Source organism: Xiphophorus hellerii, chromosome 2 (genome assembly GCF_003331165.1).
Source record: "Xiphophorus hellerii strain 12219 chromosome 2, Xiphophorus_hellerii-4.1, whole genome shotgun sequence".
NCBI lineage: Eukaryota > Metazoa > Chordata > Actinopteri > Cyprinodontiformes > Poeciliidae > Xiphophorus > Xiphophorus hellerii.
The window spans coordinates 19,126,223-19,198,311 of record NC_045673.1 but is presented as its reverse complement, the minus strand read 5'-3'; the positions used below and the strand labels follow the sequence as shown (position 1 = coordinate 19,198,311).

The 72,089-nt window shown below is 38.2% G+C and overlaps 1 protein-coding gene across 1 annotated transcript; it reads left to right on the top strand.

The window, feature by feature from the left end:
- Positions 1–28,628: 28,628 nt before the first annotated feature.
- Positions 28,629–68,582, top strand: syt9b (synaptotagmin IXb). Its single transcript, XM_032550653.1, has 8 exons — positions 28,629–29,232; positions 40,603–40,778; positions 41,320–41,537; positions 42,306–42,846; positions 60,381–60,501; positions 60,910–61,081; positions 61,184–61,313; positions 67,699–68,582. The coding sequence occupies exons 1-8, from the start codon at positions 29,085–29,087 to the stop codon at positions 67,780–67,782; spliced, it is 1,590 nt and encodes a 529-aa protein (XP_032406544.1). The 5' UTR covers positions 28,629–29,084; the 3' UTR covers positions 67,783–68,582.
- Positions 68,583–72,089: the final 3,507 nt, after the last annotated feature.

Genomic DNA, 72,089 nt, shown 5'->3' with positions numbered 1-72,089 from the left:
TGCAAGCCATTGTTCGTTCCCAGCAGTATTTCTATTGTCAGAAGCACAAGTCTTACTCTTCCAATCCTGATAATTCAACTGCTAAAGTCAGCATTTACTGCAGATGTATGTGTTAAGATGCACTGTGGGCATGAAAACGACAAACACTGAAAAATGTAATTAGACCAAACATATAAAGACACACCAGAGCTACATCTTCAAAAAGATATTTTTATGCTAAGAAACTAGTGATTTTACTACATTGTGTTTAACAAGCAAGTTATTTAACCTGCAGTTTGTTCCTCCTTCTTTAACTTTAATAAAGTTTTTACTTTCAATGTGATGACTAAAGCTGCATTGTTTTCATCAACTGTAAAATTTTGGGTGATAGAATACTTTTTCATAGCAGGATTTCACTGCGCATCCATGCGCATCAACATTTTTTCACACTCAGAGTACTCCTGGGTCACTTGTATCACATTTTGCAGGATGTCACTAAACTGCAAGGATAAAAGTAAACAGTGGACAAACATTTGGCGATATTCTGCTAAAATCAAAAAAACATAATTTTGCAATTGCAGTGTTTCCATTAACCCTCCTGTTATGTTCAAATTGACCCGTTTTAAAGTAAAAAAATTTTTGTATATAGTTGGAAGTATTTTTTTTTGCATAAAACTTTTTCTATTTGTCTTTATAGGTGAACTCTACATATAAATTGAAAATTTATTCATTTTACATATTTGCACCAACCCCTGCGTCTACTTTTTACATAGATACTGTTCGGGTCAATTTGACCTGGCAGTCAGGTTAAAGTGCAATAAAAGATTAAAAAATGTCAAATTCTATATGTTTCCTTGCAGCTATGAACCATATTTCACCACACACACACACACACAAACACAACACACATACATGCGCATGTGCACCCCCACAAGCCCACTTTCTCACTATTCTCTTTACTTCACTAGGAAACTGCAAGAAAGCAGGTGTTCATACAACTTTTGACGGGAATCTTTTCTGTTTCTGTTTTCTGTTTGTGAAACTGTATTTTGCAGTTTCACAAAATACACTTATTACAGGCGAAAAACCACCTCATCCTAGCATAAAAATATTTTTGTGAAATTTGGGTGTTTCCATTAAACAAATTTATTTTTGTAATTTTAATTTGTGCAATTATCTGATCAATTATATGATCAATTATTGAAGTTCAAGGTAGTCATCTGGCTTTAAGATATCTTTTGCTGGACAAGTGACTTCACAGATTTTCAGATATCTTTATCTAGATTGTAGGTCTTTTACCCAGAGGTATGAAACTTAATACACTAAGGAACAGCCAGAACTGATGTAGCACTGAAAGGACAAATCTGCTTATTTTGCCACGTCATGCCCTGTCATAATCCTGTCATAATCCTGGGATGGTTGTCTTTCTTTTTTGTTTACTTCCTTTTAGCTCTCCCTAACCTCCTTTTGAATGTTGATTCTTGCCGAGTGCTGCTGCCATGTGCTTCCTACGCACCTAAAGGCCAATCATCTAATCAAGCTCTTAGCTTTAAAGGATCTGAGGGATGGCCACTTGGTGCCTGATTGTCAGCTGTGTAGTGGTAATTAAGGTCACTGTCTCTGCTCTCAGTGCTTTCTATGTACCTCCATGTATTTAAAAAATTACATGGATCCTTTAGAAACTACATCAGGCCCAAATAACATCTTCCAGGTTTACTTGCCTCCAAATGTGATCATCCATTGCACATCTTTCCTTCTGGTCAATATCACATAGATCACCTGTCTGTCTTTTATCTTTATCCCTAGGCCTTAGGCCTAAATTACCAATGAACATTTATATGTATGTATTTAACCTTTATTTAACTAGGTATGTCTCATTGAGATTAAAAATCTTTTTTTCAAGAAGGATCTGGCCAATAATTGAATCAGCACACCAACAATTTAGAATTACCATTTAGAAGTACCTCTTTCAATAATCAGATGAAAAAAAAAACAACCCAAATATCTGATATGAGCTTCAGACATGAAACTAGTATCTGATTCATAAAAGTTACAGGAAGCATGATGTGGGGCTCAAGTAACATAACAGGTTTGTGTTTTGGTCTTAGGCTGTTTGGCCCTATCCAGATTTTACATTCCCAAAATCCAAACCACCACCATTTTCCTATGCTACTAAATTCATTCTGTGGTATTAAATTATGTTTTCTTTTAAAAAAGTGAGAGTAGGCAGTGATTGGTTGTTAGATATCTGAATAATATGAGTAAACTCACAGTGTGTGATGGCGTTACCTGTGAGGGTAGAAGCAGAAGTTTATTCTGTCTGAAGTCTGCAAATTTTCTCAGCTGCATTATTTCTTTAGTAACCCTTGGCTTCCTTTTCTCAATTCAAATACCTGCACATTAAGCTTGTGTAAATATAAACAGAATTTATACAATAACCATGATCAAGTTATTCACCATAACACACATCAGTAGGCAACTTAGGAATACCATTTCATCGACACGTGACAGAAGGAAGATGCAATCAAACCTACAACCTTCTGATTACAAAATGACTGTTCTATCACCGAGTCTAGGTCACTCAAGGCCATAACAAGTCCATAATTGCTTGCTTGCATTTTTTCTCATATGTGTGTTTCACTGGTATGGACTGATTTGGAACTCACTTTCAGCAATTTTTTAAAACAATCCTAAAACTTTTGATAAATGTTAGGATTTCTGTCTATGTTGGGTTTTATTTTTATTATATATAATTTTTTTTTGTTCTGGTTCTCCTCAATAAGCCTTCATGTTTGATTAAATGCAGCTGTTCTGTTAAGGCTCTAGCTCAAGGCTCTTATTTACTCTGTATTTATCTGCAACAGGCAGCTGTTTTCAATGATACAAACCTTATAAATTATCTGTACACCAGTTGCCCAGTGCCACATGGCAACCAAGGTTAGCAACTGGTAAAAGCAAATGTGCATAAACAGTATATAATTCTGACTTAATTTAAATGGGTTGAAAGATGAATCGTCAGTTACCTTGTGTCTACTGAATGTGCTAATTAGTGAATGTTTGCTGTATCCTTTCAGATAAGGATGCAACAGGGTCCTCTGTATTATTGCAATGTCTGAAAGTGGTCAAGAAAATCAATTAGTGCATGTTCAAAGAAGAAGTTCACAATAAAGTAAGTCATAGAAGCCTCATGCTGATAATTGGTATCAAAGGCATAGAAGAAATTGACAAAATATGAGATGAAAGAACCGCCTTTGGCAGAAAATTTAACATGATTCATTTGGTGCATGTCTAAAAGAAGACACTAAAGTGATTTTGAAAAGATCTCATGAAGACAGAGAGCAAGCACAAGGCTGAGCATGTGGGCTAAGGCCACATGTAGAGACTAAAAAGTCTCCAGGTAGAATGTGGACACATATACAGGAGGTCCAGTAGTGGAAAGAGAGGTTTGTTAGAAATGCTCTCTGTTATCAGTCCCTCAATGCGTTCCTCAATTTATCATGACTTTTACAAGTGTTTACAGAGTTATTGCATAAACCAAGGTGTGGCTAGTCGGGATAAATCTGCAACTGTCTTCTTATAGTCATCTCCACTCAAATTTACATATTAAAACAAAAACACACAGCACTTACGACAGGAATCATAACATGTTTTAGAACAAACACTGGGAGACCTAACAGACTGGCATCCTATTAATTTGTCCATGCCTTTGTTTTATATACTGACTTTTCCATCCAAGGTTGTGAGGGGCTGGTACCTATGTTAGATGGGTGGGATGCACCTTGGTTAGGATGCCAGTCCATTGCAAGGGGAAACAGAGACAAAGAAGAAACAAGAATCTATATTTACACCAAAGGGCAATTTAGACAGACTAATTAACCCAACTAACATGCATGTCTTTAATTTGTGAGAGGAAGCCTTAGTACCCACAAAGGGAGAACATATTAATGCCATTCAGAAAGAGTCCAGGGCAGGATTTGAACCTAAGATGTTGAATCTGGAGGGCAAAAAGCTGAAAAAAACTGAAATTCTGGCTGCATTATCCCACACACATCCTCAGTCTGTCCAACACTGTTACACTGATTTCCACAAGTGTTCATAAGCACTTCCATTCTTCCAAGCATCTGCTTAAACAGTGTACTTGATACAAAAGATGTGTGAAACAGACCCACAGTGGATGGAAGCATTGAAAAGCCTTCATTTATTCTACCTAATTAGTCTGTTTTTTATTTGTGACAATATAAATGCACTAAAATAACCCATCTCTCAAATTGTTATTTCAAAAACAACATTGGCTATGGTATTAAAACTTCTTGCGCCAGTGGACAGTTTTCTCACAAATGCTGTTTGACCCTTGATGGACGTATTGTGGAAGGATGGAAGGAAAGATGGATGTTAGTTTTGCTCTAAAATGCCTCTTTGTGCTAATCCCAAAGATGTTGTGGATGGAAGTAGCTAATGTGCTCATATACAGTCAGGTAGCAGTTGTAGTGAAATGTTATCTCCTTCATTTGGGTCAGAAACTGAAGTTGAGTTACCAAGGTGTGGGGAAACAGACTGGATGAACATTTGATGAGAGTGATAATTGTTGTTGCCATCACAGTTATATGTCTACTAAGCATATTTCTCACAGTGCCTTTTGTTGAAAGCAAAAAAAAAATTTAAAAACCCGTCTTTTGTAGCTCCAGGCTGTATGGCAGTGGCTCTTTGCTTTGACACAAACTCCTATTGTGTCAGAAAAGAGAAACTTGAAAGTCTGCTTTCTAAAATGGTCAGAAGAACAAATGTCAATTACGTGTTTTAGGGAATTGCAGGTTTTGTGGGACTGTGATTAAGCATGTTCTTTAATAATACTCATGAAAAAATTTTCTGAGAGGGTACCATTATCAGGCTATGGAAGTCACAGAAAAGAAAAATCCTCTTTCATAGCCCTGTCATTCTCTGAGTCAGTGTTGAGAGAAAATGACCTATACCGAACATTTAAAAGTCATTCATCATGTCACTATTGCCCTAAGCTGTTATTTGCATAACACATATCCTGCCCAACATGAACTTTTGCATTTTCTACCCTATTGACAGCCCTAAAAACCGAACATTGTCTGGGAGAGTGTTCTGCTCACTGAATCATTCTCCTAAATTTGTGACACTATGGGGCTAAAATTTGCAGATAATTTTCTGACATTACTAACGGAATACCTGGCAGAAGTGCTCACATCTTTGAATATCTTCATTCTAAAGAGTAATAACTTAGAAATCTGTCTTCAGAAATATTAACAATTTGAAGTAAGCAACAAAACAGTTTTATTCCTGTCTGTTATTGTCCCACCCATTTTATACTTTATTCACTCTAAGTTCTAATGTACCTTCCAAGGTTTCCTTTACCTCACATTTCTTTAAATATGAGGATGTTGTGAACAACACCTTCAGTAATCACATCTCTGCAGCAGAGGTTATGAAAGCACAGATATTGCAGACGTGTGTGAAGTAAATGGATTGTGTCATGCAGCTGTTAAAGCTGGAAACTTTCCTATTGTCAAACAAAGGGGAAGCCTCTTTAGAAAGTGAAACACCATGATTCTAATCAGATGATAAATATGGAGAATACGAGAGCAACAATGCACAAAGGTGCATTGTTTTGCAAAATGAGTGGCATTTGAATGAAATGTTTGAAAAAAAGAATGTATCTCATCACCCAGTAGAATCTTGCAGGTTTCCATAGAGACTGTGAAAGAGATTTAACACCATATACCTGCAGTAAGTAGGAATGATAAGGTCACAGCTCAACTTTACAAATGCACAAGAGCCTCATGTACCATATGAACATCAACACACAAACATGAGCTTTATTGCATGACCTTTCTAGCTTTTTGCTGAGTTGCAAATCACAGTGTGAACAACGGATTGCTTTCTATCACAAAAAGGTTATTTTCCCAGTCGAATTTAAGTGGGAAGTGGAACCGTGTCTTTTTCATGCTACTATGCAAGGTAAACCTACATCTTACACTTTAGTCTGATGGGAAATACATGGACTTCACAGTGATGCAGTTGGTAGCACTTTCCCACAATCCAGACACATGACTGTTCACTGGTCTCTGTAACCTCAGGTGTGAGTGTGGAAATGCAGATATACAGTAGTTGTCAAGTATTGTCAAATATTAACCATGTATGTCAATTGGATTTTAAAGCTGAACTTACAGAGGGCAATTTAGATGTTGATACGTATTGTTTGGTGTATATAGTGTTATTGCCTGACTTTTATTTGTACCTTATTTTACCAGAAAACTCACACTGATCACACTCATCTCATTAACAAATACAGAAGGTGTGTATAAAGTTGAAGACATGCTTTGTCCTCCTTATTTTCTTTATGTCTCTGTTCCCCTTACTGCATTTCATACTTTCACAGACATGCAGCACACTCTGAAACAGTTACTTTGATTCAAGAGAAGTACATTATATTTATAAAAAGATAATCAAATTATGTAACAACTTTTAATGGTATGTAATGTTCAGTCCTTTGTGGTAAGGATGCTTATCTGTTGATTTATGCTCATCATCAGAAGGATGTATAAATAACAACAGAAAGCAAACAGAAGCTTATAGTTGAACACAAAGAGAAGCACAAGAGTCATATGATGATACAGTATCTTGGTCATCATAGCACTCTCAGTGATGAGCAGCAAGTACACGTTCATTCCACTGTGAATATACAGGAAACCACACCCTGGTAATGAGCAAATGCTCCGATTCCTTCAAGCATGAAGTGAACACAGACAGCAGGCAATGCAACTTAAGTAAGTGTGCTGTGTCCAAGTCTCAAATCTTTGAGGGGGTATGCTCAAGTAAATTCTCTGCTGAGTAAAATAACATTTTTTTTTTTTTATCTATAGCACTTTTAACTCTGCATCACTGTAGTTTAAGATTCCAAAACTTGTTTATGCTCAAGCCTAAATTATGACCATTTAATAATTATTTTTTCATTTTTGATATTTATAAACAGTTATCTTTTGCAACTATTTTCCAAATAAAACCTTTGTCCTTAATTCTAGATGGTAAAAATGTTACATAGTGTGAAAGGACGTCCTTTCAAAGTAAAACATGCACAGCAGCTGCAGTGAGTAGTTCAAACACTGGCTTCTGTTCTCTCTTCATTATGAGATCAAAACCGTTAAGACCCAAGTTTCACATCAAGAGTTCAAATCAAGTAGGTTGCCACAGTTTGTCAAGTCAAATGTCTTATTTTTGGAACTTGAATCAGAGTCTCAAATTTGAGTCACCATCTTCTCAGTGGGGTACAGTAGGGTTCCACTGTGATTAAAAGCAGAGCCTATTTCCTCTGACTGCATGCCTTTTTCATCTGTATTTTACCTGACTCTGCAGCCTTAGTGCTTCTTTCAATCTGGTGTACTGCTACTTCCGTTTTTCTACTTCAGTTTAATTGGCAAAACATTCAGAAACTTCTCTTTAAACAATTAGTTTCACCAGTGCAGAAAGGGAAAAGTAGTGCTTGTGTTTCTAAGGAAAGGCATCATTAACTTCTTCTCAAAACCCCCAGATTACAGGTGTGTTTGCAAATTCATGATGATAATGCTTGAACAACCTGCTGCACCGGTTCGTGCAGAAGTGGTCTGTGCAAAACATCCAATTTAGTAGAGTGTGGCTGTAGAAGCTAGCTCGGTCTGGCAGCAACATTTTGGGAAAAATGAAAGAAATCTATTCACAACACACAGTTGAAATTCAGTTAACATTCAGAATGTGCTTTCCAGATAAGGAAACATTTTGTTTCTGCTTAATGTGTTTCTGCAAAACATTAAACATTAAAGTAGCCAAGTAATTTTACTCTGACTTGCTGTTGACTTTAAAGGAAATGCAATCCAGTGAGAGTACTGTCATTCACCGGAGAAAATAAACAAAATTGTTTACAATTTTCTGCCAAATTAAGCAAAAGACAGTCCACACTTTTTGATAATTTGTAGATAAAGAGGCCTAAGAGGACTGTTAATACTATTTCTTTAAATTATTAGCAGACAGGCAGAGAATCGTATTTTGTATGACACAAAAGACAATTCTTTGCTCTTTAGGAAGAGAGTGGTGCTCAATTTGTGATCAATAACTAGAAAAAACATACAGTAAATATAAAAATTGTCCTCAGTAATATATTAAAACATGTGCCTAATATCAACACAGTGAAGGACTAAGACCTGAAATTGAGAAATACATCCAGGAGAAAAAGACAATCCCAAAGGAGAGCCGCACTAAAAGGGAGATGGAAAAGGAAGACAACCGACTGAAAAGATTCAGAGATAATTTTATTGTATTAAGGGCGATTCAAAGCAGATGTCTTGGTCGAGTCAGGGAATGGCTAATAGGAAAATCTAATTCAATTCCTGTCTGGATTACATTAGAAAATTTCTCTCAGGCATAAAAAAGAACCTTTCAATTCTCAGTGTGTGCCAGACACTGGAGAAAATGTCCAGACGAGCTCGAGCTTTTCCGGAAATTTCAGAAGTTGTTTTTTTGTATTTTTAACACACAAGTGTTCAAGGACACACAATCAAATGCAAGTTTTATTGTCTTATTGGAAACGTCAGAGAATAACATCCATCCATCCATCCATTTTCTGTACACCCTTGTCTTTTGTGGGGTCGGAAGGTGTGCTGGTGCTCATCTCCAGCGAACGTTTTGGGCGAGAGGCTGGGTACACCCTGGACAGGTTGCCAGTCTGTCGCAGATTTTGCAAAACATAAGGAACGTAAAAAAAACTAAAGCTAAAGGTTTTGATGGACAAAACTGCAGAACAGACAGATGCAGGGAAAAGCTCCAGTACATGTGGAGTGGATATGGCTACTGTTCAAATTAGCAAAAGGCAAAATTGAAACAAAGAGGCTTTAATGGTTTCTATGGTTCTAATGGTTATGCAGAAAAACTCAAAGACCTCGGTAAAGGGATAATATTAGACTCCACAGAACTGAGCCCTGAACAGTGCACCGGTACAGTCAACTTTATCATACAGCATAGCAAATCTCTGCCTGCTCCATTCAATTCTATTTGTATTTTTTAGCATTGCAACCTTTTGGTGTATCTGTTAGCATGCTTGTGTTTCAGAGCTCCAGGTAAATTGGTGCTAAATGGGACAGTCTCGCTCTCTCTCCTGCCAGCAATAACAAACTGGGGGCTTGTCTGGGACACACATATAACACAATCAATTGACCTTTTTTGAACTCTTTCTGCAATCCAAATCAGGTACTCATACGGTGCTCTCTGTTTCTGTTTTTCCCCTTATATTTTCAACATATCAAAGGAAAGATTAATGTGATCATGGAGCACAATGCTTTTTAAAGTTTTTTTTGGTATGGTAGTTGAGCCAGAACTTACTTAAGAATCATAAGCTGCTATTTAATTTTTCTGAATGACTCTGACAGCTCTTTCGATCTCACCGTGGTGTTAACACAGACATCTACAATCAGGAGCTCAATGAACTAGCCAAAAAGCACACGTGTGCAGTAATCCTGCTGTCTAGAGAGCATTTGATATGACACACCTAAGAGATGGGTTGGATTATTAGAAAAAGGAGAAGTGCTCTCTAACTGAGATTTAGACAGATTTGTGAAAAATATTTGATAGACCTAATTCTCTATTCCTTTTGGATGAGTTCAGCTGATGACAAAAAGGGAACAGAAACAAAAGTGCTGGATTTGTATTCTGATTCAATGGCAATGTGGGAAAACCTATTTCAAAATGTTGAACCCCCAGTGAAGTGCACCTGATGTTACTAAATTATTTGTAATTTCACCATATAAATTAGAATAAATGTGGGGGATGTCCTCCTAAAAATGTATTTTTAATACACTTAAAAGTTTGTTTTATAGTTTTCATTATTTACTTACAGTTTCTGCATTTTTCAGTATTGTCCAGATAATATTATTTTTACATGACGCGACAAACGGAAACAAAAATAATCCTAAGTTTCATAATTCAATTCAAACTCTAGTTTTAGTACATTTCACTGCTGACTCAGACACACAATCATTCTCACCTCTACCAGACAACATGTCCTAATGGATAAAAGCAACATGATTTGAAGGTCTTTACTGAGTTCAACAGTCCTTGCTTGTTTTTATTTGGTGTTGTTTTACTCATTAATAATTTAATGCTGCATGGCAGACCAACAGCATTAATGTGGTACACAGCACTCTACTCTATTACACGCCGAAGAACTGAAGGGGGAAGATGGCACATAACAGCAGTGAGTATGTACCACACAGTCAGTGCTCTCATTGTGTTTCTCCGCGAGGGATCATGTTCCTAATGATTTCTGATCTGGGAAGTGTGTTTGGCAGCCGCAACGAGGAAGAGCTGAAGGATCAATCTGCTTTTTTATCATCTGCAGGAAATCCTCTCAACTGTCAAAATGAGGCCGTTATTATACTTGAAGCAGACACAATGTTGATTTCTCAAATGTGTTTTTCGATTAAAATGGAAACTGTGTGATTTCTTCTGAGAAGTTTTGTTAGCCTAACTTTTAATATCCAAAGTTTTAGGAAATAATCTGTACAAAACTGAAATGACTGCTTAGGCAAAACATATCCACAACTCCACACATGTGGTTAACAGCTGAATGGCTGAAATTTGCAAATCCTTCAGACCCCTCTAAAAATTCTTACAACTGCCTATTTTAATAGTTCAAACACCAAACATACTTTAATGTGCTTTAATAAGCACAGTGGAAAATGTCTTAGCAGTACTACAGAAGCTAACATCCAGAGTGTTTCCTTTTTCTGCTCCTGGGGTGTGCAGGGAATCCGATTTCAAGGAAAATAAATGGCACTTCTTGATTGGCTGTTTTGCAAACGCCAGTATTATGTAGTATGTCAAGTAGCATTGCATATATGTATTTTAAATTTTTCTATATTTATATTTTAGATCTGGTCAACAAAAGCAACAATGTGACGTTTACTACCTATGCATGCCACAGAGTGATCATTCCATGCAAGAAAATGGATGTCATATATGACATATTGATGTTTTCCATCCAATATTTTCCATCCATTTTTCCAAATTGTCATGTAATTTTGAGACAACATGCTGTTATTTTCTTTACACTTGCAAAAAGAAATAGAAATAATAATGTTTTAAGGTTTTATTTCATGACCATCTCACTGTGCTTCCCATCCCCTCTGTCTGCATGTTGTGATCTGGAAGCACTCTTTGGCTGTAGATGCCCAACCTTTTCACTTTGATTTGATAATTCAATCCATGCATCCATCAAGTTCTTCTTGAGAACCCAAGTGCTAAAACCTTCAGAAAGATGAGCAGGAGAAATGTTTGCTCTGTTCCTCCACAGTTGAAAGCAAAAATCTATGTCTTTTTTTTTTATTTGAATCAATATTTCCATTAAGGTTAGCTGATTTTATTAATGCAGTTGATTAGTTGTAGGTATTGAGTATGTCATTTAGTTTGACTGTTGTGCTTGCCAACAAAAGTGTGAGTCATTCCTGACTAATAAATTTTAACTCAACTAAAGAAAAACAGAAGCTGTTCAGAAGTCTGAACTAATCTGATTTGATGTTGGTTCTCTCAGTGGAAATGAAACGCCTGAGTGTTTAACAAACAAGACATGCAACCATAGCCTATCTTTAAAAAATATATTTGCAACTCTTTTGTGCCTGAAGGTCACAAGCTTTGTTCAAAATGCTTTACAGTGTCCAGAAGTTGTTCCATGTTCCAAGTACCTACTTGGCTTCACTTGGTTTTTGAGTGTTTTTAATTTTATTTAATTATTTAAATAAGATATTATTCAGTATTTACTCAGCTGTAGTTTAAAGCATGCCAAATGGAGCCACTAATGGGATGTTAGATCACTGACTGACCAGGAGGAGGCATCACTGGTTGAGTCATTTGAGTGACGTCAACTGAGCAAATCCTTACCTTTATAGAAAACAGTAACACAGAAATCAGCATTGTGGTTCAAGAATGAAGAGCACTGAACTTGACTGAAATCACTGAGCTTTCCATTGGCTGCTCTTCAACAACCAAACACGTGGAAGTGTGCAAAACTTGCACACTTTTTCTGTTCTGCAGATTAGAACAGAAAAAGATCTATTTTAAAGTGAGATGAAAATTAAGTGCTTGACTGTGGATAGATGCAGGTATACATACAAAACAAGCTACCACTAACCTCAAAAAGTGAAAGTATGTTTTTGAAACCCATCCACCTATTAAGATCTACCTTCTGCCGAATGCTTAGGAACATCTCCATTCATGTAAATTTTAGGGTTATTTGCCAAAATAATTATGTGATGCATAGGCAACATATGGAGTGATTTGCATTTGTTGTTTTTATTTATATTTTAAAGTCATCAACTTCTTCCCTTAAAGGGGTAGTATGATGTGAAGGTGACATTTTGAGCATGATTTGTGCATCTAATGAGCTCATTATACTAGCTATTTTTTAATGCTACACTACTAAAAAACATTGTTAAAGGTCTAATGGAGGAAAGACGTTGTAGTGACTATATGAAGTTGAGTTTCTGTTTCAGAAAGAGTAAAAGTTTTAAAGAGACAGAGGCCCAATTTCAAAGTGTTAAACTACAAAGTCAAATTTCTTTTAAGTCACATTATATATACGTAGCATCATAAGCATAACAACTGAAAGTAACATAGTTACTTGAGTGTGCTATAAAATGACACCAACTGCCTGGAATGCACATAATATTGCTGCTTTAATGCATAAAAATTGCTAAACAAACACAGACAGGGTTAAGACATCACTTCATGCTTATTCAGCAGCATACATACAGCTGAAGTCAGATTATTTACATTCAGTCACAACAGGTTTGTTTAAACAAAATCATTGTTGAATTATTGGCTAACCATGAATAAGGGAGGAAAAGGGAATGTAGAAGGGAACAGAAGGACAGGAATGGAGTTTACTGAGTAAATGAGTGAATTTTTGAAGGCCTTGGCATTTGACTGCAGAATGTGAGAAGTGAGGAAGTAAAATGCAAAAAACGGAGGTAATTTTCTTTTTACTCTGAAGGTAGAGTAGTCTGAGAAGACCCTGGAACATTTTCTAACAGTCAAACTTTTTTCAACTTCAAAACCAAAAATTTACTGTTTTTTTTTTTGTTTTTTTTTACAATTCTTTTGACATGTAGTCATGACACAATGTTCAGGCTTAAAGTTTTGTGTACTTTTTATGTTGGGACATAAAAAGTGAAATTAACCAAATAAGATTAAATACATGATGATTAGAAAGCCTTGAAAATTACTTTTCAAACAGCAGAAGAATGAAAAAGCTAAAAATAAAAGAATAAATATCATTTACATTCATATAAGTTCCAAAAATCCCTTTTAATCAATTTAAATTTCTCAGTATAACACATTCTTTTCACAAAATGTGCCTTGATTCTAAAATGTTTAATATCAGTTAACTTTTATACAGTTATCCCAAACTGAATAAATGTAGATAAACTAAAAAGGAGTAGTTTTGTTCAAGTCACTTTTAGAAAGTAAATTGGTTCACCCAGACATTTTAGGAGAATGTAATGAAAGTGCAATTAAAATGCCCGTCATATGTGAAAAATGTAAAAGGTATCACACTATATTTCATCAGCTGGCCGACATGGAGTACATGCACTCTTCCCCATTTATAGTTATTTATAGTTGCTAATTTTATCCTCAGAAGTTCAGACATCTATGGCTGTAACACTTAATTGGGTTTGTGAAAATTACTACAGTCATTTTCTGATGGCTCTGTGGAAGGGGGTTGTATAATTGCACAGTTAGCATTGTTGCCTTGCAGTTTGTAGCCCAGGGATGCAAATCCTACTGGTCTTTTCTACATGGAGTTTGCATTTTCTCCTTTCTGCTTTTCTCCGAGTTTGCTGGCCTCCAACCTCAGTTCAGGACTGTTTGGTAATAATTACTCTACATTGCCCTTGTAACTGTAATGTGAATAATATAGAATACCAAACCCAAGCCTGTCTCGAGGCAACACTTCTAACAACCTCCTCACTGTGTAACCCAGTTTCATCAAAACAAGACAAACAAAATCAAAGCACAAGCACATGTTGTAAATTCTTGCTTTTCCAATATTTTAAAAAGCTCTTCTGTGAATATTTCAACGCTTTGATTAAATAATTTTTTCATTTGGTCCTTGATGTTTGTTTAATAAAAAATGTGCTATTTTACAGTTTTGTTTACAATCCCTGTTTGAATGTCAGTTTCTTCCACTTGTGTGTCTTTACCATCTACTTTCATTCTGGCTTGTGTCTCATATACAGTACAGACCAAAAGTTTGGACACAACTGTGTGTCCAAACTTTTGGTCTGTACTGTATTTATATATATATATATATATACATCCAAAGGCTGTATATATGACTATATATACAGCCTATATATACAGAGTATATGACTATATATAGTCCCATGTTTTCGTCTTTTTGGGGAATCAGTCTGTTCTCACTGTTTATTGCCTGATCCATTCTTGTTTGCCACACACTTATGTTTGCTTCCATCCGCCGTGGTGCAACGTGTTTTTGTTTTTTCCTTCCTACAACATTTGCATCTCAACTTCCAAACATACAAGTACATTTTTGCTCTGCGACTCTATGATATATTTACCAACATGCACAGAGCACGTGAAACAAAAGAAGCTAGAAAATGTGTATTTTACCAGTGAACAGATTTGATGTTGCCAGTTTTGAGACTCTTAATCATTTGATTATAGGTGTTTAGCCAAATTAGCAAAAGTGATGTCTTTAAGTTCTTCATCTGTCAATCAAACTGTTCATTAATGTATTATTTGTTAGTTAAGTGGTACAAGCATGTTACTGGGTATTGTGGTATTGTTGTGTGCACCACATTGAACACACAAAATCAGAGGAAGGAAAAAAGAGGAATGACTGAGAAGATAGGAAAGAATATCCATGCCATAACTAAAGATGGAAAGACCATCTCCATGCAGCATCAGGCTCCTTTGACCAAAGCTGTCATTATTGTCAAAGAATAAGCTTCATGGAAATGCATCCAACCTCAACAGGATATGGACAGAGAAAAACACAACCTCAGACCGAGGTGTCCTGTGGGCTCTTTGTGTTCTTTCTGTTCTGCATAGTCTAGCTACTGACTTACCAAACTGACTACAGTGGGGTAGGAAGCTTGACATAGCTTAGCATTTATTATTAATGTAAATATCATAAACAGTTATCATAACAGTTACCATGATTATTGAAATCATTTGATTCTGCACTTATAACTCAGAAAGAAGTTACAGTAAAACAACAGCAGACCAAAAACAAAACAGGTTTGTTTCCGAACATTCCCTCATAACAGGTGAAAAAAGATGATTAGCAACAGGTTCCCCATCAATGTTTTTGTCTTATAGTCTAAGGAAGCCACATGCCACAAGATGTCATTGTTTTCTTCCTCCAAATAAAACATCAACATTCTAAAGACAAAGATAGAAAATCAAATCCATTAAAGCATCCAAAACCATTAAAGCTGAACTACAACCTCTCTTTCTGACTGCAACATTCATCACATTTTGAACAGAAACAAGCTCAATGGCCGACGACTCAGGAGGGGTTCGCTACTGACAGAAAATCCATGAATGCAAGACAAAATGCCTATTGACAACCCAATAGTTTTATGCTAATGTCAAACATGAAGGCTGCTTTTGTTTTGAAGGAACAGCAGGGAGACATTGAATCTGTGGAGCGTTCAGTGAAGTTCAAAGCGTCTTGGAGTGAAGCATTCCACCCAATATCAGAAACCACTGCATCATAGTTCAACAGCATGTTTTGTTTGTCCCCTACTGTGGAAATTTCCTTGTGTCAGCAGCACAGGGACATGCAAATTAAAACACGCAAACAAGCACAATAAAATAAGCAATAATAATAAAGAATGGGAAAAGAAAAACTATATATTTGTGACAAAAGCAGATTCTTATACAAATGTATTCAATGGAACTGATGAAATTGAGCTTTTTATATTTTCTTCTGAAATCAGCACATGTACAAGAGTAAGAAAATGTGTGTAAAGAATGGCAAGAATAGTAAAAAAAAAAAAAAAAAAACAACAACAAAAAAACCTTCCTTGATTTGTTGGGATCTGTGATTGTTGTACAGTCTAACAGCTGCCAGGAGGAATGATCTGGGATATCTCTCCTTTCTGCATTTAGGATGCAACAGTCTATCACTCAATGAGTTCTCCACTGTTGTAATGATATCATAAGAAACATTGTCCAAGAGTGATGTTATTTTTATCAGAGTTTTCCTGCCTCCCACCACCTGCCCAGAATCAAAGGAATATCCTACGGAAGAGGTGGCGTTCCTTATGAATTTGTCCAATCATTTCCTCAGATAATTCAAAACACTCAAGAATGGTAAAATGTAAAAATGTATATATATTGATTTATTCATATCCCTCCATGGTGCCAAATCTTAATCCTGTTAAAGGATTTCAAAGGAAAGACTAGGAAACTGCAGTGAGGAGAAGAGACACCTCAATCCCAAGGCAGCTTGAGCAATTTGGTGAGGAAGTGAGGGTCAAAATGCTGGAAAATGCACATTTCTACCCACTGTGAAGTGCAGAGATCACTTGTTGGCAGAAATTGCTGTACAAAAGCTACAAAACGTCCAAAAGATTATCATCTTTTATGTCAGTGCCATTTTCATTTCTTTAGTTATATTGCATAAGTTCAGGTTAAATTATTTCAGTTTCTTTCAGGGAAAGTTGTGCTTTGTTTTTTGAAAGGCACCATCACACTTGTCTATCTTTGTATGTTTAGCCAGAACAGGTATTAGCTCGGGGATATCTAAACCCACTTTAACCTCAGCTAGAAGTTGATGTGCAGCTTCTGCTCTGTGAAGAGCGTTGAAGAACAGAGCGACTGGTGTGGAGGCTGAACAGAAGCCTTCAGTTCCCCTGAGCCAGCTGGGCTGCTGGCTACGAGCCCTGGCAGCATCCTCTCAAATGACGCTAAGTCAAACATATTCACAGGAAGCACACACACTCACACAGTTGGAGAGAACTGGTCCATGCAGGTGCACTGATTTGTACATCTGTATGCTGTGAGAAAACACAATCAGAAAGAGTTTTGGAAATGAACACATAATGTGCACCCAGATTCAAACAAACAGAGTACGAGAGGCACCCACACACACTCCCACACAATCTAAACTGCTGAATAGATTTGAGCAAAGCGTCAGCAGGCTCAATTTTTTAAACATGTTGTGGTTAAATTATTTGCCATAGTATGGTCAGTTAAACACCACCGTAAAACTTCTCAAAGCCCGTTAGTTGCATCAGTAGGTGGGGTACATACATGAATTGTAAAATAAAAATACTTCAGTGTGGACTTGCATGCTTTAAAAGGGACAAAAATGCCAGTGTTAATTGTGGCATTATCATTTACAAATTAAAAAATAACGTATCCTTGCACGCAACATGGAGTCTATCAATGGAGCTTGGAAAATAATTATTGTCAGTCACTGTTTGAAAAGGAGTGCTACTAATTTATCAGCTTTGCGCCTTTGTAGTTTTGATAGCTTCATACCTGCTGTCCGCCGTGAGATGTACCGGTTAATCCAAACACTGTTGGGGACATATTGCACCCGCTTTGGCCTTCGACGATTTAAAGTAATTTCTCGACATTTTGCTCATACATGTACAACAAGGGAATATGATTTTATGATTCAAGTAAATAATATCTACCAGCAGGAGGGGTCATAATACACTAGATTTCTTAAATCTCAATGTACATATAAACCAAAAGAAATAGGAAAGTGTGGAAACACAAAGTTTTATGCACTTAAGCTACTCTTTAGACTATAGTGTTTTGATAACAATTATCTCAATAATTCTTGACAGTAATAAACTATAAAGACACTAAGCTGACACTGCATGGTTTGATTGCATGCTGCATGCTGCAATGGTTTGTTTGAAGGTATGAAACAGTAGTGTGTAGAATTTTTGAGTTAAGAGCCGTGTGCCTAGATGTTATTTTATCCATCAAATCAAAACAGTTTTTGAAAATATATGAACAGTTCTAAAAACAAACCAGTTTTGACCCCAAACCTTCAGCATCACAGTAAGTCCAACTACACGTATCCAAATCAACAAATAAATGACTCCATAAGCATGAGAGGAAAATGTTTTTGTTTTTTTTTTTGTTTTGTTTTTGAATGACTTTGCCAGAGTCTGGAACTAAATCTGAAAGAAAATCTGTGGGTTCACTGGAAAAAGTGGATAAAAAAATATCCTTACAATCCAGGGGATTGGGAGACCTTTTGCAAGATGGTGGGCAAATATTAAGTTTAGTCTTTTGCACGCAGTCTACTGCGAGTTTTTATTCTTTTTTGATCTGCTTGTTTTCGCAGCTGAGTTGTACAGGAAAAGCCACATGATGTTTGGACTTTTTTGAGCCACAATAGGATTTTCCCAGACGCCTCTAATTTTGCAATCTTTCATTTAATTCCATGTGGAAAATTAATTAGTTTAAATGCAGCTGAAATGCTGTTTGGTCCAATACGGAATTTTAAAAACTTGTGCTCTGCAGTTTCACTTTATCACTCTCTGTCACTCAATATTTTTTCTAATTGCAGACAACAAACAGTACATGAGATAAATTGGCCTAATTATTTGCTCATGCTTTATGTGTTAAAGAGAATATTTTTTAGAATTACCAACACCAACAAAAAAAAATTCAGTTTTTTCTAAAAGGTAGAACAGCATTTTTAAAAACTTGTTGTTTTTTTTTACTATTTTTTTCAAGATATTTTTAAAGTGAGTTCATGTTATTTGAAATGTCAGTCATGCAAATCCAAGCTGTCATTTTGCTCCCTTTAGTAGAAGGTACATTTATTTTTAAAAGCAAGGCTTTTTAATGTACAGTGCAGAAAGAAAGAAGTACACAGCCATGGCCAAAAAAGCACACCCACCTTCAACTCGAGAGCTTCAGGATATAAATAATTTTGTCTATAGAAAATAATTGAACTCTGGCCTTAAATTTCCAAAACCGCAAATCTAACATTACAAAACCCAAAAGAGAAAGTCAAAATGAAAAATGTTTGTGAAAAACCAGGTGTACAAAAAATAGCTATGTACAAAATGTTTATCTATCTGATGTATCTCATTGCAAGACATGAGACAAGTGAATTTGTTTGTGTGTGTACACCAAAAAAAAACCCACTATTCAGTTACTATTTGTCTGCATGCGTTTGAACTGTGAGAGAAAACAGGACATTAGGAAACAAAACACTGAAGCAAATGGAGAATAACCAACCTTGAAGGAGAATGGCCTCCACTGAAATCTGAATCCAAGACCTTAATGATGTACCGGCTAAAATATATGAAATACAATAACTCCGAGTTTCCACCAAAAGGAATTGTCAGGAATTTATTTTACTTTTTTTTCACAATATAAGGCGTTTGGTATGAGTTTAAATCATTTTGCAATTATCTTTCATCACTTATGAGATAAAGAGCTAATTTAAAACCCCTTATCATGCAGCAGAACGCCTGCATTCTGTTTTTCTATTGTGTTTTCTGGGGATGAGGGTTAAGGGGTTAAGTAGATCTACTTGACCTAAATTGGTTCTTCAACCTTATAAAACAACAGCCTACATGACTGTAAAAGTATTTACACCCCCATAAACTGTTTATCATGATACAAACAAACTTACATTTATTTTTACTTAGGCTTTGTGTGATAGATCAACATAACTGTGAAGTGAAACTAAAATTATGTTGTTTTATACAATAATAAGTCCTTGTCCACTTATTAGGCAACTTAGCTTAATTGGATGCACTGAAATTTATTTAGATGCATCAGAGGAATGGGGCTGAACACAAGACAGTGAAAATCATGTAGCATTTCTGTGTAATTTTACAATTATTTTATGTTGTTTGTTTTTGAAGCTTTTAGAAGAAGCTCTGAACTATAATTCACAATGTAATGCCAGATGCAAACTTGTTGCCTTTTTCTCACCTGACACAATTAAACAAATGCTCCCTTTCTTTTGTAATATGTAATGTTGCTAAAGGTGAAAAAGTTCAAACAGTATGAAAACTAATGCAAGACACAGATGTACACCACAGTAACAACTCATTGTAGTTACTTGTCAATTTTGTTGGTTTAAAGATCCTCTGTTAATCTAATGAGAGCCAAAAATCCACAGCAAGAAACAGAGATGGAAGAGGGAGACCTTTCTTAGCTTCCTTTACTGAGGCTTTAATGTGACATTTATCTGTCGTTCTTGCCCTTCATTACTTGGCTCAGTAAAGGTCAGGCTCATGCATGCGGCCCTTCTCAGGTGTTTAGGCCCCCTACTACATTTTAACATGTGCTTCCCGGGAGTGCATACCGAAATAACTTCATTACCACGTGTTTACATGCTGACTAGAGATTTTTGACTTAAAACAGGTGCTTGGATTCCCATGACTCTCTGCTCTTTCTCTCGGCTCTGCGACCTTGGCTTCCAGATGAAACACAAAACTTGCTCAGCATCACCGAGCAACAGTCCAGGCCTTTTTTTTTTTTTTTACTTAGCCCTGTTAAGATTTTTGTCTCTGGTTCTGGACTGGCTTGATGCATGAAATGTGACAATTTTAAACAATGTCCTGGATTCATCAGAGTAGGGTAGCGCTCTTGAAGCAGTGAATCTAACTGCAGTAAATGCAATGTAAATCTCAATCTCTTGAATAGGCTTTGCTTTGGTTTCTCCTGAAGGTTCCAGTTTTTCCAATTGTCTGTGTACCTTTTGAACCATACTTTATCATTCTACTCAACTTGAACACAGCACTTTGTGAACTACACCTTCTTCAACCTAGAACTTTAGATGATCCATCTTGTGGAGGGAGTATGACTGTCTGCTGGACACTATATAAAAAATAACGTTATCATTATTATAGTATTTATTATTACATTTTCTGAGAAACACATTTTGGGCTTTTGTTATCAGCAGATTCACCTATAACAAGGTCCTAATGACGACTAATAGCCTTGGCTTAAAATTATATTTTATAATACTTGAAAATCCTGTATTTTATAATATAAAATACAATTTGCTAATATAAATTGCTAATACAGGTTTTATCAATTTGAGCAACATAAAGTATGTGTAAATGTTTTTTAGCTCTAAGTTCTCATTAGGTTAAAAACTATGTTATATTTTCAAACCTACAAATAGAAATAAAAAATAGTGGTTCAACAAATGACTACAGGTTTCCTATAATAATTTTTTCTTGGCTCTTAAAAGCGGCAGACCCCTGACCTTAATCAACAGAAATAATCTGACTGAATAAATATTATATATTATAGTGGGGGGGGGGGGTTGTCTTCAACTTTTTGAGTTGAATTCGTGAAAATAATTATCCTAAGATATTATGATTCACTGAGATGCACCTTTGAAAGAGGAAGGACTGGGGCTTTTCAACGCTACACTGTAAAAAAAGTCAGTAAATTTACGGTAAAAAACTGTAAAAAACCAACAGTTTTTGACCGTCGTATCCAAAAACATTGCATTACCGTAGAAATTACATGGAACTACCGTAAGTCGAAACTGCAAAGAAAGTCAGTAAATTTACGGTAAAAAATTGTAAAATGCCAGCAGTTACTGACCAGAATATTCACAGCATTATACTGCCGTAGAAAATACATGGCATTATCATAACTGAATAAACATATATCCTAAATAATTGTGACAGTCACGAATGTAGAAAATACAGAAATATAGTGTAAAAATATAAGTAATTGTAAAGTTCTTAAAAAATTGTAATATTGCCAGCAGTTAATTACCCTAAACTTAACAGTAGCAATCAGCCAAAATTACAAATTTTGCTGATGTTTAGATCTACAATGTAAAAGCGTAAACAAGACTGCAAAATAATTTTTTACAAAGAACAGAATGCTGGTGTGATATTTTGGTTTCTTTTTTAATAATGCCTTTAATACACCAAACTGAAATCTCAGCAGTAGACCAGGCATCGATCTGGCGATCCACCGATTGCAAAGCAAACTCCTACAGCCAACGCCACCATCATTTATGAGAGCATTTGATCATTAACATTAAGAGAACTGTATGTTAGCCCCTCTTGCTTGAATGAAGCTGAAGTTGGTTTCCAATTGCTGCTTCCAATTTGGGAAATGGCTAAAGGGCAATTCCACCTAATTTTTCACTGCAATCAGCATCTTTAATTTACTCTAGCTAAAAAACTACAACACCTAGACTCTTCAAATCTGGACTAGATTATTCTCAACTCATATCAGAATATTTAGAACCAAGTGTGGGATTTGTAAAACCTTTATCTGATTTGTGAAACTTCAATAAAGAACAATTCTAGTGTTATCCAAAATCATACAAGTTGTAAAGTCACCCATCATTGAAGTTTCACAAATCCCACACTTGGTTTTAAATATTGTGCTATTAGTAGAGAATAGTCTAGAGCAGGGGTCCCCAAACTTTTTCCTGCGAGGGCCACATAGCTGTTCCTTTCTCTGCTCGGGGGCCGGTCTTAGTTTTTGGAGAAAGATACCTTAGAAACTTATTGTCGGCGGGGGGGGGGGGGGGGGCTGTTCTGTCTTTGAAACTGTCGACGGGGGGGGGGGGGGGGGGGGGGGGTTGCTGACTACGACACATTCGCGGTCGCTTTTAGATAGATTTTTACCCAGAATGGAAATGGAAAAAACCGTGAGTGAAACGGTGACTGGGACTGACTAGTATATATTTGAGGGAAAGTTAGTTTAACATCTGCTCAAGAGCCCCCTGGTGGTTGAAGAGAAATCCACAAACCAGAAAATACAATATATGAAAAAATACACTGAATGCTCTCTGGTATGAGGAGGCGGGCCAGATCCGGCATTGCCAGACCAAATGACGCAGGCCGTAGTTTGGGGACCCCTGGTCTAGAGAGTTTTTCATTTTGTTATTGTGATAAATAGTAGGGTTTACAGTAAATGGAGACTGTTATTTGTCATGTAAACAAATAATTATCTAGTTTGCATTGCTGCTTGATCCTTCAGCATCAGCAGCAAGATTCTTTTAACTCTGTTCCTGTAGTGGTGTCCTGAACTCAACACAGTAAAGTCACTGTGCTAACTAAGGTTGCTAACTAGGGTGCTGAGAGCCCAGTAGGCCTGGTCCTTGTCAAGATGCTGCTACTGTCTTTGAAATCAAATTTCTGCTATTTTTGCACGTTCAGGAGGAGAAGGGCAACACATCACAGGTGAGTCCCTTTCACGGTTTCAACTGAAGTTAGCTAACTTTAACCAACTGACAAAGAAATGTGTAGTTTCTGAGCCATGCTGTTTATGTACATGCACTGCAGCTAGATATTTTTACTATATGGAACATTTAATCTTCACAGATGCAACACTTCCATTAATGTTTCTGTAGGAACGGCTGCATAGATTATATTTCTGGTCTACTTCAGACTACATGTGCTTAAAGTTATTGTTAATGGCAGAAGCAACTTTTTCCAAGTTTGGTTCAATAATTAATTTGAATTACTTTGAGTGTGAAATGTTCATGCATGCAAGTTAAATCTCTGAAGAACATGTTAGCTTTTGTTTCAATATTTTGGTAATACTTAGAAGTATAAAGCTTGGCATCAGAGATATTATTTAATATTTTCCTTTGACCTCTTGACTCTCACACCCAAAATACTTGCACTAAAGTCACTGGGTCCATGACAGTTGAAGGATTTGAAGATAAGAGAATTTAAATATTAATATTTTACAGCTTTTCTCAGTTTGGGTGCATCTCTCAGAACAGAATTGAAATTCTTAAAACTACCTGTTCAATCTTCAAATTACTGTGTCACTTCTGCACATCAAAACAATTAGTTTTGCAAGTTTTGCTTTTGTACATCATGTAGCTGGTTATGTACACTTCTATGCTTTTATAATTGTAATTTGCTTTTATCGTCTTGATCAAAATATGTTAACCCTCCTGTTGTCCTCGGGTCAAAATGACCCGCCACTGTGTTAAACCCCCCCCCCCCCCAAAAAATCCCCTAAATGTAATTTTTTTAACTTGAGATTTTAAGACTTTTCCTAGATTGGCCCAGACAATAGAAAAAGTTCAGTGTTGCTTTTATTCTCATTTCCATGTAAGCTGTACAAAAAAAGGTACAAAGATGGTCTTCAGGTCAAAATGACCCGTGAGGCAAATGGAGTTGAAATCAAGGTCACAGAGTTATTTACAAACCATAAAATGTTACAAAGTTTTAGTTGTGTCTCAGATCAATCAGTAGCAGAAGTGAGCAGAGAGTGGAAGGCCAATTTTCCGAGCCACAATGCCAGTCAAACTCTTTCACACCTACTCAAGACTGATGCGATTTGATGACCGTGAATCAAGACCAGCAAGACGTATGACAGACAAACTTGCAGCCATAAGAGAGGTATGGGACAAGTGGGTGGAGCGGTTGCCCTACCTCTACAATCCAGAGCCTGATGTAACAGTGGATGAGCAACTGGTTCCATTTAGAGGTAATCTGTTTTCATATTTGTAATAAAAGTGATTTTCACTATTGATTTCTTTGACTGTTTTCTGTGACACTGATACTAATCACTGATGCTAATGTCTTTTGTCCAAAGGTTGTTGTCCTTTCCGGCAGTATATGCCCAGCAAGCCAGCAAAATATGGGATCAAGTCATGGGTGGCTTCTGAATCAAGCTATGCTTGGAAAATGCAAGTCTATACTGGGAAGTCAACCAGTGGATGCCCAGAGAAGAACCAGGGGTTGCGAGTTGTGCTTGATGTGACAGAGGGACTGAGGGGTCACAATGTGACATGTGACAATTTCTTCAACTCTTATGAACTCGGACAGCAGCTCCTGAAGAGGAAGATCACCATGGTTGGTACAGTTCAAAAGAACAAGCCTGAGCTCCCACCTGCACTGCTTGGGTCAAAGGAGAGAGAGGTCTTCTCCTCAAAGTTTGCCTTCACACCCACCACCACTCTAGTTTCCTACCTCCCAAAGAAAAACAAGAATGTAGTTCTTCTGAGCACACTGCACAAAGACGGCGACATTAGTGACCGTGAGGACAGGAAGCCAATCATCATCCTGGAATAAAACCGAAACAAAGGAGGTGTGGACAACCTAGATAAGGTGATTGGAGCATATAGCTGCAGAAGAATGACTGCCCGCTGGCCCCTGGTCATCTTCCACAACATCATTGATGTGTCCTCCTACAATGCCTTTGTGATTTGGATAGAGATCAACCCAACCTGGATGTCTCATAAGCACAACAAGAAGAGGGTGTTCCTGGAGCAGCTAGGAAAGGCACTTGTAACTCCACTCATTGAAAGAAGGAAGCATGTCCCCCACACAGAAGCCTCAGCAGCAGTTGTGAAAGCTATTCAGAGTGCAGCAGCTCCTGATCAACCTGAGGATCCATCTACCACAGCCACTTCCTCAGCTAAGCCAAGTAAGAGGAAGAGATGTCAGTTCTGCCCTCAGACTGTAAAACACATACTGTGTGCTGCAGGTGTAAGAAATATATCTGCAAAGGCTGTGCACTTGCATACTGCCCTACATGTGCCAATTAGTTGAATGGGTTATGTTATTTTTCATATTTTTGTATTGTACATCCTCTTGTTCACTGGAGAAAAGTAAAAGAAAATTAGTCACTGTGATGAATAAAAATGCATTCGAAACTCATTTTGCACATTTTTTTTCTTAAGCTATAGAAATTCAAGTGGAGAGGGAAAAGTCAAGTATTCACACATTTTGTGGTGAGTGACAATATACAAGATAGAATTTGGTGTTTAAAATTCAATTAAGCTGCTTATATTGGGGGTTTATTGAAGACGGGTCATTTTGACCCGGAGGATAAAGGGTGTATACAGAAAATGAGGACAACAGGACAACAACGTGTCTGTGTTGAATTCTCAACTTCCAAAATAGCATCAGTTCATTGTGTAAGTCTTAACATGCATAAGTCTTAAAGTTGTCATAATGTGAATCATATATTAATTAATTTATATTCTATTATTTTCTAAATCTGTCCTGAATTGGTAAATTGCTCCCAAGTGAGTCCTGAGTTTCTCTAACAGGTCAGTGTATGAACCATTAGCTCAACCAACGATCAACCAGTTTTCTGAAACAGATTGGAGGTGCATCTTGTGAACCATCAGTTGGCAACATTATGCTCTATATAGTCAGAACACAACACAATGTTACATGTCTGAGAACTGATGAACAAGTATCTGGGCAGAGTGAACAGCCAGAGAGAAGAAGAGGAGTGAGGCTGAGGAGGAAATAGTTGGGAGGAAAGCAGAAGAAGAGTCAGAAGAGGCTGAGGACATCTGCCAGTTTCCATCAGTCCAACATCAGGACATGGCTGAGACCCACAACATGATGCTGATGGAGGTCCTCCCACCCTACTGTTCATTCCTTAACCCCACTGAGGAAAAAAGATTCCTCAGTGGAGTTAAGGAACAAAGTGACTATGGAAATTAAAATGTAATGTAATTTCTACAGCACTGTACAGTTTTCCTTGAGGAGATTGTCCTGTGGCTCCTTTTCTACTTTTTTTGTTCTCTGCATTTCTGTCTTTTTCTTTCTGAATCACCATGGCATGGTCCATGAATAAATTATAGCAAAAGCGTAAATCAGTGTTTCTCAATCCTGGTCTTCAGCGTCACCCTGTCCTGCAGGTTTAGGTATTTCCCTTCTGCCACACACCTGAATTGTATCTCTGGATGATTAACAAGCTTCTGCAGTACTTGATTGTCATCCAATCATTTGAATCAGCTGTTCTGGAGTAGAGGCACATCTAAAACATGCAGAGCAGGGGGGCGTTGAGGACCAGGGTTGAGAAACACTGGCGTAAATGATCCTTTTGTAGTCTCTTCTCATGACTAATCGATTTGACTGTCTTATCTGTACATAGAGAGACTATAACTTATTATTTTGAGTCACTGATATGTTAACAGACAGGATTTTAAGAGCTGAACTAAGGATTTTGAAAGCAAACAAATGCTATTTTTCCTGTTTCTACAAATTGTTTTGAGAAATGCGCTTACTGTTTTGTAAATGCCAACAATGACTCGAGAAATGCACCAAAAGTGACTGAGAAAAACTAACCTAGCATAAATTGTCTCAGCTGTATCAATTTGTTTGCCTGTATGAAAAGTGTTCACATTTACAGCTTTGTTTCTGCTAGCTTGCAGGAAATGTAACTTACATAAATGGTTGAAGACAACCTATTGGCCTTCATGAGACTCAGATAAATGGTGAGTATCTATTTCATAAATTGCCTAAAACAGTTATATTTGTTTTTAGTTTGTGTATTTTGTCTGGTTGCAGACCAGAGGATCACACCTGTTGACAACAAACAAAGGTTTAACTACTGAATTTTCAGTCAGAAATGATCACACCACCTGGTTGAAGTACCTGTGTCCATATGCAAGTCAACAAAGGTGAAACAAACATTTAAGCGAATAAGATGTTCATGTAGTGCATCTTTCTAACTTTTTCTTTTTGTTTTCCAGCAGAGAGGAAACACCCGATTGACAACATGCGAGTCTCAATTTCAACCTGTGACTGGGAAGACTACAACCATCCTGAGCAACGTCTGATCTCAGCGACTTGTGACTCTCAACCCAGAACAAGAATCCTTTTATCACCATTTTGTCTTCTACAATATGTTATCTCTTATGTGGACACATACTGTTTGTTTTGTTTTTGTTTTCCAGATCTCAGTAATACCGTGAGGAAACTGGACATAAAATAGAATCAGTTCTTTTTTTAACTTGACTTTTTAAATAGAAATTGTTTCTTTAAGTGGATTACTCGTAATCTGTATTTTTGTTTAATTAGAAATTATTTTCTTTATAACTTTCTGTATAGAAATGCTTGACAAGTTACACTTCCTTGGTTGTTGTACTATAATTTGTATGGTAAAATTCTGGTAGGAACAGAGACCAGTAATTTACCATAAGTTTTTTTTGGGGGGGAGGGTTTACAATAAAATGTCAATATATCATACAGTCTGGATGTGTTTTTCACTCATGTAGATATTATGCCTCAGTCAGCATGACCGTATTTACTACGGCAAAACCACATTTTATTTTTTTTAAAATATTTTAGGAAGTACGGTATTTTACCGTATTTTAAAAATACGGTAGAATCCTGCATTTACAACATACGGTAAAAAACTGGCAGCTGTGGTTGCCAGAATTTTACCGTATATTAAAAATACGGTAAAATCCTGCATTTACAACATACGGTGAAAAACTGGCAGCTGTGGTTGCCAGAATTTTACCGTATTTCAAAAATACGGTGAAATCCTGCATTTAGCAAATACGGTAAAAAACTGGCAGCTGTGGTTGCCAGAATTTTACCGTATTTTAGAAATACGGTAAAAAACTGGCAGCTTTGGTTGCCAGAATTTTACCGTATTTTAGAAATACGGTAAAAAAATGGCAGTTTTGGTTGCCAGACTTTTACCGTATAAAGACGGTAAACTTCTGGCAACTCAGCTGCCAGTTTTTTACCGTAAAATGAGGCCGTTTTTTTTTACAGTGTAGTTTTCAGGATGGCTTTGTGATGGTGGTGAAGGAGGAGGAGGGAGTGTTGATGGAGGCTGAACTTCCTGTCTGTCTTTTTTGTATCAGTGCATTGAGAAATAAGTGAGCGCGGTGAAAGGAGCGCATTCATTCAGGAGGGACCTTGACTGGCGCAGCCAAAGCCCGGAGAAGGAGTGATTCAGAAGCATCGCTGAGCGACGAGCACAAAAAAGCAATTAGAGGAAAACGAAGGTGCATAACAGCAATACCTAGTGAACATAAACACGGATTTTTATTTTATTTTTATTTTTTTAATAGATGAAAACTTCTTCAATCTCACCCTAAACCTTGCGCGTCTCCCCTCTCTTCAAACTCACTTCAACTTTGGATAAATCGACTTTCAGCAGATTTCGCGAATGCGCCGAGCGCGCAGGAACTATTTGGTGATCTTTCTCTTTTTCTGTCGTGCGTATTTACGCCGGTGGTTGGTTTTGTGAGACGGAGGGATCGCTTGGCCGAGTGGGCGCTTGTTCGTGTGCGGGTTAAAGAGGATCAGCCGGAGCAGTCAGAAGGATGCTGGAAGGCAATGCCTGCAGAAAGAGAGGATGAGATTTGTCGAAAGGCGCTGGAACTGCTCTCCGACCTGTGTTCAAAGGGAGAGGTGCAGGACGACAACTGTCTGGATTTCATCTACTACTTCAGGGACCTAGCCAGACCGCGCTACACGGACTCAGGTCAGGCTCTGTGATACAAAGCCTTTCACTGCAGTTACTGTTTAGTCAGAATCAAGGCTATATTATGTCATTAAATAGTGAGTTTGTGGAGCTATTTGACGTTTTAACAAGAGTGAAGCTTTTTTATTATTATTTATTTCAACAGCTGCGTTGCACTATAAAGCGAGGGACCTTTTCCTCTTTAAAGAAACAAAATGTAACATTTAAACAGATGACACCTGCTCTACTTGATACTTTAACATTTTAAATTGTATAGCAGAATAATATTTTAATTGAATTTCTTTCTCTTTTTTTATCGGTGGTCAGTATAAGAAAGGAGGGCAACCCCTGATTTTCTGATGTAAAAAGTAAATAAATAAATAACATACACCAACAGTTTTTGCATGTTCCAAATTCACTAGCAATTCAGAAGTTTAAGCTGTAAACTTGTTGCTCAGATCCTTTAGATCCACTGGATTTAAAGCACTTTAGATCTGAGTGTGTGAGCAAGCCTTTCCTTTACATCACCTGGAGAGAACTGCTGGCTTTATTTGCTGTTCACTCAGCCAGACTGGAAAAGGGAGAAAGAGAGAGAGAAGCTGCCCCACCCATTATCAATCACAACTCCCAGCACTAAGATCAGCAATGTGAACCTCTAGGATTCATTTTAAATCTATTGTACAAACCAAGGGTGCTGCTTGACATAAAACCGTAATGGAGCTCTCAATATAAATAAAATCCTAGTTTTTCTTTTAAAGAGGCAGTATTATGGCAAGCTTTACATCTTGATATAATGTTATTCCCTTATCAAAAACATATCTGGAGTTTCATGCGGGTTTGATAAATACTTTAGTCTCCTTTGGCAACCATTAAGCTGTGCAAAACGCCTGGGGGCCTGAACGCCGCCTTTGAGTCGCAGCTCTTCTTCAGAGCTGCAGTTTGCAAGGTACTGAACTTCCACATCACAGAGCACCCCTCCCCCACAACTCCCCCGCTCAGCTCCTTCAGACTACCCAGCAGCAATTAGCAAACATCTGGTGGAACTCTGCAGAGTTCATTATATGAGCTACTTATAAGTGCAAAGCTAGCAAAAACGTTTTTAAAAGGTGAATAGAGGAGTGATGTTGTGATGACTGTCTGAAGGCAGAGTTTCAGAATAAGTGGGAATTTTTAAAGAGGCAGACATCCAATTCCAAGGTGTTAAATTACCAAGTCAAATTTCTTATGAGCCATATTTGATGTATAGTATTTTTTATAACAACTGAAATTAACAGTTATTTGATTGTGATATAAAATGGCATTATGTGTCTGGAAAATACACACACGCCTTTAAAGTCACATTAAATTGATAAGAATATGTTTTCCAATGAGACTCTTCTCAGATAAAAAAAAAAGTGCCTTAAAATAACATATAAGCAGGTATTAAACATACCTTTAATTAAGCCAACATTCCTGTATTAAATTCTGTTTGTGTTTATGTGCCTTAGCAGCAGTTCAGATTACTGGAGAGCACTTCTCCTGGGAACTTCCTTATTCTGCTGGGGAACTTCATTGTTCATGTGATAGTGAGAACTGGAGGAGCGTGGTTGGGAGGAATAGCCCCTTCGATATGAACCCATGTGTTATTTTGTTATTGGACTTCTGTGCTCATTATGGAGTCTTCATAGCAAACATGATGTTCAAGCAACAGGGTGTCCATCTGTGCTCTTGGGACCAGGACATTTTAAGTCGCAGTTTGATGGTCAACTTTGTTGTCGTCTGAACTGCAGAAGCATGTCTTAAACCCCTGGGTGACGAGAGGGAAGTGGCGCGCCACCAGCACTGTTTATGGTTGGAATGGTGTGCTGCTGACCTTAACTTGGAACGTCGAGGGTCTGTGGGCAGAATCCTTCAAAGATGAGATTAGATCTTCTAATTTTGAAGACATTAATAGGTCCCTGACATATTCTCTCTGTCGTTATTTAGTAAACAGAAATACTTTATGTACTTCTAACTTACCTAACATAAGAGAACTTTGGTCTGCACAAAATTTAAGCTAATTGTAAAAATATTCTGCAGCTAAAACCACCATAAAATATATCTAAATGAATCTATTAAAAATGAATGGAAATACTTGTACTGATGGACTTGATAGACGATATGCAGTGCATGTCCACACGTTTTGTTCATTCTACTATTTCCCCCTTGTTAAATTGTAACAAGCACACCCTTTAAAATTTTTACAATCCATTATTAAACGTGTGTGTTGGAGAGAAGGTTCAAGCTACCAGATTGGTTCCCCAGAGACAGTATGACCCACTTCCTCTTGTAGACTACTATTAATGTACGCACATACACGGTTTGTTTCCCAACAACCAATTTTCCCTCTGATCATTGTGGCAGAGGGTGGAGATTAGCAGTGATACTCAATATTTCTGTTTTTTTCTCATTTTGGCAGCTGTAAGAGTTTCAATGTGGACCTTGTGCAGCTGAGGCCCAAATAAGTGGCTCACAGAAAAAAATAGAGTCACAACAAAGGATAGATTTTCTGCTCGCGTTTTGGGGTGTATACTATGGAACAGAATCATTTGAATTGTTTATTGAACAGTTTGGTTAAACTGATATATAAATATTAGGAAAATACAATTGATTGAAAATGATCCCGACTTACAGTCAGCGAATCCCACGTTTATCTTCTCACGTTTAAATTTCTGAACTGCAAACTCCTGAGGAGATTATTAGACATAGCGGTCAATCACTTTTTTATAGCTCAGGGCCAGGTTGGTTTGGATGGCTTTAAACCCCTCAAAAGGAACGTAATAATTTGAAAACAGTTTTTTGTTTTTACTCAGTTTCTCTTGGTTTAACTTAAAAGACTTACTGGGACAATGAAGCCTGGCATGAGACCTTAGTCCAGTTTCTTCAGCAATGACCTTCTGTGGCTTATTCGCCTTGCGAAAGGTGTCATGACTACCAAACTACTGCCAATAGTGCAATACTATGATGCAGCTTCCTATCCCTTGCCCAACAGCATGCCTAATCGCCCTTCTTTAAGACCCAACATGGATAAGCTAGTTAATGGATGGATGAATGAATGGATGAAAGCTTTTCCCCATTTGCTGGGAAAGAAAAAACATTTAGAATTTGGAAAAAAAATTGTTTGATATTTGTTGATTTTGAAATTTGCTCTCAGTGAATGAGAAGAACTATCTGCATTTTTAACAGTAGCTTATTTTGTTGTATAAAGAAAAGATATTGAACAATCATGGGAAACTGCAATGTGTGCAAAGTAACATTTGCATTTCACTGTGTAAAATAACTGATACATACACACAAACAAGAATTCTGGGTCTAACTGATTGGTTAAGTAATCTTTGTACTTGTGGCACACAGATTACAATCAGTCAATACTGAAACTTCCAATACAAACCAAACCTGTCCACAGAATCGGTTCTAACCACTCCACCTAACGTGTGGTGAAAATTGCATAACAGTTGCATGCAGCCCAACTCCATTTATTAAACATTTAAAATCTGTGGTCAATTGTAATCAATTACCCTGTGTACTGTGAAAAGTGAATATGTCTTTGCTGCTGTGAAATTTGTAAAACTGTATTACTACTGTGCCACTATTTTTATGTGGGTAGTTGCTACTTGATGGAACTTCACAATGCCGCCTGCTGTGGGTGCTAAGATTAGTGGCACAATCACAAAGTCTGCTTTCTTGCCCATATTTTCTAGTTTCACAATTACTGCACATTTTTAGTATGCCTCTAGGAAACTTTTGTACTATTTTCAGGTTAAAATAGATTATTTATGTTTACTGTACTCTATAAATATGGTTTTACACACGTAAACTTAAATAGATATGGACTGTGGCTGTAAAAATGATTAAACTCAGTGGATAAGTCTCTCTTTGCTTTTCCCTAAAATGTGTCTGATTATTTCTGGCTTCTGGTGCAGCTTCTTTCATGAGGATAATGTGCAAAGCAAATTCGATGATGGTTTCCACAAACATTTGCTCAGTTTCTCTGTTTGGAGAGGAGATAAGACATTATAAGAACTATTTTTATGATCCCAACTTGTTCTGCTGAAGTTGATTTGTTCAATGGCTTTTTGAACATAAAAAAGCCTGCAGTTACAAAATTTGAGGTACTATTTGAGCTACGATCATCTCACAAAACAAATAATTTGTTGAGTCCAATCAGCATCGTTTTCAAAGTCTAGGCTTGTTCTTTTTTCACTTGATTGGAACATTTTCAAACAGCTAACTAGGTCGGTGTTACTTTGATGGCAGCATACAGAAAGTATACCGACTAAGATGGTTTCTGGACACTGTGCAATGCTAGATCACTATACCACTCAGAGCCATTCGCCGGAATGGTATATGTCCTCAATGATTGACTATATCAAACCTTGTCCTAGACTCAATGATTGATACAGTTACACTAGTGGCATGTCAAAGTACTTTAATTAATTTGGTGCATCTGCTGAAATCCCCATAACATCACGTGGCTTTAAAAATGGTCCACCATCACCAGTCTATGTACCTGATATTTGACATGGGAAAGGTTGTTGCTGGGTTAATGTGACTTAAACTAAACAGAATAAAACTGTATGTGTTGCAGTTTTAATCTGTAAAATTGTACAGATTAAAACTTTTGGCAGTATTTGTACTGCCAAAAGTACCATATTTCCTTTTATCCTGTGTAAAAAGTTGAAATAACATAAATACTTGTGTGCTCAAACTTGTAGCTTCCTGCATCTATAACTATACAGCATGATGATTTTAAGTGTTAAACAAGTTTGTTTCATATTCTATCAAGCAGAACAGATTGAACCAAATCACACACAAGAGCAATGTTAAAATTTAAATGTTGAAAGACAAAATCACGTTAATTTCTTCGTCTCCGAGTTGGGAGATTGATTAAATGCCGAGAGAAAGGTTTGGTTTCATTACACCCTTGATTGCATTTTGGAGGTATCGTTGCTCGGCAACATGACATTATTGGATATTTGGTTTAGAAATCTTCAAGCCTCTGGTGATGTTCTTGAGTGAACCCAATAAAGTTAATGATTCCTCTCTCCTCTCCTCTCCTCTCTTAAAAATGTCTATGAATGTATGTGCAGCTCTTATCTTTCAGCTGTTTGAATGGCAGTCATGTTTTAGAAGTACATTTACAAAGACCCTTACATCGCTGTGTCCTTTTTCCTCAGTCTCTGTGGGCCTGTTATTGACCCACAACTGACTGGGCTGTAACTATTTCTTGAACTGAAACGTGTTTTGCGAATAGAAGATTGTTCCAATTGGACATAGAAGCGTTTAATGAGATAGCCACAGGCTGCACCTTGACCTGGGTTTGTACATGATGCTGGACCTTGCAGAAAACAACAATTCTATCACAATCCTTGGCTTTCTCTGTCTTTTCTGCTTGGAATAACAGTATAACCATAAGGTTGAATCATTTACTGTTATTAGAAAGTTTATGGAATGCATGCCAGAGTAATTGTCAGTATAGTTGCCTCAAAGAAAGAAGGTCCAATCTTCAAATCCAGGCCAGAGAATATCTCTGTGTATGGGTAGGTTTTCTCCTGGTACTCTGTTTTCTTTTTACAAGTTAATTGGTCACTCTATAGGCTCACACATTTCGTCTGAAGCCGAACAGTCAACCTACAGTCATGTAGTTTCGAACCACATACAGTACAGACCAAAAATTTGGACACAACTGTGTTGAATTCAATGAGAAGGTGTGTCCAAACTTTTGGTCTGTACTGTATATCCGCACACTCCTTTCATACAACAGCGCAGACCACCTGAGGGACACCGCGCCCACTTCAGTATGCGTCATGCAACTACCAGTTTTGTTTCTCTTCTTTCCATGAATCCCGTTTTCCTCCTGCAAAACTGTTAGGTAAAGAGTGCCACACATTTCTGCAGACAGCCTTATCTATTAACAATGATGTTACCGTTTCCATCCAGGAGTTATTAACCATTTGTCAGTCTTATTATTATGATATCATTTAGTGAAGAACTGGACAAATGTACATAATTCCTTACCACATCAAATAAACATTCCTCAAACGTATTCATGTCTACTGCAGATACAAAAACCTGATTTGTGAAAGATCCAGCAAATAGAATAAACTATTAGAGCTACGTTTGTTCAGTTTTGTGCTGTTAAAATTTCAAAGCAAAGCACTTTGGCTTGTTTTGGAGCTCAGAAACGAAAGCTGCACAAAGAACAGTTTTAATGGCACAAAGCAGCTCAAACAAAGCACTAAAAAAGTAGACCACTATGGTTTGTTGTGGGACATCTGGATGACCTAAAAATGTCATGTCTACACTTTTGCAGTCAACAATAGTCACCCCACTGTTGCCAACTCAACAACATTCAAGACAAAAAAAAAAAAAAAATTGTATCGGCCAAAACTGGAATCAGCAGGTCGGGTTCTCAGCGACTGTTTAACAGAAAACTTTGATTGCATATATGAAGCAACCTTCAGGTTATACAGTTACAGATTAAGACTTTCTCCATAATACAGTGTGTTTTTGGAAAACTAAACACATTGCTAATGCAGAAGCACTTCATACCAACTGTACAGAAAAGGGATGGAAAGCTGATAATTTGGGCTTGTTTTGCAACCATAAGACCAGGACATAGAACCTAAACATCTTGCAGTCAGTGAACTACCAACATGCCATACTCATCTGTATTTCAAAGTATTCTAGAGGCAACTGTGATGCCATCTTTATGGCAGCTGAAGCTTTTCTCAAATTGAGTCATTACCTCAAACAAAGCAGAAAATCTATATTGTTATTCCTGGTAAAGGTGGCTGTGCAATCTATTGGATAATAGATGATTGGAACTCATAGGAAGTCAATGTAATGGATGGATAATGAATCTTACTGAGAGGCAGAGGGACCATGGTATTCAGTCATGATGTGTTATGTGTGTACCACAGAGACAAAAATGGAAACATATAACATCCTCTATAAAGAATATGGAAAAACAACAAAATCTAATACCAGAAACATGCCATTTTAGCTGGTATATTTTTAATCAACTGTTTATATTATAATGAGGTGTAGTGTTGACAATCAAAAATGTAAGCAAATTCTGTGAGATAGCAGTTTAGGAAATAATTTGAATTTATGGAAGAGAAGTAAAGTTTTGCTCGGGGTTAAACAGTCAGGTAAAAAGTGCATTATCCCTCACTAGTTAGGTCATGCATTGCTCCTTTTGAGCATGTTTTCATTTGGAGCACTAGCTGAATGTTGCCATGTTTACTCTCACTTTTGATATGACTTGTTGATGGGCCAGCTTGTGTCGTAGATCATTGTGGTTCCAGCTAATGAAGCTAAAAAACTTACAGAAAAAAGCTGTTGATTTATTATGAACACCATAAAATTTAAAATCTGGTGTTGTAGTTGCACTCCAGGCAACTCTCTCTTCACAGACAGCAATATGTCTGAGAAAAGCAGATATAGAGAAGGTGAGGAAGCTGCAGCAACCAAAACAGACATTCTTTCACTGTGCGGGCAAAATTGTAAAGGGTGTGTAGGGAAAACCTAGATTTTTTTTCATCACCAAAATAATGTCCAGCCAGTTTTAAAATGTAGCTGTGCAATAGGCAGGAGCACTACTTGTTGCTTAAAACTATATGTGACATAAAACCACACAGTAGATAAGCAAATAATGGGGATTAAGTTTTGTCTTGGAGTCCAGAACAGATCAATATAAAATTTAAGGTCCAACATTTAGGCAAGCACATTATTTTAAATAATATGTAAAGATATTGGCTACGGCTTTTTGTATGGAATAAGAAATAGGTATAAGAAACTAAAATGTAAAAATATGACTTACCCTATTTGTCTTAATTTTGGAAAACTCTAAGGCTGATTGAGTAATTATGAGAAATGACTGTGAGCTGAATAAAATTTTATTTTACCTAATCTCCAGCTGAAGTACTGGTAAAGCAATTGATTATTTATGAAAAAACAGAAGCAAATCTTGCTTAAGATTGTAAAGTGGTAGCTGTGTTTCTGCTTTTATTTTAAGAGTTAAACATGTGGAACTGGCAGCATATTGAAACCCCAAAGCTAGTGGGGGTGGGAGTTTTTTTTTATTTTCTATTTTTTGGCTGTGCATCACAATTCTCAGTTCAAATAAGCCTTAGACAATCATCAGCCACACTAAAACCTGCTGTTTGTGTACACAGTGCCTCATCAAAGGGAGATTTGTTGAAATCAATAAAAGCAGCCGTTGCTGTGTCAGTTCACTTTGGGGTTCTAAAGTTTTATGAGCTTCGGGGGCAGGAAAACACCTTTAGTGCAGCCGTCCATTTGGCACAATGTAGAGTAAAACACTACCGCTGGTCTTCTTTTGTGAAATTCTGTTTCACCCTAATGCATCGTAATTTTACTGCACTAGCCAAAACTAAAAAGATGCTCTTCTGGAGTCTTTAAATGACAACCAACCAAGTAATTGAAATTTTTCATTATAGATTGCACTGTTTATATTGATCATCTTTAACTATTATTGGTTCTCGGAAACCTTGACTCTGTTACCATTATTTCTGTATTTATTGTCACATAAAAAGAAGCAGCCCCATTGCAGACAGTTACTTAGAAAACCTCTGACCTTTTTTAGTTATAATTGTTGACTTCATTCAGTGACAAATGAGCTTACTGATTAACAGAATCCAATTAACTCAATAGAGAGGAGACTTGACTGTCTTGATTGCACGCTGCAAAAGGGCTTCAACGGAAGAGACACCCAACGGGTTTCAAAAAGGCTTTAAAAAGTTAATTGACTCAGACTAATGGATTTTGTGTGGGGTTTATACCCAAAATAGTGGGCAAAACCCATCAGTGAGGCAGCAGCGGGGATGTTTACTGTGATGCAGGTAGGATTGTGAAACGAAAACATGTCTGCTGAAAATAAAAGCAGGTAGTCATTTTTTATTGCCTCTGTAACAATAAGAGCAAAATTGAATACATGAGAAATCACAACGCTTGCGATGTTTTTAAAGTCACCTGCATTCCAATCTGTTCTGTGGCCACAGGTGCACAAAGTTACGGAAAACCTTCCTGGCCACATGCACATGAATATTTCATGTTACTTTGATGCGTAAACAATGCACTAACAACTCATAAAGCTCAAATATCCATCACTACTTGTCTAATACGTGTCAAAAGTTACAACTAACACATAAACTATACGTTACAACATTTAACATACATATTGTGCATTTTGCAAAGGTGCAAACAGCATCTATTTATGTCACTTTCTGGCAGTCTGATTTAGGTCTCTTCTCATTGGCTGTTTCTGATCCTCGGCTAGACCAGTTTATTAAAGAGGGTGATTCTCTCACTCTTCACTGCTGGAATAACTTGCTGTCTATGTGCTTCATTAATAGCTGGTAAATCAGGTCCAGTTTAAAAGTCTGCTCCACATTTTGATCAATCATGAGTTGTTTAGCTGCAGAGAGTTTTTTAGTTCAGCTGCCACTTTTAGGTTTAATTATGTTTTATGAAACTCATATCAAGAACGTTTTTTTTTCACAACAGTCAGCATACTACACTGATAAAAATATGAATTAAATGAACATAAAACCTGGCACACCGGTTCCACGTTCACAGCCACCTGCTTTGCTGACAAAGCAAGTGGTAGTTGCTATGGAAACCATTTGACTATCCTAATTTCTACATCTTTGCATTTTAATAACGTGGTTTGAATTTAGAGGCATTATCATGGACAAGACAGCATTACAAAATTCAAGCACTGAACTATGAGAATGTTATGGTTTTAGACAGTTTAGCATTTTGCACACAACCACTGGATTTAAAGTTATTTCCATTGGAGTTTCAGGTTGCTAAACACTCTATAGAAATCTGGTAAAGTATTTTAATTTCTCAGTCCTAAAAAAATAGAAGTGTCTAAAACAAAACACTATCGTTGCTTGGTGTTCTAATAAATTCTGTAATTGTTGATGGATGGATGGATGGATGGAAGATGTGATTTAAATACATATCAGTATAAATAACCTTTATTCATATTTTTTGCATTTGATGTCTTGGAAGAATGCATAATTTCTGGAAACTCAAACCTTTATTTTAAAAATTACATATATATTTTTCCAGAATTTTCAATGTACATGGGAAATTATCCTCCTTGAAACATTGTGGGTGCTCAATGGATCACCAATTTTGGTGCTGCTCAACAGTTCAGATGTTCCTTCAGTTTGTTGAATCTAATTTGGAAAGACTAGCAGCAAAGAAAACCATCCAGAGAGACATATACAGGGGGACGCTCTCAGCTCTGAAACCCTTACCCTGAAAAGCATCTGACCTCAGCAGACCGCCTCAGCCATTGTTTTTAGATGACTTACTGAAAGGCTGCTTCCCAAGAAAGATGTACTAGGGAGCATCATCTGTCTGACTCTACACTGCTCTATTACCCAGCTGTTAAAGAGAAAAACCTCTTCTCTGCTAATGGATAACATAACTCATGTTTGATGAGCTCAAATATCCATCAATCACTATGCATCCACTTCTGAATGTGTTATGAACCCCCTTTGCAAAAAAAAGATGTGCAGTAAGGCTAAAGTTTTTTTGTTTTTTTTTATCTTGTCATGGCAGAGTATTTTTTTTTTCAAATGCAAACATAACTGGATCCACATTCATCCACAGTTTTCTACTCAGGTTCAGAATGCTTCACTACTGCACTGCTTCTGTCTCTTTTGACTTTAGCTCCAGTTGTCATTCAGATAAAACAACGTTTATACTAATAAGCTCCAGGGTGAATGACATGGTGGACATTTCACTAATAGAAGGCACTCATTAATGCATGTGATTGCACTTAATTGATAATTTTATGTGGTACAGTCTAAATCAAGTATGGATTATGGAAGAAATACTAATGTGTGGGTGACCATGTGCAGAAACATGAATATAAAACTGAATTGTTTTAGTTTAAATCAGATTATTTTATTTCCGGGGAGTTAATTTGAATCAAATTTGACTAAACTTAGCTGGATTGACACCCCCTACATGGGGTGTAGAACAGAGAGGGGGTGTCAGGTTATTGGATCAAAATCCGATAAGGTTTTGATCTGGTTAGGATCAGTATTTTATTATAGGTATTTTGATCCAATAATAATCTTGTTGGATCAAAATATCTATAAGGTACACCACAAATTGAAAGTGTCTATGGTCTGTTCTTGCATGACTACATCATCTTTTGTAATAGTCGCATTACAAAAAAAAAAGTCACATTGTGTTCTCATTTAGCAGTCTGAATAAATGCAGCTTGCCATCCATGGAACTCTGCTGTAGGTTTGTCTGTGCCAGCGTTTTTCACTGCCAGAGCTGTTGCTGCCTGTTCACTGAACACCTGCTCTTTCTCTGCAGATGTATCGGTGAGTCTGCTGTCCCTACTGGTGACCACCTGTGGTCTGGCGCTCTTTAGCGTCTCTCTCTTTGTCTCATGGAAACTGTGCTGGTTGCCCCTGAGTGGCCGTTTCCTCCCAGATGTCCTCAAGGGGGCACACTTCCTGGGAGGAGATCAACAACCTGTCCTCACAGAGGTAAAGAAGGTCTTCCATGAGATGATGTTTCATTTTAGTAATGCGACTTATAATGAATACAGACTCAAAATCGACCAAGTACCTATAATAAACAGCGTACTTGTGTGTGTTATTGAATACAAATACTTTATTCTAGAACACATTTAAACATAATTTTGAGTCCAGATGTACATGATAATTCTGGTTAAATGTTTGTGTGAGTTAGGATGTGTGTATGAGGTGTATGTTTCATCTGAGTCAAGTGGCATTTCTAAATATATGACAATTCTCTAGACCTGTCCTTGTAACAAGAGCAAATCAAGTTTATTCGTGTGGTACATTTTAGCAACAAGGCAGTTCAAAGTGATTTACATGCTAAAAACATAATACAGTAGCCAATTATGAAACAATCAGCAACCATTACATTTTTTTCAAATGCCATTGTGATGAAGATAAGAAAAACTGTGCAACATGTTTCTCATTCTACAGTTACTGTATATTCATAGGTAATATTTCTGCCAACCTGTTGGTAGTAACGTAAATGTTGCTGGATGGTGTCTAGGTGGACGGAGAAGAAAGGGAGTACAGCGAGGATGGTTGTGTGAAGGAACCATCGGGCCCCCCTTCAGCTGTGACTGTGCCTGAGTCAGCCTTGAAGATAAGCCACACATCACCTGACATCCCACTAGAGACCCAGACTAAAGTGGAGAGGAACCAAGTTCACACTCTGGCCAGAGACAGGGTTCAGAGGCAAATTACTGAACCTACCTCCTCTGTACGGTTAGTAGAAATTAGTCCCTGAAGGTTTTGTTTCAGTATTTGGTGTTCAATTCAATTCAATGCTGATGAGAGATTGAGTACAGCTAAACGCATTGAATTTCCCCAAAACCAATGGCTATTAGAAAACTATTGTGTTTTAGTTGCCTTGAAAGAAAAACAGTTACAGTGGAAATAAACACACCCACCTTTAAATGACAGGCTTTTGAGACTTTAGACAAGTCTGGATAAATTTTCCAAGTCTGTTTTTCAATACGAGCCATTAGTCCAACCGGAAACCACTTGACATGGTCACTTGTAGAACACAACCTGTGCCAGCCAACTTTCTGCCACTTGTTCCATGCTACTGCCGGCCACTTGACAGGCTCCATTCTATATAAGGAAGACGGCACATTAGAAGCAATGCCCACGTAGTCATTGCAAGTCGAGCATCCAGAATGCTGACACTACAAATTCAGGGGCACGGAAGGTGCACAGCGCTCTGAATTGTGTGCTTGCAGATGACATTCTGAACAGTCCAGTGGAAATTTCTAATTGGGGCAGTCATGCGGTATTTGTCTTTGACACATACTCACATTACATTGTACAGATTAGTTGCCATATAAATGGGAGAAAGGGTTTGGAAATTATTTCACATTGTTTTGTTTGTCACAGAAACCTGGCATTTTAAGAAGGATATATTAAGTTTTATATGCACCGTTTGCTTTGAGATTCCATAATATTAAATGTGTCAGACTTGATATGTCATATGACTAACATACGTTTTCACAGGCATAACTCCATTCGTCGTCAGATGAATCTGTCTAATCCTGACTTCAACCCAGCTCAGTTTCAACGCCAGGACTCCCTGTCCGGTTTGGGCCGGATAAAACCAGAGCTCTACAAGCAGCGATCTGTAGATGCTGAAGACGGTCGTCGGACTGACAGCTGCGGTCGTCTTCACTTCATCCTAAAGTTTGACTTTGACCTGGAGCAGCTTATTGTGAAGATTCACAAGGCCCAGGATTTGCCTGCCAAGGACTTCTCAGGGACCTCAGACCCTTATGTCAAGATCTACCTTCTGCCTGACCGCAAAACCAAGCACCAAACCAAGGTGCACCGCAAGACTCTCAACGCAGTGTTTGATGAGGTGTTTCTGTTTCCTGTGGCGTATGCTGAGCTGTCAAGCCGCAAACTGCACTTCAGCGTCTATGACTTTGACAGGTTCTCACGACACGATTTGATTGGCCAAGTGGTGGTGGACAACTTCCTGGAACTGGCCGACTTTCCCCGGGAAACAAAACTATGCCGGGATATACAATACGTGACCTCGGTGAGAACGCCATCTTTTTCTTGAAATTCTGTCACTGTCACCGTTTTTGTCTTCCATTTTAAAAATAGCCTTCTTAGTAGCTTTATACAAACACAGTTCAGTTTATTAGATTTTATATATCTAATGAGATTAAATTACTGTAAAATAAAAAAATTCATCTCAGTTCGTTTTTAGACGAGAAAAAGCTGCTCAAACAATAAAAAAGAGCAAAAACTTCCATACATTCATTTCATTGGAGCAGATGGAGAAATATATCAGCTGCCTTGCATCGTATTTTCTCTCCAAGTGGAGCTCATCTGGGTTTTCAGAGGCGAGGACATAGAAATATACTTAGACATAGTTAATGTTTAATGAAAGCAGTGGGAAACACTTGGGGGTAGTGACCCAGATCTTTGCTGACATAAGACCGGGGTTGGCTTGACAGAGATACAGCAACGCTGTCTATATTACATTATTCACTTAGATAAATCTATAGGAGTGAAAATCAGATTCTCCTGCCAGGATGTCCCTCACGGTTTAGCTTCCTCATTTAGAAAAACTCCAGTCTAGCATGAATCAGTTTGGGATCATTTCATTCTTTCTTAGCAATTTCTGACGATGATACCAGATGACTGTGAATATTCCACGCAACATAAAATTATAGGAATATTTGGAAAAGATGAAGGCAAATTCTTCTGCATATTTAGCTAGCTTCACACAAAATAATTTAGAAGCATTATGGGTAATTTAGAAGGACAGATGTTTATATACTATAGACCAAAACAAAGGCAGAGGATCCAGTTGTAACAGAGATTTTGTTTGTAAATAATACAAGAAAAGAATGGAAGCCAGCGATTTACACTGTTAAATGTTACTCAGTTTTTGTTGTTTGTGCACAATGATCAAAACTGATCTCTTTGCTGATATGAGGATAATTCTAAACTTTATGTTTTTACTGTCAGTCTCTAGTTTGGTTATGACCCAATGCTTTTGAGAATGATGTTCACAGTTCTTTGAATGCTGCCTTCTACAACTCTTTTAATGCCTCACGGAAATAATGTTGAACAATAGACTGCAAAGCCTGATCTATTCGACCTTCTGTTCTGTTGATGTTATGATCCAAACACAGTCTGCAGGCTTTGCATGAGTCTTTTTTATGCATTAATTCCTAGAACCCCATCACACACTGCTGTGTATTAGTCTTGCGTGTCTATGAAGACACACACCCTTAAGTAAATGTTGAGAATGCTGGAGGTTGTTCTCTTTTTTCTTTCTAAAAATGTTTTTTTCTCTTTAGCAGAAGCATGATCAGAAACAGTAGCTGATAAATGATTTTCATTTCTGCTCATCTGATATTACAGCATGCACTATTTTATATTCAGATAAGTCAGATAAGTTTTGTTTTTGGAAAATTGCACCAAAAGACCCCATGCATGAAAAAGATAAGGTTGATATAATAATGCCTCAGATAATAATTATTTTGCTTTAGAGGTCAATTATCTCTAAAATGAAATAATAATTAGTTTAGACAAATTGACAAACTTGGTATGTATTTCCAAAAAACAAGACATTATTTCAAGGAACATGTCTTTATTTTGACTGAATTATAGATGAATAATCTCGTGGAGAGTTGATTCTTAATTATTCACATTAGTGATCTGGGGAGCGAGAAAAATTAACATCAGCAACAGATCAATAATTTACAGAGTAAGACACAGAGTCCAATGTTTTGCTATTTAAACCATCTCTTTTTTAATACAAAACAGCAAAAATAATCATATTAATTGTTTATGAGTGTCAGGGGTTCACTGCAGTCAGTCAGAAATACAGTAGTGATGTTTTTAATACTTTAGCCTTTATTTAGCTTAGGTGTTGTTGCAGCTAAAAGAGCAGGGCATTTTGGGATGATTTTAGGGCTGTTTTATGTAACTTGGCGGCATTAAAAAGAAAGAAAAAAAACAGGTGCACTTCCACTTACCCAGGAAGTCAGTCCTTGATCAGCAACATCACTGAGTTTAGTCTCCATCTTAAAGAACTGCTGTACTACCCAAATGGTTGTGGTAGTCTCTACCACTTCTGTTACTACTCTGAGTTTTTGATCAGACATAATCTCATATATGTGCGATAAAAGGAAATCCTACATAATCTCATATATGTGTATTGTAGCGCATGGAGAGAGCCATAGCGGCATGGGAACCAGAAATCTACCTCATCATAATTCATCAAACCTCAGAGTTTAAAATATTTGTCAGGAGGCACAAAACTACAGTGTTTTTATATAGTGTTACTACAACCACGAGAGAAAAAAAAATCAGATCAGAAGTTTCCCTATCTGAATGTTCAAACAGGGAAAATATGTGTTTGTTCTTTATTTCCATCCAGTTTTACATAAAAACAAAAATACAAAAAAACATGGGCCGCAGGATAAACTGGCACGTACGTGCTTGCACACAACCCAGAGGAGGATGTTCAGAGGCCAAAGAGAAGAGGGCAGAGGAACATTAGAAGTGGAATAAAAAAAAGTTAGAGGGAAACTGAAACAAGTAATAAAAGAAAGAGAAAATTCAGAGAGCGTGCCACCCAAATATCTGCTAAAAATTCCGGTTTTATTATTTTCACTTTTGTTTGCACCACTCACAACAAATAGGTGAGAAACAGGAGAGAACTAAAAAAATCTAGGCAAAATAAAAATGCAGTTGTAGTATCATCAATCAATCAATCAAATTTTATTTGTATAGCACATTTCAGCAGCAAGGCATTTCAAAGTGCTTTACATCATTACAAACACAGAATCACAATGCAATATAGAAATTTGTAATTGATTACATTTCAAATACAATTCTAAACAGGTGGGTTTTCAGTTGAGATTTAAAAGAAGTCAGTGTTTCAGCTGTTTTACAGTTTTCTGGAAGTTTGTTCCAAATTTGTGGTGCATAGATGCTGAAAGCTGCTTCTCCTCGTTTGGTTCTGGTTCTGGGGATGCAGAGCAGACCAGAACCGGAAGACCTGAGAGGTCTGGAAGGTTGATACAATAAAAGCATATCTTTAATGTATTGTGGTGCTAAGCCGTTCAGTGATTTATAAACTAACAACAGTATTTTAAAGTCTATTCTTTGAGCTACAGGGAGCCAGTGGAGGGACTTTAGAACTGGTGTTATGTGCTCTATCTTCCTGGTTTTAGTGAGAACGCGAGCAGCAGCATTCTGGATCAGCTGCAGCTGTTTGATTAATTTGTTGGACAGACCTGTGAAGACGCTGTTGCAATAATCAATACGACTGAAGATGAACGCATGGACGAGTTTCTCTAGATCTGGCTGAGACATTAGTCCTTTAATCCTGGAAATGTTCTTCAGGTGATAGAAGGCCGACTTTGTGACTGTCTTTATGTGGCTCTGGAGGTTCAGGTCAGAGTCCATCACTACTCCCAGGTTTCGGGCCTGATCGCTAGTTTTCAGTTGTAATAACTGAAGCTGTGCATTGACTCTAGATCGTTCCTCTTTAGGTCCAAAAATAATAACTTCAGTTTTGTTTCTGTTCAGCTGGAGAAAGTTTTGGCACATCCACACATTTATCTGTTCTAAGCATCTGTTCAGTGATTGGATGGGGTCAAAGGTCACCTGGTGACATCGTAATGTAGAGCTGTGTGTCATCTGCATAGTTATGGTAGCTAATATTATTTCCTGTTATAACCTGAGCTAGTGGGAGCATATAAATATTGAATAAAAGGGGTCCTAGGATTGAACCTTGGGGTACCCCACATGTGACCTTTGACCTCTTTGATGAAAAGTTTTCAATTGAAACAAAGAAATCCCTGTTCTTTATGTAGGATTCAAACCAGTTAAGCACTGGACCGGAGAGTCCATTTTAAGTAATGTATATTTTCACATATTCAAGAGCTGTTGTAATCATCAAATTATACATTTAAAAATCCAGCAATCTAATTTATTGATGTATAGAAAGAGATCCAAATAAGAATATATGGTTATTGGTATAACCAGCATTATTGAGCTCCAAATTAAATACCATTTCATGTCAAATTTTTTGACCCAATTCAATTCAACACAGGCCACAGTTTACACTGCACGTAATGCACAAAAACTATGTTGCTAGGAAACACAGCGACTGTAAAGAGCCGCTGCTTTCCAAAGGTGGGCATTTAACAGACAAATAAACGTACTTTCCAAATGTTAAAGCGTGAATTACCAGTGGCGAGAGTTCACAAATCAAACTGCACCTGGACGACATGAAGGGAGGTCTTTGGTCAGCAACAACATCCGGCACTCATGTTTTCCACCAGCACTCTAATTTAATGTGCATTGAACATATAAAGATATATCGTTTTAATAACTGAGCATACAGAACATGAAAAATCTTGTGAAGAGGGTTAAGATTCTTGTGGGTTTGTAGATATTCAAGCATTAGACCAGTGGCTTGTGTGAAGCTGCTTTTCAGTTAAGTTGCTATGGGAAAAGGAAGTATATTCATATAGCACCATTCAAACAGTGCAGTTAGAAGTGCTTTTAAGGAATATTAAAAGAAATGCTCCGGCACTGGTAGAAGCATTTCAACCTTCTTCATCAACAGATTTCATGACTACTCTGATTTCTCTTATTTCTACTATTTGATTATTCTCATTGTGAGAGGATTTTTTGTAACTGTGCTCATCGGCTTCTTTGTTCATGTTTTAGCCATTGCAAGCCGGAGTCACTTCATATATTAGAGGTTGTTCTTATTTTTTTCTAAACATTTTTTTTCTCTTTAGCAGAAGCATGATCAGAAACAGTAGCTGATAAATGATATTCAGTTCAGGCTCCTTGTAGAGGCCATAGTTAAGAAAAGCAGAGTCAAAAATATCTCCAGCTAACCTATTCATATTCCAGCTTTATATTATAATAGGTGGTGGGTTCATTTTCCCTGTAGATGCACGCTGTTTCTCATTCATTTTTAGTAACTCTTGTTTTCAGGTCTTGTTTGAAATAATTGTTTCTTACATTTGTTCACACTCATTTGAATTTTTTAAAAATATTTTCCACAAGATAAAAACAGCATTAAAGTAGCTTTAGGGAAAGTTTAAAGAGAAATAGAGTATAACTTTTACTCACGAATGACAGGGCTAGTCAGACTTTAGCAGAGCCTTGTGTCTCATAATCTGCCTTTAGATCAGTGGTTTCAAACTCCAGTCTTCCAGTTCTGTGCTTCAGCACACCTGACTCCAATATGAGCTCATTAGCAAGGCTCTTTGGAGTTTGACTGCATGCTAGTGAGACACTTTCACCATTTAAATCAAGTGTGTAGGACAAGGGACACATCTGAAAGTTGCAGGACACTGGCCATTGAGGAATGCAGTCTGAGTTCAGTGCTTAAGATCCACACATGGTCAAAAACAGATGAAAATTATTATAGAAACTTTTTCATACATTAAAAGTTTATGAAAAATCTCCCTTTCAGCACTTTATTACATCAAGCAGAAACAGTACACATAGTGTGTGGGTGTTCTTGATTTGTGTCACTCGACTTGCTTGATGTGTGTTACATTGAATCCCTAATAATTATGGATGCAGGGAAAACTGATTAGCCCATAAAAACTGGGACAGAAATGAACTATCATTACAGTGAGTGGGAGTAACAAGCACTCAGCAAATTGCCATTATTCTGGCTTGATTGTTGAGGTTTTCATTTGTTCCCTTTGTGATGGCAGAACTGACACTATCCAACAAAACGTTTAATTTTCTCCCCTTATATTAATATTTTGCTTTCTTGTTAACTAAAACTACATCTTTCATTTGCTGGTGTTTCCTTTTCCACAACTGATATTTTTCATGGATTTACCACAAATATGTACTCCTTTACAAACTGAACAAAAGGAATCTTTATAGATACATATTTTCTACAAGAATCTATAATTTAATGCATGTGGCTCCTTTTTCTCGAGGACACTTGTTACCCAGAATTTTGTTGATGAGGATTTCTAAAGACAGCTGCTTCTTCATCAACTAATTAAGTTCAAAGCAACACAATGATCATTAGCCAGGCCAGCACTAAACGAGCTCCGACCTGTTTGTAGCCTGGTAACTAATGCAAGGACCCGGGGAAAACACTCCCACCTCGGAGCATGCAGACGCATCTTGTTTGTTCGCAAATTTTGTTTTCTTCCCCTCCAGACTCAAACAGCATCCCTAGCTAAATGAGGTCAGTATGAATTGGGTTAGGTCCTCTTTTGAGGCATCTAACATGTGAAATGTGGCAGTTCTTGTCTCCTGTGTCAAAGTCAGAGGCTTCAGATCTCCTAAATATAATCTCCTATTAATCATGCATGCACCCATCACATATTTTGATGTCAGTCAGATGTGAAAGACAGGTTTTCTTCTTTCTGCAAATAACTACTATTATAATTATTCAGATTATTTAAGATCACAAGATAATATTTCAGTAACCTCAAACTGAGCAGATTTTGGTGTGAGAATGATTTCATATCATCATCAATAAACAGTTTCATTTAAATTGTGAAGAATATGCAAAATACTTATATATATATATACATATATATATATATATATGCATTCATAGGCACATATATAAATATCTGCAAAGCCAACACAGCTCCTGTTGTCAATACTACGGTAGTTTAAAATAATTTCAGACCTCTGACCTCTGGCTTTGTAGTGTTTTTAAATAATTATTTTGTAGAAACCAGTTTTCAGTTTGACTTTAAAAAGTATTTTTTATTTCAAAATGGATTTTAAAAAGCCAGATATTGTTGATCATTATTGATTTGTATAAACAAGGGTAAAACATTGCTTTAAGGGAAGAGGATTCTTTTCTTGATGTGTGTGGCTTCCTGAAGAGGATTTAATTAATGTTTCACTAATTAACAGCATGTGGATTAAAAGTGAGGCGCTACATCCTTAACACGAATCCACAACGAGTTGCTATTACAAGCTTGAGTTTGCAGTTTATTAAAACTCACACATGATGCTCACCAATTTTCACCCACAACACTAATCAGCAGGTTCAGGCGCAGTGGGGCATGTTGTACTGAGCGTGCTCTGTGACAGAATCCTTAAACGCACGTCTACTTTTTAAGATAATGCCTGTTGTTTTCCTATGTGCTTCTAATCTCAAAATCTGTCCACAAAAAATAATCCTGAATGGTTAGAAGCTTTTTCTGTCCGAAGTCACAATTAACATGGATGTATGCACACATATTGAAGAGTGGACTAACCAGGGTCACAGCCGATATCCCAAGGGATGTAACCTAGTTCTGCTTGGGGACTGGGAGAGAGTGGCAGAAGAAACTTAATATTTATCATGTCTTCAGACCTTCCTTACAAATGAAAACTGTTGAAACTCTAGGTCATATTTCCTCTTCTGTGTCAAAAACAGCAACAGTAGTAAGAAGCAACCCCCAGGATCAGTTTCTAAATTTTGTTAAACCCAATAAAGCTGTTGAGGAAAATATTTGAAGTCAGCTATAAATGAATAATAAGTTAACTTATCCCTTCACAACACTTTGACTTGATCTCTGCAGTGATAACTACATGTCTCGTGTTTATTGCTACATTTTATATATACAGTACAGACCAAAAGTTTGGACACACCTTCTAATTAAAATGGGCTTTCTTTATTTTCAGGATTATTGGTAAGGCAAGAAATCCCACTTATTAACCTGACAGGGCACACCTATGAAGTGAAAACCATTTCAGGTGACTACCTCTTGAAGCTCATCAAGAAAATGCAGAATGTGTGCAAAGCAGTAACCACAGCAAAAGGTTGCTACTTTGAAGAAACTAGAATATAAGGGTTATTTTCAGTTGTTTTACACTTTTTTGTTTAGTGCATATTTCCACATGTGTTATTCATAGTTTTGATGCCTTCAGTGTGATTCTACAATGTCAATAGTCATGAAAATAAAGGAAACGCATTGAATTAAAAGGTGTGTCCAAACTTTTTGGTCTGTACTGTATATATAAAAAATGCATTTCACACAGTGAGACATCTGTAACCTAAACAATTTTCTTCCTTAAATTACAGAATTTTCTCACTTAACCTTGACATTTGTGCTTTTTGAGGATTAGGAATGCACTGCTACATCAGCAAAAATCAGCCTGGGCATGGATGGTTTCTGCAAGTTCTAGGAGAGGTTTTCTGGAACTTGCAGTTCACTTCCCATTATGTGTGTGTGGGCTTGAGAGGTCATTCAGAAGCTATGAGCATGCATAAAACTTCTGCGTTGAATTCAGTGCTGTTTGTAACAACATATCAGTGTCCAAAGTGTTTCGTGGGGTAGCCTTGTAGCAGGACAGGGAGCTAGATTTTGCGGTGTGATCTGTGTGCATCTATGTGGTTTGATTATCAGAAATGAAAGGAAGAGGGCCAGGCTTTGTCTTGCTTAAACTGGGTTACTCTTCAAGTACAGTAGAGCCCAATTAAGCCTAAACATTTTGGCATTGCGTTTGTAATGCACATTTTTTTCATACATCTCTGACTGCTCTAAAAACAACTCACCAAGCAGCTGAGATGAACAATACACATACTTAAAAAATAAAAATAAAAAATGGATAGGCTCAGAGCCCTTGCATTTAAAAATCAGTATACATTGTTCACTGCTGAGGAAAAGCAGGGAAAAGCAGCACCCTGCTTATGTTGTCAGGCAACTTAAGCAGGCTGCTTGATGACTGATTTACAAGGCCTAGGGCTGAAGTCCAGATGCATATGATGATATGAACAGATGAACTTGACACCTTCAAGTACCTATAAATTATACCAAAGGATGAACCAGACATTTGGAAGCCTACAATTCCATTCCAGATATCATACCTTATTTATTTTTAAATTTTCTAAGATGTCACTAAAGGAACTAGTGCAGGGATGCCCAAAGTCGGTCCTTCAGGGCCGGCATCCTGTTTTAGTTCTCCCTGGTTTAATGCACCTGGATCAAATGATGGCTCGCTTGAAGGCCTAAGAAGAACATTGACATGCCTAGAAGGTTGTTGGTACCACCAGGGAGAGAAGTAAAACGTCCAGGATGCCGGCCCTCCAGGACCAACTTTGGGCACCCCTGAACTAGTGTGTTTAGAGTGATAAATCTGAACATTACACAGCCATGAAAATGTCACTTTGGCTTTCCTAAATTGCTAAAAGCAACCATATTGTATGTAAATTTCTGAATTTGAAAAAAAAACTTTCAAAATTCTCCCTCACCATTCTGGAATTTGACAAATAAATCATTTTGGTAATTCTAACTAACATGCTTTCAAATAATCCATGAGTGTTTGTGGTTTTTTATGGTGTTTGTTTTTTGATAAGAGGGTTAGTAAATTGGTTTGTTTATGTTGGCATGTTCTCAACCTTGTTGAGTCTCCTATGTATTTAAACTCCCTGGTCTCAATTGTTAACTTTGCTTCCTTCCGTTATGCCGCTCCACTCTCTAGTTCTGCTCTCTTTGTGTCCTCTCTGTTAGTTTGCTCAATTCTGTTATTAAATTTGGTGCCTCTTTTGCTCCTGCCTGAATTTTGGCCCTGCATTAACAATGCAAACTTACCTTAAACAGGAAAAGGTTTACCCGTGTCAAAACGTGAGGAAACAATGTTTCCTGTGTAACCTGTGTGCAAATATCTAATTTCACCTTTATATAAGGTACACTGCTTTTACATGATCAGATTTAACAAGACCAAGTCTCTTCTCTTTAAAGGAGTATTCCACCTTACTGTGAGATGTTTTGACCCCCACTTTAACTAGGCGCCTGACACCCTGGTGGGAAGCATTGTTGTAGTTGTTGGCATTATAGTAAGACTAGGAAATAATATTCAGCCTTTGAATTAACCTAATGCCCTCCCATGGGCCCACCACCCGTGGGAGGGGCCAAAGGGGTCGGGTGCAGTGTGGGATGGGTGGCAGCAGAGGGAGGGGACCCTGGCGGTCCGATCCTCGGTTGCAGAAACTGGCTCTTGGGACGTGGAATGTCACCTCTCTGGTGGGGAAGGAGCCGGAGCTAGTGCGTGAGGTCGAGAGGTTCCGGCTAGAAATAGTCGGTCTCACCTCGACGCACGGCTCTGGTTCTGGAACCAGTCTCCTTGAGAGGGGCTGGACATACTTCCACTCTGGAGTTGCCCAAGGTGAGAGGCGTCGGGCAGGAGTGGGCATACTTGTTGCTCCCCATCTCGGCGCCTGTACGTTGGGGTTTACCCCGGTGAACGAGAGGGTAGCATCCCTCCGCCTACGGGTGGGGGGACGGGTTCTGACTGTCGTTTGTGCTTACGGGCCGAACGACAGTTCAGATTACCCACCCTTTTTGGAGTCCTTAGAGGGGGTACTGGAGAGTGCTCCTCCTGGGGACTCCCTTGTTCTGCTGGGGGACTTCAACGCTCACGTGGGCAATGACAGTGAGACCTGGAGGGGCGTGGTTGGGAGGAACGGCCCGCCCGACCTGAACTCGAGCGGTGTTCTGTTGCTGGACTTCTGTGCTCGCCATGGATTGTCCATAACGAACACCATGTTCAAGCATAAGGGTGTCCATATGTGCACTTGGCACCAGGACACCCTAGGCCGCAGTTCGATGATCGACTTTGTCATCGTTTCATCGGATCTGCGGCCGTATGTCTTGGACACTCGGGTGAAGAGAGGTGCGGAGCTGTCCACTGACCACTACCTGGTGGTGAGTTGGCTCCGGTGGTGGGGGCGAAAGCCGGTCAGACCTGGCAGGCCCAAACGTGTTGTGAGGGTCTGCTGGGAACGTCTGGCGGAATCCCCTGTGAGACGGAGCTTTAACTCCCATCTCCGGCAAAACTTCGAACACGTCCCGGGGGAGGTGGGGGACATGGAGTCTGAGTGGACCGTGTTCCGTGCCTCCATTGTCGAGGCGGCCGATCGGAGCTGTGGCCGCAAGGTTGTCGGTGCCTGTCGCGGCGGCAACCCTCGAACCCGCTGGTGGACACCTTCGGTGAGGGATGCCGTCAGGCTGAAGAAGGAGTCCTATCGGGCCTTTTTGGCCTGTGGGACTCCGGAAGCAGCTGATGGGTACCGGCGGGCGAAGCGGCATGCGGCTCGGGCGGTTGCTGAGGCAAAAACCCGGGCGTGGGAGGAGTTTGGAGAGGCCATGGAGAAAGACTTCCGTACGGCTTCGAGGCGATTCTGGTCCACCATCCGGCGTCTCAGGGGGGGGAAGCGGTGCAGCACCAACACTGTTTATAGTGGGGATGGTGTGCTGCTGACCTCTACTCGGGACGTTGTGGGCCGGTGGGCAGAGTACTTCGAAGACCTCCTCAATCCCACCAACATGCCTTCCACTGAGGAAGCGGAGCCTGGGGACTCTGGGTTAGGCTCTCCAATCTCTGGGGACGAGGTCGCCGAGGTGGTTAAAAAGCTCCTCGGTGGCAGGGCCCCGGGGGTGGATGAGATCCGCCCGGAGTTTCTTAAGGCTCTGGATGTTGTAGGGTTGTGTTGGTTGACGCGACTCTGCAATGTCGCATGGACATCGGGGGCAGTTCCCCTGGATTGGCAGACTGGGGTGGTGGTCCCCCTGTTCAAAAAGGGGGACCGGAGGGTGTGCTCCAATTATAGAGGGGTCACACTCTTAAGCCTCCCTGGCAAGGTCTATTCAGGGGTCCTGGAGAGGAGGGTCCGTCGGATAGTCGAACCTCGGATTCAGGAAGAGCAGTGTGGTTTTCGTCCTGGTCGTGGAACGCTGGACTAGCTCTACACCCTCGGCAGGGTCCTGGAGGGTGCATGGGAGTTCGCCCAACCAGTCTACATGTGTTTTGTGGACCTGGAGAAGGCGTTCGACCGTGTCCCTCGGGGAGCCCTGTGGGGGGTTCTCCGGGAGTATGGGGTACCGGGCCCTTTGATACGGGCTGTCAGGTCCCTGTATGACCGGTGTCAGAGTCTGGTCCGCATTGCCGGCAGTAAGTCGGGCTCGTTTCCGGTGAGAGTTGGACTCCGCCAGGGCTGCCCTTTGTCACCGATTCTGTTCATCACTTTCATGGACAGAATTTCTAGGCGCAGCCAAGGTGTTGAGGGGATCCGATTTGGTGGCCTTAGGATCTCATCTCTGCTTTTTGCAGACGATGTGGTCCTTTTGGCTTCATCAGATCGTGATCTGCAGCTCTCGCTGGAGCGGTTCGCAGCCGAGTGTGACGCGGCCGGGATGAGGATCAGTGCCTCCAAATCCGAGGCCATGGTCTTGAGCCGGAAAAGGGTAGAGTGCCTTCTCCGGGTCAGGGGGGGTGTCCTGCCCCAAGTGGAGGAGTTTAAGTATCTCGGGATCTTGTTCACGAATGGGGGAAGAAGGGAGCGGGAGATCGACAGGCGGATTGGCGCAGCGTCTGCTGTCAAGCGGGCGCTGTACCGGTCCGTCGTGGTGAAGAGAGAGCTGAGCCAAAAAGCGAAGCTCTCGATTTACCGGTCGATCTACGTTCCCACCCTCATCTATGGTCATGAGCTTTGGGTCATGACCGAAAGAACGAGATCGCGGATACAAGCGGCCGAAATGGGTTTTCTCCGTAGGGTGGCTGGGCTCTCCCTTAGAGATAGGGTGAGAAGCTCAGTCATCCGGGAGGGACTCAGAGTAGAGCCGCTGCTCCTTCACATCGAGAGGAGCCAGTTGAGGTGGCTCGGGCATCTGGTCAGGATGCCTCCTAGACGCCTCCCTGGTGAGGTGTTCCGGGCACGTCCCACCGGGAGGAGGCCCCGGGGAAGACCCAGGACACGCTGGAGGGACTATGTCTCTCGGCTGGCCTGGGAACGCCTCGGGATTCCCCCGGAGGAGCTAGAAGAAGTGGCTGGGGAGAGGGAAGTCTGGGCCTCCCTTCTGAAGCTGCTACCCCCGCGACCCGATCTCGGATAAGCGGAAGAAGATGGATGGATGGATGGATGGAATTAACCTAATGTCTTACTGAGAAAAATATGTCATAGGATTTTACATCTCATGACAGCTGTTCATTTCATTCACATACCTCAGCCTTTTTAAGATGCATCATTTATACACCCACATTTATCCAAAGCTTGAAGTTCTTCTTTCTCCTTACTGTCAGTCCGTGAAATGAGGATGACTAACTGCTTAATTACAAGTAAATCAGCTATGCTTTGTCCACCATGCTAAGTGGGAGGAAAAGTCTGTCTTTGATAATAAGCTTAGATCTATCATGTGGCTACTATGTTTTTTTTTCAAAGTATTTTGAGTATACATGGACAGAATTAAAGCAAATATACAAACTGAACTACAGAAGCCAAAAGAAAAAAGTTTCACATTGCAACCCTTTGAAGATAACCTTACTATTACCTACTTTGAAGCTTGTGTACGCTTCTAAATAATGAAGAAGTTTGCATGAAAGAGAAGCTTTCTACATAATACATAGAACTGTGGCCAGTAAACGTTTTAAGAAAAATAACTATTCAGTCTTTTTAACCTGCAAAAAACTGGCAGTTTGGACAAAATGACAATCTCACTATTCTTCACAGGCAGTTATAAAGGATCTTTTCGCTTAGCCTGATTCTGCCATGGTGTATTTATTACTGCTAAAGTGCAGTCAAGGCAGTGATTTATTTACTTCCAGTGTGCTCACTCAGGCAGATAGAGCTACTGTACTGTTGACAAGCTCAGAGAGAACAGGGTATTTAGTTTAAACCCACTTAACATTTTAACAACTGGCCTTAGTCACTGCTATACTCAATATATTTTACATTTACCTTTAATTTTAGCATGTACCCTGCTGAACAAATGACACAAGTAGAGCATCCTTTCAGAATACTCAAATATTACTGACTATCTCTGGCCGCGTCATGTTTGGGAGGAAAGAATTTCAGCTGGACAAATGTATGTGTAATTCATTACAAAGAAATAGGCTACAGTGTGTGAATGAGTGCGTGAATGCGTGAATGTGTGTAGTGTGAAGTGCTTTGGGGTCCTCTGAACCTGATAAATACAAGTATAGGCCATTTGTCAATTGACATTTACAAGACAATATGCAAACAGCTTGGTGGGAAAGCAACAACTGTTGGTGCAATTAGACAATGGAAGAAACTAAAGATGACTGTCGATCTCCCTCTAACTGGGGCTTCATCAAAGATCTCGTCTTGTTGAGTTTCAATGATCATGAGAGCGGCGAAGAACCAACCATTACACACTAGAACCTGGTCAATGACCTGAGCAGAGCAGGGACCAGAGTCTCAAAGTTTTCCATTAGTAAAATCTTACATCATGGCTTAAAATCCTCCTAAACATGAACAAGTTCCCTCATGGTTTCTATTAAACGTTGATTGGAATGTAGAAATCAAATAATCCAAATATTGTTTGAAACATGCCTGCACACATTTTAATACAGTTATGTTTGTTTGAGCATAAACTATTTTCTTTGTTTAATTGTACAGCATATTTCAGTTGAAAATCTACTAAAGGTTTTATACTTGAGACCCCTGGTCCCTAATCACTCATTAATGTATCTAAAAATAAATAATCTCGCACAACGTATTATTGCAGTGTATGCCTTTGCATCTGTACAAAATAAACAGTCAAATAATCTAAGTTAATATTAGGGGAAAACAAAAGATTGCAGATTAAAGGATTTCATTGCGTTTCCAAAATATGTAGGATTGTCTTTCTTTGGTTGACCCAACTAAAAAGCAGGAGATCGCGTGGCTTCTGCATGTTTAACTTTCTGCGGTCTCCCTCCTCTCCCATTAAGTTGCCTTGTAATGATTTTGATAACACTTTGCTGGTTGTTACAGTAAACAAGCAATTCCCTTGTTGTGCAGCAGCAGGTTTATTTTGTCCCTTTTATCTCCAGGCATCTAGCTCTGTAGAGCGGAAATTGTTCCATGTTACACGACTGGCAAAAATAAGAATCCCGTCTGAACTTTTCTCACACAGGGGTTGGATGGCAAAACTGGAATCAAACTCATGTACTGAAGAAAGAAAGAAATATTAGAACACAAGTTACATTGAAAAACATGAGCATTTTAATCTGACCTGCTAAAACATACAAATACATTTGTGAACAATGATTGGATGGTATTAATGAGACCACACACAGACCAAAAGTGGAGTTGGTCTAAGTCTGCAAGATGGTTGCATATAAAACCTGGCAGCTCCTGAGGGAAGTGAGGTGTTTGTCTTATATTGGAGAAGATGGACTGCTCATACTCTCGCTTCTTTATTGGGGTGCTTTGGAGATACAGGCTAATTTCATTGGAAGAGCGCAAGTGACCATAATCCTAACCGCAGGCTTGATTTGAGTGCTCATAATAGTAGTGACCGACACTCTATATCCTGTAAGCCTAACTCTATAGCTCTGTGTGTAAGCGAATGATGGAAGGAGGAGATCACATTATCGCTGGAGCGCTTAAGGGCTTATTTATCTTGCATCTCTTTCCTTGCCTGCATGTATCAGGTTGCAGATTCTTGTGCCTCTGCCAGGATTTATGTGTGCTACACCTCTGAGACATCATAAGCCAGCCATACGTGATTACCAGCCAATGCTCAAAGCAACAGCGATGACAAGGTGTCAGATGTAGATTCTATCTCGGCAACACACTTGTAATGAATTGACTCATCAGTCAGTGTCAGAGATCCTGGCTGATGGTTGTTTGCGTGAACACATGGAAGTGTGAACATATTCTGTGTTCCCAGGAGTGCAGATGCTGTCAACCATGATGAATTAACTCATTTTTATCAATTTGATTTTCAACAGTATTGAGAAGAAGACCCAGAGCAGCAGGTTTCTAATGTGCATGTATGAGAGTGTTTGTGTCTCTTAAATAGCGCCAATTAATCTTAATAAGCATGTGAAGGAGTACCATAGTTCTACACTCATTCACTACAAGTGTCATTCCTCTTCAAACCGGTTTAAGGCTCAGGCAAAAAATTTCTCTGTTGAAAAAATCTCCAGTCTATGGGATTCCAGTGAAAAGTACAGTGATACTCATACTACCCCATCATGGAGGAACAACGTTAATGTGACCTATAGTGAAATTCAACAGATAGTAGGCATGGCTAAAGCAGTGCTGGGCTAGAGCTTTTCTAGAAGCAGTTGTAGCTTACATTTTAAGTGATATTATTTCTATTTATTTTCAGCGGACGTCTTCAGCTTATCTTTGAAATATTAAAACAGATGGGATGATATTGGAAGGACACATGAAAACAACTTCATTGTTGGGCTCTCTAGCACAGAAAGTGGGAATGCAGGATGGGCTTCAATGATTTTGTTTTAAAATATGTAACAAAGTTCCATCTTCAGACAAGTCTATTGTGACTATTTTAATATAATTATGAACTGCATTGTTATGAGCATGTGTAGTCTTACTATGACACCACCCAAGACCAAGAATAGCTGCCTAAGCAATTACTCTGATCACAATAGTGAGGATCAATAATGACTTTCCATCACACAGAATGGACTGACATCAGTCCATTCAGGGAACTTTCCAAGGCCCAACAAAGATGATCCTGGCTGATTTTCAACACCTTATTTCAATGTGTAGGAGGTTTCAAGGCGTTTATTCAGGTTCCAAGATGACATAAATACAATCACCAAAATTAATCTCAAGTACTGTGCTGTATTTTACTGGACACAGTAAAATATACTTCATCATGTTTTAACCTGTCTAGTTGAATGACAATTGTCACTGTGAGAAAGATAGTTCAGAATGTTACAATATGCTATTCAGAAGATGTCTGTGCTAACATTCTTACTATTAGGTTTTATTAACCTATTAATAGGTTTATTCAGCAGGGACTCATATGGCATTGCATAAATATAATGAAACCATTTCTTCAATATATATATTGAAGGTAGTAACAAAACCTTGTATTTTTCTTTCAGAAAATGTCTTCATAAGCAGCTCTTTTGGAGCTCAATATGTTTATGAAAGTGTAAAACTAGAGCTTGTCAGTACTTGTGCCTCATGAATGCACAGCTCACCTTCACACCATCACACGTTATTTTCAGAAGTGCTAATTGGGGAAAGGGAGCCTGGCGTGTGTGCAAATGTAAATTCGTTGTGAATTTATGAAAACAGGAGAAGGTAAAATGTGAGGTAGGAGTCAACAAGTTTGAGCACAGGCTAAATTAGAGTTACAACAGCTGCAGCGGATCCTAAAATGATGAAAGGATGATTCATCATCCTTTCATCATGGCTCCTCTTGAGAAAAATAAGAGGAGCCATGTGACATGTCATAATGAAAGGTCTCCAATATTTTCAGTTCGAGGTATGATCCATGCCTGAGGTGAAGACACGTGTCATCACTTCATCATGGTTGGAATTTGCTGTACTTTAAATCCTCTTGAACGTCAAATTAATTTAATCACCAAACTTTCATTCCCACATTCCCATCCTGATCTATCCATCTATAATAAGATATAGGTCTGGACAGTTTTTCATGTTATATATTCTATGGACCTTATTTCTATCTGTCAGAGTTTGTATATTATAGCATCAAGGTTTCAAGTACTATATGTGTCTGCAGTAACTTTCTAAAGTGATTTCAGTTTTTATATAGGAATATGGTTTCTGTAAGAGAGGAGACACACGCTAGTAAAAGCTTCTCATATGTTTCGTTGTAGGACAATGTGGATCTTGGAGAGCTGATGTTCTCGCTGTGCTATCTCCCCACGGCTGGCAGGCTTACCATCACCATAATCAAAGCCAGAAATCTAAAAGCCATGGACATCACTGGAGCCTCAGGTGAGAGCTGATCAACAGTTCAGTGTTTCCCTTGAGATGATTTAAAGTATTTAAAAATATATATATAATAAAGAAACAAAGAGTAAAACTAATTCTCTAGTTTCCTTTGACTCTGATTGGCTGAACCCTCATGAGCAGAGATAAGGAAGACCCTGAATGTTACGTTCTGCGGTTGTGCCAAGACAGTTTCCATTATGTATATAAATGCTTATTAAACTACATATGGTGCTTGAGCCATTAAAATAGACAGTTATGAGGGTTTGCAGATTTCAACTTTTTGTGGGTGAATACCAGGGGTCTATATTAGCAGTAGCCTAATAGTCTGTATGCTTTTTAATATAAAAGATGCCAATTTTTGCCCTGTAAATAACAGAGTGTAGCTTTATTTGTTTTGCAATCTCTTTCTAGATCCATATGTGAAAGTGTCCTTGATGTGTGAGGGAAGGAGGCTAAAGAAAAGAAAGACTTCAACCAAGCGTAACACACTGAACCCAGTGTACAATGAAGCCATTGTGTTTGATGTTCCTCCAGAAAATATCGACCAAATCAGTCTGCTCATTGCAGTCATGGATTATGATAGGTCTGTACATTTAGAGCTCCCTTTCAGGCGCATTTACTAAAAAGAAAGAACCCAGAAAAGCTCATTGTGTGTGTGGTTTTTTTTCATAATACTATCCCACAGGGTTGGACACAATGAAGTAATTGGAGTCTGCAGGGTTGGTAGCGAAGCCGAAAGCCTGGGTCGAGATCACTGGAATGAGATGCTAACATATCCCAGAAAACCCATCGCACACTGGCACCCTCTCATTGAGGTAGGGCCTTCTGAGACTTTGCGGCCAAGCATATCTTTAAATGTTCTAAATTGACGTTAATGTAACAAAATGATCATGAACTTAAGACTCCTACTTTATTGCGTTTTGAAGGCAATAATAAAATGACAGGATTTTTTATAAAAAATAACTTAAATGTTTGTTTGCAATAGCATGCTAATCAGTAGCAAGGATAGTTGGAATTTTCTCATTATAAAAGTAAGAGATTATGCTTTTACTGTAGAAAGAAAGTTAAAAAAGGCTTAAAAAATGTTTTTCTTCTATAAACGCCAATGTAGAGGGACCTATTCCCTATCCATATAATGTTATCAAGGCCCCCCGATACATGAAATATATGCTCAATTAATTTACTTATCACCAATCGCTTGATTAATGTTATTTGCCAATAACACAACTGAAAAATACAGTAGCTGCTAACAATGGGTAGCACGTTTAGACATACAAAATTTAGTAAACTTGGAGGGGTTTGAAAATCCCAAACAAGCTTAACAAGACTGAAACGTTTTGAATTGCTTTTGTCTGAGTAGTGTTAATTATCTACATTTTCAGTATTTTTCAGCTACTTTCTCTTTCTCAGAAAAAAAAGGTTGCTGAATCGTACCCCATCATCTGAAATGTCTTGCAGAGAACAGAATCTTGCTCTTGTTCACTGTCATCTACCTCTTGCTTTTCAAGACATTTTGTTATCCACTACATGTTGCTTGACGTCACAAAATCCTCAGTGAGTAATTAAAATTTTACGGTGTCAGATCTTAGCTGTGCACAAGGTAGATATTCTCCCTCACACATTCCCGCTATGGAATACTTTTTATACTCCACACTTATTTTGAAACTTTTTAAAATGTTGTTTTAGTCATGACTTTAGCTTGTGAGAATACATTTTATAACCTGACTGTTAGCAGAGTCAGTGGTCATCAAATCTCACTGGCTTTTCTTTGGCAATCATGTAAAAGGACATTTGTAATCATTAGTTTAATAAGGAAAACTAATTTTAGGCTTTAATCAATGAATGTTAGTGGAGCAATTCATATAAAATTTTAATTGAGGCAATTGCAGTGTCTGTAATTAATTAATCACAATTATTCACATTTTACTAGAAAACTATATATAGTCAAGGTAAACAGCAACTTGATTCAAACACACTTATCAGACCTCTATCAGATTGTTTATATTAATGCACAGACGAACCAAATGAAGCAGCTTTGTCATCCAATGCTTTTGTGAGCAAATGTCGCTTGTGTCAGATATATAGGTATACCAGAAACTCTGGCTGGAACCTTTGTATTCAAGAGGGTACAAACGATTAATTGCACTAAAATTTTTAACGTGTTAAAATCTATGTAATTTATTAATCATAATCAACATGTTTAATCCTGGCCCTACCAGACTTACTTTCTAACAGTTAGCAGTTAAAATTTTATGCTAAAGAGGACTTTTTCTTGATTAATTCAGTCTCTTAGGGGGTGCTCTGGTGGCGTAGGGGCGGGCGCAGCCCGTGTGTCGAGGCCTTGGTCCTCGTGCTGGTGGTCGCGGGTTCGATTCCTGGCCTGGCGACATTTGCTGCATGTCTTCCCCCTCTCTCATGGTCCTCTTTCCTGTCGGGCTGCTTTCAGTTAAAGGCCACTAGAGCCAACAAAAAACCTTAATAAATAAATTCAGTCTCTTAAGGAAAATCATTTTTATCACAGATTGATACAACCGGAAGTCATTGCAAGTGATAATTACATTTCCATGAGTGACCAATTTACCTATAGAAGTATAAATTGTAAAATACTGTCTCTGCTGAGTGACAATTTTGAATTAGCACTCAAATGTTATGAAACCTAGACTTAAATAAAATTAGCATAATTATCATTGAAATTAGCCTATGTTAATGACTACATTAACATAGGCTCAATGCTATTCATTAACATTGAGCCTATAGAGTAAATAACAGATGCACTTCATTACAGAAGTTACTTGGATGGATAACTTCAAAACTAATGCGTCTATAATCCCATGTTTACTGTATGTCTTTTCCAATAGAACAAAAACAATTATGTAACAGGAATACTGCATAACCCTCACGTATACTTGGCTTTTTTTGCTGTGATTTCCACAACTGATGCTCTGTTTTCAGAGACAGTAGGAGCGTGGCTGCATTGACAGAGCTGTTTCTATTCCTGACTTCCCAGCCCACACTCATTAAAAAAACAGGGCATGCTAAAACAGATCCTGCACTGATTCATGTAAATTCATGTCGAGTTGTCAAAGCTTAATATGTTGGTATTCCGTCAAAACCTCCCAAAATGTATATCTGTCCCAGTGAATGAGATCATCTCCATCAACCAGCATTATTTTTTTTTTATTTCTTCTCACTAAAGAAATTAAAACATAAGCTCAGATTGATTCAAGCTTCCCTGTTATGTTCCACTTGCTGTAATGCAAAGTGCTTTGTTATTTCGTCAACTTATGGACTATTTGGTCTTGTCTTCACAAAGTCTGTTGATACAAGCCCTCTCCAGACATCATTAGTTTTTTATTCATCCACAGGTCTGGTAATGCTCATTATAAGAAAGGTGAGGGACTCCTGGAATGTTATTCTGTCCCTAACGAACATTCAGATTTTATTTGCAACAATCACAGCATTTCCCTCAGAAACAAGACCAGATGTAATGAGCATAATCTGTTTTCATCATTCCACCACCTACATGACTGATGTATCTGCTGCAAAATGACACTAAGCCTCAATTGTGCCTTAGAAAAAATGCAGGCCCTGACAGCTTCACCCAGTTGGAGCATTCATAATTACTGTGTGCACTTACAATATTTAAAATATTTACTTAAGAATCATTTTAACATTACTATTTCAAATCCTATTTGTGCAAGAACAAAAAGTTGAAAGTTACATTACTTTTTGATCTATTCGACAAAAATATGTCATGCTGTAGTAGCACCAAAGATGAACAGTCACATTTTTTCTTGGTGATTTGGTAAATTCATTGTTGAATTTTGACAGTCTTGGGGAAAGTAGTGCCTAGGCTGCACTTGGACACCCTTGTATTAAGGGCCTTGCATAGCAGAAAAGTGATGAGATCAACTTTTATATACAATCTGTGACTGTAACAATTCGGCTCGATCCACCTCCTGTTAAATCTTTTTACAAAAAGAGTTGATTTGTCTGCTTTGTATAACATCCGGTAGGCTTTGCAATTGCTTTTTACACCCCACTGTCAAACAACATTATTGTAATTCTTCTTCCACCAAATTTCCACCCACTTTCCCTAATTAGCACATCAGTGTTTTTGTGAGAGTTGCATCATACAAGATGAGGCTTTAGCCGTCACTCAGATTATCCACAGATTTTCAGTGGTAGTGAAGGGACAGTGACCCTAATATTTTCACAAGCTTTGAGTGCAGAAAAGCTTTTTTTCTCTCTGACACATGGATATAACTCCTCACAAAAGTATTCACACTATAAACATGTTCAAATTTTGTCAGATTACAGCCATAAGCTTCAATGCATTTTAGTGCATAATGGTGTGAGAAAGCAGGAGGTAAGAGAGATTAATAGTTTACTATTTTTTTTCAAATAGTATGAAAAATGTAGCATGCAACTGAAATCAGTTCCCCAAATATTTAACACTACCACATTTCACTGTACTTACAGCTGCAGTACCTTTACCAGCTTTGCACAGTTAGGAAATGAACTTTTTTCTCATCCTTTTATATATATATATATATATATATATATATATATATATATATATATATATATATATATATATATATATACATATATGTGTGGGTGTGTGTGGGTGTGTGGGGGTGTGTGTGTGTGTGTACCGCATAAAATTACAACACACCTACAAATTCACCCCCGCATACACCGATGTTAGACATTAACAAAAACTTTGAACTTCTCACTAGGGCCATTAATGATTCATCAGCTTGATCTTTTCAGCCACTGCTGTAAACACATGCACTCATCCACCAAAAAACAGTAGAGTTCCCCTGAGTAATTCCAACCAGTTCTGATGCCACTGGGTGAAAAGTAAAGAATATATGGGAAGCCGAGAAGCTGTTTCCTTCTCTTTGTCACATGAATGAGTGACTGAATCTCAAAAGAGTTTTACTGCAGGGAGAGCCTGCTCAAAGAGAGGTAGGTGTGTTCACAAACCAACTTTGAGGTTCAATCTCTGCCTTTGTGGTCTCAGGGGGCTGGCTCAGGTTGGAATCCATCAGTGGGGCATCCTGCCTTTTCCTGGGCAGGTTAAATTCAGATCAAATGTGACCAGATCAACCCCCACATTGTTTTGTGAAATGTGTTATACCCTATAGGGTCAATAGACAATGATGTTAAAGTAGTCAAGTAATACTGAAGAAATTCTTCTTCTCCTTCTAACGATAGACCATAGATTTATGAGACACTAAAATAAAACCAGAGAAAACCTTTGTAATACCTCTGTTTGAAGTGAAAGAAGCTCTGAATGCTACTTGTTTGCGTCTCTGCCAGTTACTAATGAGAATGGGACTAAAAAACTTGGGTTTAGTCTCTGAGAAATTGCTTGTGGCTGGAAATGATATTCATAAAACCAGAGACAGAAACCAGAAGATTAATTTAAATGAGTTAAAAGAGTTTCAGAGTTGGGTGATAATTCCCTTTACATGAATAAAATAGTTATATTAGCATTTATAATTGAAAACACAATTTATTTAATATGTAAATTGTAGTAATCATTCAAATAGTTGCACAAATCATAAAGATGATGGTGATGTGCAAGCTTCATTAGGAATTGCTTTCCTTGGAAATGGGACTTCTACTCTCTGTGTCCCATTTGTACACGAGTATGGAAATATTTTATTGCCACACGTGCATATCTGTAGTGCCAAAAATGTATTGTAGTGTTTAGGAGCACCACTGAGAGTCAAGAGTCTTCAAAACTCTGATGCACCCCCAATTAGTACCTCATTCAGTCAGCTGTACATGCCACAACTGTTCACAATCCAATGATGTACAAAGGTATTGACAGATGTTTTCCCACCATAGAGCCCTTGTTTTAAATCCAAAGAGTTTGTTTTTTTATATCCAAAATGTATAATAGAATAAAATCTTGATTTTCACAAGTACACCACAGAACCTCTAAGTGTTAGCAGAGAGCCTCTCCATATTTATTACTCTCCAATTAATGTATTTAAGTAATTTACCAGGCGCATGCATACAATTATGTTAAATGAACTTAAAGTTCACAAATCAGACCAAACCTAACTTTTTAAATCATAAACTCACACCAACAATTGAGTCTGGATATCTAATTTTTAAAATCTGGATTTTCAAAGATGGAACCAAACAGCCAGACCAAAATAAAATGTGATTGTAAATCTGGGTCTGGGCTGCATAGTGGCACAGTTGGTAGCATTGTTGCCGTGCAGCAAGAAAGTCTTGAGTTCCTGATCTTCCTGCATGGATTTTGCATGTTCTGCGTGTGCATGTGTGTGTTCTCTGCATACTCTGCCTTCCTCCCACAGTCCAAAAGCATAACTGTTAGGTTAATTGTTTTCTCTAAATTGTCCTTTGGAGTGAGTGTGTTTGTGCATGGTTGTTTGTCTTTTGTGCCTCTGTGTTGCCCTGTGATGGAAGGATAAGTGGTTATGGTCAATAGACGGATATGAAATCCTATATCAAGTCTTGGATTCTCAACAACAGACACAGAAGAACTGTAATACTCAATCCCATTTATAAGAGCCGCTGGGAAACAGCCAAGACTTAAAACATATTTTCACCCTTTGAACCACTTTGCAATTTCTCACATTACAACCTTAAAAGACAGTGTATAAAGCAGGTAAACTCCTAGGATTTTACCGGCTTTATCCTCTGACTGTAAGCAATATTACTGTTTAGCAGTGGGCCCAGACAGAGTCCAGTTGAACTTGATAGAGAATCTGGGAAAGGAGCTAAAGATTAGAATAGTGGCAAAAAGGTCTTCTACCCCTAAAGACATGGAGTGGACCTCCAAAGATAAATGATCAAAATACATTCAAAAAACATAGAAAAAGCAGAAAACTACCTAAATGAAGCACCTGTTGAATTATTATTTTTTATTTATTTAATTGAGAGTCACCTTAGAAGTCAAACTCTCTTTGGGGCCCCCTACTGGTCTGTTCTGTACCAAGCAGACATTTAATTTGCTAATCCGATGGGCCAACTCTTTATTTATGCAAATGTGTAATTTATCATTTATTAAATTAAATTAATAAGGAATCTTCTTTTAATTTTTTTGATACACAAGCAAGTGGTCTGACTGCATATTAGTTCTGTCTCTTCAAAACTTTCTGATGTTTCTGTTTCACGTCTGTCAAAAACATGTCTTTCTTTCTTGCGCTCTAGTGGGTCGGACAGGGAGCGACAGTGAGTGGAAGCCAAGGAGGATCTACCAACTCTCTGAAGACGCCACCGCCACCGTCACCATGATCACATGCACAAGTACAAAAAGATCCAATGTCTCAGGATGGGAAGAGTTGCAAGAGTTATCAACTGATAATCCTGTTTGGAAGTTAAGACATATAACGTGTGACTAACAGTAGCATCATCAGCTGTAGGCCAGTACTAAAGCTGATTTGTCAATAGATCGAAGTAAGTTTCAATGTGCAAAGACCACAGAAAAGGCTTATTCCACTTGTCTACATCCTTTTGTGTCCTCACAAACCAAAAAAAAAAACACTTAACATTCCAACTGAACCACCAGAATGCTCTTATTTGTCATACCAATCTGTTACTGATAGTACTAACAAGATGAAATTATTTAATTATTCTAGTGTTATGTTTTTCTTGCTTTTTCCTAAGCTTGTTGATGTTTGTGGACTAAAATGATTTACTTTTAGGCAAATGTGTTTTGGCTTAAACTGTTGATTTGTGTGAGTGGCCAGTTATAGACAAAGTGTTTGCTTTATGACAAAAGATAAGTTAGAATTTAATAAGAACGTTCTTGTTTAGATAACTGAACTTTTATATTTCTTTATCTGTTGTGAGGCATTGTCAAAGTTTAACATGCACTGTATGTTGTTAGTACTGGCGGAAATGAACAAAGGGGATTGTACTGCAAGCTTTGGTTTTACCCCAGTGGAAGACCTTCCTGCAGAGCAATTCTTGTTAAGATGTTTTGCTAAAAGACTGTAAGTGGCAGAGACAAATATTGTTTTTGTTTTTGTGCATGTTAAATTGTCATTATTTGTTAACAGGATGTTGTCAAAATAAAGCAAAGAAAATTTTGAGAGTTGTCCTCAGTTGTTCCTCTGGAGCAAATGCCGCACATTGTCTTAGATAAATTAATGTGCTCTTAGATTTTTTTGTCTGTGTGTGTCATAAATACACACATCCCTAACACTGGATGAAGATCACCCCACAGTCTCCAGGACTGATGATTCTGAATTGCAGCAAATTTGTAAAATCTCGGTTCAGTCTAACAACATTACACTGCTGCTTAGAGATTTAGGCTCACCTCACCTTTTTTTTCTCTCTCTGTAGTTTTCCAAGCCATTCAAGTCCAGGGCCAATTTATTCATAAGACACATTTGACAAATAGTGAGCTATAAAAATGGAATAATAAAATAAGATAATAAAAAGACATAAAACATATATTAAAACAAAACAGAACAGAAATATGTGTCTTTAAAAGAGAATCAAAAACAGGAGGTGGAAATGCATGTGTGGTATGTCAAAGTTTTAGTCAAATATGAAAAGCCCCAATCTCCTCCAAGTTTCTACCTAATTTTTGGGACAAGTAAAAATAACTGGCTTGTTGCCATAAAGAGCTACATCAATTCATTTTTAAATGAACTGTGGATTCAATGGGTAGCAATGTTGTCTAAATGTTAATTTAGCATACAGAAATGTGAACACATGTTTGGTAAGCATTCAACTTTTTGGTTGCTGTCTCTTGCTTAAAGAATTTTCACCTTGAATATCCATCCACCGATGCCGACAGAAGCAGTGAAGTTGTGAATTGTGATAATCCTAAAATTAGTTTTAAGGCTCACCACAGAGTTGAGGTGAACAGCAGAGCAGAATGAAAATGATCTCTGAATTTGACGCTTTGATAGACCCCTCTCAGATTGCACTAAGTCATTATATCCAATCTTCATGTAGAAAGGAGTAGCAAAGTATCTCTTAAGCTTTCTAATGAATACAACACATTAAAGGAGTAAAGTCTTTTTATGCTGCTTCTTTTACTAGGTCCATGGGGCTTTGCTGATGTCTCATTAATATTACGTCATATTTTTCTCAAAGCTCCACTAATATTGGTCAGCATATGCCTTTCAGAGTAATGCATACAGATTTTTTTTTTTATCTACCACTACCTTTGGTCTGTGCAGAAAAAAAGAAGCTCCAGATAATGAACCCCACATCAGAGCTTGACCTGAGGCTACAATAGCATTGACTTTCTGAATATGGCAGCCAGACTCGCTTATCTTTAACATAGGTGTGCTCCAGTTGACACATGATTGAACATCATTCTCTTACATCTAAGGCTGTAATGGCTTTTCTGTGATATCATACAAAATGACCCAAATGAATGTTTTTAAATCAAAGTGTTTTCTATCTTTTTATTTCAATAAAACATTCTCAGTTCCCAGAAAGGAGAGCAAATGCATACTTGTATGACCCATGGTGAAGATTGCTCAAAAAATAACAGATTTCTTTTACAAATAGCTGGCTGTCTCAGTGTTTGTTGTTGTTGCTGTTGTTTTTTGGGGGGGGGGGGGGGGGGTTGTGCAATTTTGTATTCTGCACCTGAAGAAGTAAATGTTGCCACAGGCACTTCCTCTGAGCTTTGAAGAGAAACTGATTTGTTTAGTTTGGTAAAAGTTATGCAATTGTGCAAAAGGACAAATGTCAGCATAAGGTGTCTGACGTGATGCTAGTCTTTTCAACCATAACTTAAAGCCTGCTACCTATTTTGTGATGGACTTGCAGCACTGAAGTTGAATCTAACTGAAAATAAAACAGAACACAAAGGTTCACATAACAGAATTTATGGCTTTATAATGAATTGTTCAGACTTAGAAAACATCTTTGAAAAGCTCTGAGATTTTGCCACAAGCTGCTGGATTACTGATCAAAGCCCTCCAGTCTTTTAGTTTTTCTAACAAATGTTCCATAAAGCAAGTTCAAGATATTCCTATTTTATTTGAGATATATTTTAACTTACATTATAAACTGCACTTAAGAGATTTCAAACAAATTTTAAGCAAGAAACTCATTCAACTTTAGCTTCTAAATTGTCAACTTAGGGACCAAATTTTAAAGAAACCACTCCATCCTGTAGACTGTTCTGAAATATCTCACGATTTCTGCTGAAAATAAGACATGGAGCTGTTACTCGAGGAAAGGGAGAAAAAGGGAGGGCTGGGTGCAGTGATTGGATGAGAGGTCATGCTTCCTTACTCTTGATCTTTAAACTGGAACCTGAATTTTAATCAGGTTGGGCTTCCATCACACGTTGCCATGGTGAAAGACCCAGGTAAGAAGTGAACCAGCTTTGTGACACTGAAAATCCCAAACTGACCTCAATAAATCACTAATCAGCAAAAGCCCAAGGCAGGCAGTAGAGATCTTTCTGTGAAAGCACAAATGTGTCATAAAATGAACACACAATTTGTTAAATCAATAAAACTCAATTGATTTTTATGTTAGATTTATCATGGGCCATACAGACAACTGTCGGTATTTGTGTCATTATGCCATAAAAAGTATAAGCACACCTTCTATTTTCAATAAGTTTGCTGACCCAGTCAGTCATATATAGAGACATGTATATATTTGTAACATCTGCAAATTACAAAAGAGAGTGAACACAGCATTTAACAGACTGGGTCAGCGAACTTGTTGAAAATAAAAGGTATGCTTACAGGTTATAGAATGATGAGAGCACTCCACTGACTTTAAAATGAGAGGCCACACTGTGACAGCTGGAACTCATAAAAAACGTTTTACAGGACAATGCAAAGTAGGAAGAAGATTTAGTACAAAAACCATCAGACATGCATTTCTTGTCTGATTTGTATTCATGTGGATCCTCTTTTCAGTCCATAGAAATGATTTGTGCCAGGTCTGGGTTCTCTCTTCAGTTAGTAAGAGATGTGCTGAGGTGACACTCTGCAATTTGACCTGTAATAACGTTTATTGTCCGTTATGTGGTGCTTTCGAAATGCCCTTGATAAAAAAACAACAAAAAAACAAATTACACCAAGACAAAATTGCAGTCCTTTGAGAAACTTTCCAGTGTTTTTCTTTGGAGGAATAAAACTTTTAGATAACACAGAACAGCAGTATTCACATCATAAAGAAACAACCATGTGGAATCTGTTGGGAATCTCTGTCATCACCCACAAGACTCATTTTTCCCTCACTAGATCTCCTCAGGGAGCAGGATGGGAGTAGAGCCTCCCTGAGGTTCTCCCGCACACCTGCGAGTCATATTCTTTCATTAGGTGGAGCATAAGAAGAGCCTCCGGCCGATCCTCTGACGCCAGAGTGTTTGCCTATGTGGTAACTCCAGCCCTTCAGAGCCTCAGGTTCTTGTCTGAAGTCTTTTAAGTTTTGAGCTCACCTATGTTTGTGTTCTGCCCTACTAGGTACGCTGCTACTCAGGATTTCATCCAGATCGTGGATCCCTTCCTCTGGTTCAGAGCGATCCCCTACAGCAGTCTTGCCCCCGCAGCTGCTCCGGCTGATCCCAGCTCCACCGTTCTTCCTCTTATTCCCAAGTCGCCCCTCCC

Bases quoted from the DNA above. Each gene is read 5' to 3' on its own strand.
- syt9b (XM_032550653.1), top strand. From the start codon at position 29,085: ATGCCTGCAGAAAGAGAGGATGAGATTTGTCGAAAGGCGCTGGAACTG. The intron at 41,538-42,305 runs GTTAGTAGAAAT...ACGTTTTCACAG, and splicing joins GAACCTACCTCCTCTGTACG to GCATAACTCCATTCGTCGTC. The intron at 60,502-60,909 runs GTGAGAGCTGAT...ATCTCTTTCTAG, and splicing joins GGACATCACTGGAGCCTCAG to ATCCATATGTGAAAGTGTCC.